At 49.0% G+C, this 70596-nt stretch overlaps 2 protein-coding genes and 1 long non-coding RNA gene across 3 annotated transcripts; all 3 read right to left on the bottom strand.

The window, feature by feature from the left end:
* Positions 1 to 20349: 20349 nt before the first annotated feature.
* LOC148220909 (uncharacterized) lies at positions 20350 to 22190 on the bottom strand. Its single transcript, XR_015808822.1, has 3 exons — positions 21463 to 22190; positions 21182 to 21263; positions 20350 to 20557 (listed from the first exon to the last, which is right to left on the bottom strand). It is a non-coding gene; the product is annotated as an uncharacterized LOC148220909 (long non-coding RNA).
* A 1089-nt stretch (positions 22191 to 23279) lies between these two features.
* LOC148220910 (uncharacterized) lies at positions 23280 to 28549 on the bottom strand. Its single transcript, XM_088180657.1, has 9 exons — positions 28475 to 28549; positions 26702 to 26746; positions 26481 to 26567; positions 26231 to 26267; positions 25803 to 25854; positions 25107 to 25221; positions 24078 to 24710; positions 23565 to 23774; positions 23280 to 23321 (listed from the first exon to the last, which is right to left on the bottom strand). The coding sequence occupies exons 1-9, from the start codon at positions 28547 to 28549 to the stop codon at positions 23280 to 23282; spliced, it is 1296 nt and encodes a 431-aa protein (XP_088036783.1).
* An 8905-nt stretch (positions 28550 to 37454) lies between these two features.
* Positions 37455 to 44649, bottom strand: LOC148220911 (olfactory receptor 14I1-like). Its single transcript, XM_088180658.1, has 2 exons — positions 44205 to 44649; positions 37455 to 37510 (listed from the first exon to the last, which is right to left on the bottom strand). The coding sequence occupies exons 1-2, from the start codon at positions 44647 to 44649 to the stop codon at positions 37455 to 37457; spliced, it is 501 nt and encodes a 166-aa protein (XP_088036784.1).
* Between the last annotated feature and the right edge of the window lie 25947 nt (positions 44650 to 70596).

The raw sequence follows: 70596 nt of genomic DNA on the forward strand, positions 1-70596 counted from the left end.
TGGAGCTGCTCTGAAACCTCTTCCCACACCTGGGACATTCGTAGGGCCTCTCCCCAGTGTGGATGCACTGGTGTTTTCTCAGGCTGGAGCTCCACCCAAAGCTCTTCCCACATCCCAAGCAGGTGTAGGGCCGTTCTCCTGTGTGGATCACCTGGTGCTGCAACAGATAAGATATTGTCCTAAAGCTCTTCTCACATTCCCCACACTCTTAGGGCCTCTCCCCAGTGTGCATTCTCTGGTGCCGGATCAGGCTGGAGCTGGAGCTGAAATCCTTCCCACATTCCAAGCACCTGTGGGGCTTCTCGCCTCCATGAGCCTTCTCCACCACCTCTGAGCTCTGACTGAATCTCCGGCCGCCTTCCCGGCACAGGGAGGGTCTTTGCTCCTAACAGCTCCCCAGGATGGGTTTGCAGCCCCTCCTCCTGAGGGAACTCTGGGGCTTTTCCTCCTCCTCCATCTGCCCACACCTTGGGAACAAAATATCCTGGTTTGGGAGAAAACAAGAGGAGAGGGCCTTGGGTTGGGGAGCTCTTCCTTGCTCAAGTGCAGCTCAGGAAGACATTGGGCATCTTGTGTCTGTCAGAACCACCAAAACACCAAGATTCAAAACAAAAACCCTCCAAACATCACGACACAGATCAAAATTACTCGAAATATCAAGATTCAGTCAAAACTCCCTCCAAAATATAAACATTCAGGCCCCCCAAAGTAACAGAAGCACCGACATTTAGCCCAATAAAGCTAAGAAACACCAAGATTCACCCCACTGAAAAGAGTGGATTTTTCTTCCCGGTCACCTGGTGCCTGTGGGGAGTGCAACGCTCTTGGGGCTGGGGGAGAGGCTGCAGATACAGAAAGGGGTGGAACCTTGAGCTGCTTCCTGTTCCGCCTCCTCCTCCTCCTGTGTCCCTACTCTTCCTCGCACTCCTCTTCGTCCTACTATTCTTCCTTCTCCTGCACAATCCCACCTTCTCCTCCCACGTGCATTCTTTTACCATTTTGTTCTCCAAGCCTGCTTCTCCTTCCCTTCTCCTGCTGCCCCCAGGCTCAGCACCCACTGCCGGCTCCCTCTTCCCCCCAAACCCACAGCATCCCAGCGCAGGGGCAGCGATGGAGCTGGGGCAGCTCGGGCTGGGGCAGCGCTGGGCTCTCGGCCGCTCCCGCCCGCACTCGCTCCCCACTGCAGCCGCTGCCGCCACCACAGCGCGGGGGGGCCCGGCCTTGGCGCTCCCCGCTCCCACCTCCCCAAATTCCCCTGGCGGGGGGCGCTGGGGCCGGGAGACAGACGAGTGACAGATCAGGGGGGCTGGGAAGAGTCGGCAGCCAGAGAGCACTGAAAATCTCAGCAGTGACTGCAGTGGGATCTTCGGGGACTAAACATGGCAGGGCACCCATGGAGGGTAGAAAGGGAGAGCTAGGAAGGGCTCCCGGCAAAAGGGATAATGATCCCAAAATATCTCTGAAGGGTCCCTTGGGAGCATGTTGAGGGAGTTTGCACATTGTCCCAGAGAGAATCAAGGACATGGACCCCCAGGGGGCAATAAGGGAAATCCAGAAGGGATTGAGACCACAGGAGATGGATGCTGTTGGTGTGCTGGGAAGGGATTGGGTGAAGGGCAGTGTGCAGGAATATGGCTCAGGCAAGACGCAGCAGGAGGAATCTATGTGGCAAGAAAAAGGATGATGTAAAAGACGAGGAAGAGAAAAATACTGAGGAGGGGCATTTTTTTCAGTAGGCTCTTATCCTCAGAAGTTGCCATCTGATGCAGATCGTTTGTATCCGCGGTTGCCAGGACAGGCACACAAGGAGGTGAGGATTGCAGGGGGTTTCTCTGTGCTGGCAGCGGCAGGAGCGGGCGCAGAGGGGCGGCACCGGGAGCACGGGCTGGGGGCCTGTGGGGAGCTGCGGGGCCGGGCCGGGGCTGTGGGGCAGCCGGGGCTCAGCGCCGGGCGCTGCCTGAGCCCAGCAGCCGCCGGCAATTGCAGGCCCGGCAGTGGCCCCCGGCCCCCAGGAGGCTGCGGGACGCCCCGGCCGCTGCCCGGCCCCGTGGAGCTGCCGGCCCTGCCCGCCGGGGGGGCCGCGTTTGGACACTGCGGCAGGACAGGCACCGGCTCTGGGATACGGGCTGGGCACGGCAGCGACAGCACAAGGAGCAGCAGGAAGGAACAGCTGGGAAATGGGCATTGGACGTGCAAGGATCGAGATTAGCTTTTAAGCATTTTCCTTGGGTCACTGCAGAAAGGAATGATTTTGCAGAAAGCTCAGCAGTGTGATAAATGTCATTCGTGCTAATTAAATTTTAACTGTATATTAACAAGATTGTATTTAGAAGACAATTGTTATAGAGCGAGGGGGGAGATGGGTGAGACAGGGCAAAGGACATCTTCCAGATGTTGGGAGTCGAAGAAGGAGGTTGGAAGAAAGTCAAACAAGAATAGTTGAAGTACGTAGGTCTGACAAGCAGCACCTAGAAATTGGAAGTTTCAACCTTGAAATGGGCCAAAATGGAATGATTCCAAGCATGAGACTCAATTAAATTCTTGTTATGGAAAACATCTGCTCAGTCACACAGGGCGCCTGTGCTACCTGCAGGTCACACCTCGGTCACTGAGGAAGACGATGAGCCTTCATCGGAAATAAGACCCTCAAAAGGATGAGAGACCCCCTAACCCATTAGTAGAGCATGCACCGTGCAGTATAGTTACGTAGTTTTTAGGAATAGAAACTAGGAGGAGCTTTCTAGAAACTTCTGTAGCCTACAGTCAATAAGTGGGATTGTTAGCCTGGATGCTTTGGTACGAGAGGAATGGGAGCCACTCCCCGTACCCCCGGTCGGAGGGGGCCCCTCCCCGGTCGGTTTTGCTTATGCTTTATATGAACCTCAATTATACTAAATTACTTACTGCCAAATTTTGTATATTCTTAAATATATGCACTTTGATTGTTTCATCTCCAATACTTTGTCATCTCCAATACTTTGTCATCTCCAATACTTTGATTATATTCATTTTGTTACTATTAAAAACTTACTATTAAATTTAATCTTGTTGCTTGATAAATTGGAAAAATAGAACATCATTCATAACAGAACCAAGGGCACAAGAGTGACACTGTGAGGCTCCAAGGGACCAAGGGGGCATTCTGACATTGCAGAACAAAGGGTCCACTGTGACACAGTAGGACCTCATGAAAGCATGGAGGCCATTTAAAAGTTTGAGGCCATGTGAAACCAAATATCCATTTTAGCATTTCAGGGCCTTGTGAAACCAAGGGGACCCTAGTGACACTGGGGCTCAGTGAGACCAAGGGGTCACTGTGACACTGTGGGGTCTCACAGAACAAATGGCCTATTGTGACATTGCAGAGCCCTATGGGAACTGTGACACAACAGATCTCATTGAACAAAGGGGCCATTGTGACACTTTGCAGCCCCACGGAACTAAGGAGTCCATTGTGACACTACAGGGCATTGTTGGGCCAAGGGGCAATTGTGGCACTGTGTGGCACCACTGAACCAAGGAGACCATTGTGACACTGCAAGGCCCCATGGAAGCAAGGGACAGTTGTTACACAGTGGGTCCCCATGGGAACAAGAGGCCAGTTTGACACTGCAGGGCCCAATGGATCCAAGGGAACAGGTAACAGGTCTGGTTGGCTTGGCCTGACTGGTCCAACTGCCCTCGGCATGTCGAGGGTCTCTTCTCATGTGCCCCTGAAACACTGGGGCTCTGGCCTTTCCTTCAAATGCAAAAGAGCTGTCCTTCTCATCCAGGTGCCCATGGCCAAAATGGGAATCCACCTCCAAAATTCCCTATACCCAGGAATTGCTCCTAGACAAAGATTGCAATTTCCAACAAGTCTGGCTGCCCTTGGCTTCCTGAGAGCCATCTCTATCCTGCCTTCACACACTGAGGCCTTGGGCTGTCCTTCCTATGGAAAAGAGCTGTCCTTCCTGCCCAGACATCTATGGCCAAAACTGGTACTTCTCCAAAATTTCCTATCTGCAAGGGTTTCTCCCAAATGGAAAAAACTGCCAGGACAGACAGGGCTGCCCTTGGCCTCTGGTGGTCAGCTCTAATTTGCCCTGAAATACTGGGAGGGGCTCTGTGCTTTCCTTCCTATGGAAAAGAACCATCCTTCTCTCAATGGTCCCATGGCCAATATTAGGATTCCACATTCCAAATTCCATACATTCAAGGACTGCTCCAGACAAGCCTGTCAGGTTAGACAGGTCAGGCTCCTCTTGGTGTCTGGTGGCTGTTGAGCATCAGCCCCTGAATCACAGAATCACAGAATCACAGCACCACAGAATCACAGAATCACACAATCACTAGGTTGGAGAAGACTTCCAAGATCATCAAGTCCAACAAATGCCCTAACACCTAAACAAAACCAAGGCACTGAGTGCCACATCCAGTCTTTTTATAACACATTCAGTGATGGTGTCTCCACCAACCCCTGGCAGATCATTCCAGTACTTTATCACCCTTTCTATAAAAAACTTTTTCCTAATAACCAACCTGTATTTCACCTGGCACAGCTTAAGACTGTGTCCTCTCGTTCTGTCAGTTGCTGCCCAGTGAAAGAGACCAACCCACACCTGACTACAATCACCTGCCAGGGAGCTGGAGAGAGTCATAAGGTCACCCCTGAGTCTACTTTTCAACAGGACAAACATCCCCAGCTCCCTCAGCCACTCCTCACAGGACTTGTGTTCCACACACCTCACCAGCCTTGTTGCCCTTCTCTGGACACACTCCAGCCCCTCCATGTCCTTCCTAAATTGGGGGCCCAGAACTGGACACAGCACTCGAGGTGCTGCCCAACCAGTGCTGAGCACAGGGGAAGAATCACTGCCCTGCTCCTGCTGGCCACACCATTCCTGATCCAGGCCAGGTGCCATTGGCCTTCTTGGCCACCTGGGCACACTGCTGGCTCATGTCCAGCCTGCTGTCCATCTGTGCCCCCAGGTCCCTTTCTGCCTGGCTGCTGTCCAGCCACTCTGTCCCCAGCCTGGAGCACTGCAGGGGTTGTTGTGGCCAAAGTGCAGGACCCGGCACTTGGTCTTGTTAAACCTCACCTCGTTGGATTTGGGCCCTGGATCCAGCCTGTCCAGGTCCCTCTGCAGAGCCCTCCTACCCTCCAGCACATCCACACTCACACCCAGCTTGGTGCCATCTGCACATTTGCTGATGCTGCACTCAATGCCCTCATCCAGATCATCAATGCAGATATTGAAATCCACGCTGGCTGCCTCTGATCCCTCAGCCATCCTGGAGGTGCCCTGTGATGGCACTCAAGGTGATCTGTTCCATCACCTCACCAGGCACCCAGGTCAGGCTGACAGGCCTGCAGTTCCCCACATCCTCCTTCCAGCCCTTCTTGGGCATGGGCTCACATTGGCACCTCCAGTCCTCTGGCACCTCCCTGCTGAGCCAGCACTGATGAGAAATGATGGAGAGCAGCTTGGGGAGCTCATCCAGCAGCTCCCTCATCCCCCTAGGATGGATGCCATCTGGTCCAGAGACACCTGTGAGCATCTGAGTGGCTCAGCAGGTCCCCAGCTGCTTCCTCCTGGATTACAGGGCTCTGTTCTGCTCCCTGTCCCCATCTACCAGCTCAGGAGAACACTTGTCCTGAGGACAACCTGTCTTATTGTTGAAAAGTGAGGTGATGAAGGGGTTGAATACTTCAGCCTTTTCCTCATCTTTGGTAACCATATCCCCCCCTAATAAGGAATGGAGATTTTCCTTGTCCCTCCTTTTGCCATTAATGCGTTTATAAAATCATTTTTGTTATCTTTCACAGAAGCAGCTGGGTTAACTCCTACTTTGAGCTTTCACCTCTGATTTTCTTTCTGCATGACCTAACAACTTCTTTAAACATTTCCTGAGTTGCCTGCCCCTCTGTCCAAAGGTAATGCACCTTATTTTCTCCCTGAGTTCCTGGTAAAAGCTCCCTGCCTAGCCAGGCCAGTTATTTTCCTCGCTAGCTCACTTCCTTCTGTGAGGAATGTGAGAGACAGGTTGCTTCTGCTCCTTCAAGATTCCTTTCTTGAACTGTCTCCATTCTTCCTGGAATCCTTTAAGAGCTGTTTCCCGTAAAAAAATCAGTTAAATTATCCCCAAATCTGCATTCTGAAGTCTGCTCTCTGTAGGCCCAGTGTAGAAGTTTTGTTGATGCCCCACCTGCTTTCACAGAATATTAAAAAACTGCATTATTTCATGGTCACTGTACCCCAAACAGCCTCTGAGCACCACATCTCCCACCAGCCCTTCTCTGTTTGTGAACAGCAGGAGACAGAGCTTTCCTTGGGAGTGAGACAAGAAGGAATCTTGGTTTTAATCAAGGGCATATTATTTTGATTTTTCAGTTCAGAGAAGGGCTGACTTAAACATTCCTTAAGTGATCTTGATGCTGAATGTCTCCTTAGGAGGTCTGGGCATGCAGAAAAATGAGCCCCTTGCAGGCCAACCCTGTTTGGACAACCTGCTCCTCACCCCCAGCCTCACCATGTCTGACATTGCCTATCTAGGACTGACATCCTAAAACATAAAAAACCCCTATAAATTTATTATTAATATTGTAATTTAATTAAATAATGAATTCATAATTATGCTTTTATTTTTATAATACTATTATTCTTTTTTATACCGAATTTTTATATTTATATGAAAAAATCTATACATTTTTAGCAATCACAAAAATTAATGGTCGTTAGTTCTAAGAAACACAATTCACTTCATTAATTAATTGACCACTACTGGCCATTAATTTTTCCCTCTTTATCATAATTAGCCCTATTTTAATCCCTTTCTCTTCTTTTTAATCATTTTCACAGACAGGATAAAACGGCGTCACTTTAGGGTCCATGAAGACATTTCTGGGGTACATTTCAGGAAGTTTTGGGTCTGGGGAGAGAATTTAGAGAGAACTTGAGAGTCTGGAGGACACTTCAGGGAGCCGGGTGGTCACTTAAGGATTAGGACAGAAACTTCAGGGTCCGGGTGAGCTCTTCGGGGTCCAGGGTGGGCACTTGGGGGTGAGGGAGGGGAATCTGGGGCCATTCGGGGTCCAAGCGGACACCTGGGGGGCTCTGACGGGGCTCTCCGGGGCGCGGGGAATGATGGGAGTTGTAGGCACAGGTATAATACGGTTCAATGGGGCCACGGAGCATCATGGGAGTTGTAGGAGCAGCTACAATGTCTCTCCCGTGGTGCATGACGGGAGATGAAGTCATGGCTTCAATAGCACTCTATGGGAACCACGGAGCATGATGGGAGCTGTAGTCCCGGAAGTGGCTCGGCCAGGGCGTTTGGGGGTCCGGGAAGGCACCTGGGGGACACTTTTGTGTCCGAGCCGAGACTTGAGGTGCTCAGGACGGAGCGTGAACGGTTCGGGAGCACTTGGGGGGAGCTTGGGGAGCTCTAACCGGGCTCTTTAGGGCTCAGGGCACGGCAGGAGTTTTAGGTACAGAACTGTGTTATGAGGGACTCTGAGGCTGTGGGGGATTACAGGAGATGAATTCCCAGAAGTGACTGTAACGGGAATCTGTGGGGTTGGGAGCATTCAGGGGATCTGGGGACACTTTTAGGGGGTCCCGAATGGGTGCTGAGGAGGCACTTCTGAATCCTGGAGGGTCTGGGGGACACTTAAGGGACATGTGGGGGACGGACACCGGGGTTCTGTGGGGCGCGGGGCATGAGAGGTGTTGTAGTCCCGGCTCCAGTCGGGCTCTGTCAATCCCAGGATGTCCCAGGATGTCCCTGTATTTTCAAGTGCAGCCCACAGTCCATCCCAGTCCACCCAGATTCCCCTCAGCACTTCCCATCTTCCCAGGTTGTCCCAGTGCTCCCCAGTGTTCCCAAGGAAACTTGAACTTCTCCCGGTTGCTGTGGCAGCCAAAGCCAGCAGTGGGGTCAGTGCAGTGTCCATGGCCACAGCCCCTGGCAGTGGCCCAGGGCAGGTTGGGATGATGATCCACCCTCACAGCTGGCCCAGGGCAGCTCTGCAGTGGTTTTGGTGGAACCTTGGGCTGGCACACACCTGAGGAGTGTGTCTGCTTGCAGTGGGGAACATTACGAGTTTTAGATTGCTTCAAAAATTAAAAAAAATTCGAAAGCCCCTCTTTGCCAGAGTTCCTGAGGAGAGACCCCGGATCAACATCAATGACAGAATGCTGCAATCACCTCTGCTCTAAAGAGAACAGTAATAAAATACACCCTTTAAAATAAGAATGGATATTTCTTAGAAGCTCTTTGAAATATTTCTCCATAACTCGAGTTGAAAACTTTCCTAATGAACTGCACCAGACCAGATGGAAATCAAGGCAGAGCCACGGTTTGTCAGGACTTGCTTGATCGTAATAAGCCCCTGTGTGCATTTGGTGCTGCCAAGGAGCTCCAAATAATATTTTGGAAATATTGGCTCTCTCTCTGCAGTGCTGCTTTTGCCAGCAGCCCGGCCCAGCTCAGCAGCACAGACACAGCACAAGGACTTTAATGACCCTCTCGGGGTTGGGGCTGAGTCCCTGAACATCAGTCCCTGAGAGGGAGCAGAAAAAACCTCTCAAGAATTCCAAGTCAGATTCAAACTGCAAAGTTTCTTTTACTTTTAGTGACTCCCACTGATAAATGTGAAGGTTTCCCATTGATTGAATTAGAGCAGGAAAAGAAAACTCTCAAGAATTGAAAGTCCAAAGTTTCCTGAAGTTCTAATGGGATCCACTGAGAGATATGACTGAGAAAGTGTTCCCTGGTGCAGGTTTGTTGATTTTACATTATATTTTCAAAATGTGTGTTTATTGTTTATATTATATATTTTTCAAGTGTGGCCTTATTGATTTTATGTTGTAATTTTTGGTGGGGACTTTTTGTTTTTCCAAATGAAGCAGAGAGACAGGACTTCTGAGTTCCTTTAGAAAGTGTGATTTATTTTGTTTAATTTTCTATCCAGGTAGAAAGGGTAAGTTTGTCTTAGAAGTGGTTGCAGCATGGCTTAGAAGTCACAAGACTTATGGTTACAAGGTCTTTTAAGGATTTATTAACCAATAAATCACTGTCAACGGAGATATTTCTGTATCTAATTTAATACTAAGATATTTTGTTTCACTGACTCATTCCACAGAGTGAACTTAGCCAATTATATCCTCACACACAAACTTACATTGCTGCACTCTACAACTTCTTGTTCCCTTTGTAAGTACATTAATTTCTTCTAGATCTTAAATTCTAAAGCTAAACCTATCTCTAGTTGTGTTTAGTTTTAAACTTTGGCTTACAGACATTGCATTTTGAATTCTAACACAGCAATGAATTGACTTTGCTCTGGGTGTTGCCTGCAGCTTCCATCAGCTCCAGCTGAGCTTTGCCTTTCCTAAACACATGAACACACGCTCAGGGCAGATTTCTGAATTCCTCCTCTGTATCTTCTCCTCACTTCCACCTCCTGGTCGTTGTGCTGTGGCTCATGCCTGTCATTTGTCCCTGAGGCAGCACAGCCCCCCTGGCCAGCACAGGCCCCACATCCCCTCATCAGACACGGCACAGCACAGGGAGTGTTTTGGGTGGGCAAATGTTCCCCACCAGAGTGTCCACTCCACACCTCAGTGTCCAGTCCCAGCACCCACATCCCGTGCCAGGGGTCACAGAGAGCCCTGCTCTGGGCTCTGCCAAGGGCTGGCTGAGGAGGGAGCCCGGGCAGGGCTGATGCTGCCCCTAGAGTAGTGCTGAAATGGGCAGGAGGAAGGAGATAAGCACAGAACAAATAGACCAAGACACTGGGGTGAGTGCCCAGGTCTGGAAGTGGCTGATGGAAGAGGCTGGAGGGATGCTCAAAGCCCTGGGGCACCTTCTCAGACTGGCCATGCCACCAAGGCCACAGACCAAGCTCCTCAGTGCTGCACCTGCCTGTGTGAGATCCCTGCCAGGGGACTGGCACAGCAGCACACACCTGCTGGAACGTGTCCTGGCCCTGCAGAGTCACACAGCTCACCTGACAAGAGTGGGCACTCGCCTTAATTCTTTGGGGCCTCAGATTGTCACAATGTTCTCCTTGTTTCTGCAGTGTCACAATGGCCACTTGCTGCCAAGGGGCCCTGCAGGGTCACAATGGCCCTTTGGTTCCCACAGTGTCACAATGGTCTCCATGATTCCGTGGGGCCTTGCAATGCCACAATGGTCTCCATGGATCCACGGTGCCCTGCAGGATCACAGCGGCCCTTGGGCTGCACCAGGCCCTGTAATGCAACAATGGCCTCTTGGTTCCACAAAGCCCTGCTGCTTCACACCGGCCCCTTGGCACCATGCAGCCCTGCAGTGCCACAGTGATGTCCTTGGTTCCATGAGATCCCACAATGTTAAAATGGTCCCTTGCTTCCATACAGCCCAGCAGTGCCACAACAATGTCCGTGGTTCCACAGGGTTGCCACAGTGTCACAATGGCTCTTTCATTTCAGAAGGCCCCAAAGTGTCACAATGGTCCCTTGGATCCATGGTGTCCCCACAGTGTCACAATGGTCTCCATGGTTCCATGGGCCCCCACAGTTTCACCATGGTCTCCACAGGAAGGAATCCATGAATCCCCCGTGTTTCATGGCCTCATGAACTGCAGGCACCAGAGGCCGAGGCCAGCCAGACCTGTCTGTCCTGGCAGCTTTTGTCTGGCAGAAACCCTTGTGGATAGGAATTCTGGAAGAAAAGCACCAATTTTTGCCATGGGTGCCTGTGCAGGAGGGATGGTTTTTTTCCATCGGAAGGAGAGCATGGAGCCCCAATGTTTGAAGACAGGGGAGACCCAGCCCTAAGGAAGCCAAGGGCAGCCAGAATATTGAAAATGGCAGCTTTTGTTTGGGAGCAATCACGGATATTGATAATTTTGTAGAGGGAAATCTCATTTTGGCAATGGGTTCCTGGATGAGAAGGACAGTTCTTTTCCATTTGAACGAAAAGCCCAGGGTTTCAGGGGCACATTAGAAGAGACCCTCAACATGCCAAGGGCAGTTGGATCAGTCAGGCCAAGCCAATCAGACTTGGTCCTTGTTCCCTTGTTTCCATGAGCCCTTGCAGTGTCACAGGGGTCTCCTTGGTGCCACAGTATCCCAATGGACCCTTGGTTCCATGGGGACTCACAATGGCAGAAGGGTCTCCTTGGTTCCATGAGGCCCTGCAGAGCCCCTTGATTCAACGAGGCCTCAAAGTGTCATCATGGCCTCCAGGATTCCATAAAGTCCCACAATGTCACAATGGACCTTTGTTTCCATGGGGTCCTGCACTGTTCCGTGAATCCTTAGTTCCATGGGACCCTGTAGTGTCACAATGGACTCCTTGGTTCAATGGTGCCACACAGTGACACAATCACCCCTAGGCCCCACAAGACCCCATAGTGTCACAATGGTTCCTTGCTTCCATGAGGCCTTGTAGTGTCACAATGGACTCCTTGGTTCAACGGAGCTGCAAAGTGTCACAGTGGCCCCTTGGTTCAGTGAGTCCTGTGCTGCCTTAAGATTTTACCCTTAATATTTTTCAAATTCAGTACTGCATTAGTGCATAACTCTAAACTTCATACAAAATGTTAGTTAACTGTATTCACATTTTGGTCAAACAAAACAATTCATCTAGGCCTGAAACTCAAGGACACCCTACAGCCTCAGGCTCTGAAAAGTATAAACAAAAGTGAATTCAAGGGTGAGAAAACTGAGGTAATGTGGCTTCATTACTTGAAGTTGTTATTGGAGGATTAACCTCTGATATGCAAACAGACCAAAATTAAATCTTTCTGAAAAACTCATTATCACAGTCCATCTTGAGTGTAGCCCCTGGGAGGCTTTTGACTGCCCAAGGTGACTCTATTGAAGGCCTTTAATAAATACCCACTTTATTCTCTTTACCTTGTCTAGTCTCTGTTCTAGGTAGCCGCTCCAAGGCATCATCTGTAGTGTCACAATAATCTCCATGATTCCATAAGGCCCTGCAGTGTCAAAACAGACCATTGATTCCATGAGATCCCACAGTGTCACAACGGACCATTGGTTTTACTGAGCCCCACAGTGTCACTATGGTCCCCTTGGCTCCACAAGGCTCTGAAGTGCCACAATGGCCCTTTGGTTTCACAAGGCCTCAAAGTGTCAAAATGGACTCCATGGTTTCATGAGGCCGTGCTGACAATGGACCTTTGTTTCCATGGTGCCCCATAGTGTCACAATGGTCTCCTTGGTTCTACAGTGTCAGAATGGTCCCTTCATCCCATGCAGACCCACAGTGTTCACTGTAGTGCCCTTGATTCCATGAGGCCCTGCCATGCTGTACTGGCCCCTTGGTTCCAGTGGGTCCCAAAGTGTCAGAATAGTCTCCATTGTTCCATGAGGCCCTGCAATGTCACTGTGGTCCCCTTGCTTCCACAGGGCCCCACAGTGTAACAATGGACTCGTGGTTCCATGAGGTTCCTCAGTCACAATGGTCTCCTTGTATCCACAGTGTCACAATGGCGCCTTGGCTCCATGTGGCCATGCTGTGTCACAATGGCTCATGGCTCCATGATGCCACACAGTTTAATGACAGTCCCTTGGTTCCACAAGGCCTTGGAGTGTCACAATGAACCCACGGTTCCATGAGCTTCCATAGTCTCACCACGGTCTCCTGGGATCCAAATTGTCACAATGGACAACTGGTTCCATGGGACCCTGCTGTGTCACAGTAAACCTTTAGTGCCATGGGGTTCTGGAGTGTCACAATGGTTTCCCTTGTTCAACAAGGCCCTGGAGTGTCACAATGGCTGCTTGGTTCCATGAGCTTCCAAGGTGTCACCATGGTCTCCTTGTTTGTGCAGTGTCATAGTGGACCCTTGGCTCCATAAGGCTCTTAAATATCACAGGTCTCCTTGGTTCCATGTGGCTCTGCTGTGTCACCACAGCCCCTTGGTTCCAGGAGTTTCTGGGCTGTCAACAGTGGTTCCTTTGTTCCAATCAGGCACCGCTGTGTCACACTGCACCCTGGCTTCCATGAAGTTCTTCAGTGTCACAGTGGCCCCTTGGATCCATGCGGTCCCATAGTGTCACCATGGTCTCCTTGGACCTGCATTGTCATCAGGGACCATTGGTTCCATGTGGCCTGGCTGTGTCACAGTGATGTGGATTCCGTAATTGCCTTCAGTGTCACAATGGAGCCTTGTTTCTGTGAGGCTCTGAACTGTCACAATTGTCTCCTTGGTTCCATCAGCCCCTGCTGTGTCACAAGGGTCCCCTTGGTTCCATGAGCACACCAAAGCTTTGCATAAACATTGAGCAGCACCTGCTTAACACACCTGGGAACATCTGTCTGCATTCAAAAGACAGGTCACAGCTGAGAAAGGCACCAGCAGCTTCCATCTGCAACAGAGATGCAGGGAAAGGACAAGGACAGAGAATTCAGCTGGAAGACTCCGAGAATTCTGCTTACAAAGATCATTGTTGCTCACACTGGCCCTTGTAGAAATGTGACATCATTCCAGGTAGCCTGGACTGAGCATGTGGTTCCTGAGTGCGGTTTGTTGTTCAGGAAACCTGCTCAGGTTTTCCATTCTGTCCTTACAAACAGGAAAACTTCTCCTGGGCCTGTGTGCAGGCAGAGCCCTGAGGAGAGCAGGTGGGACATGGTGCAATGGGCTGGGACACCCATCTGCAGAGCTCAGGGGACAAGGTTCTGCTGCAGGGCACAGGGATGTCAGTCCCAGGTGGGCGATGTCAGACATGGTGAGGCTGGGGGTGAGGAGCAGGTTGTCCAAACAGGGTCAGCCTGCAAGGGGTTCATTCTTCTGCCTGCCCACACCTCCTAAGGAGACATTCAGCATCAAGATCATTTGGGGAATGCTTCTATCAGCTCTTCACTGAACTCAAATATAGAAATATGCTTGATTAAAACATAAAAGAAAAAGTCATGAGGTGCACTTTGAAATCTTCTTCCTTAAAAGAACTCCAATATTTTTTCCAATGAGCTGCACAAGGCCTGGAGACTTGAAGACAATTAGAAGAAGACTAAGAGCCATTGAGGGCTTTCTGTATTTTAATGAACCCTGTGGTGAATTGGGGCTGAGTCCAGGATGCTCAGGCACTGAGAGAAGGTTGAAGAAGCTGCTCAAGGAGTCAGAAGCAAAACTCCAAGTCCCTTGGAGCATCAGTGGCCCCACTGAGGGCAGGGAGTGCCAGAGGCTCCCCAGGGAGTGGTGAGAGCAGATCCTTGAGGGCAGGATTGCAGGAGCCCGAGGCTGTGAGCAGGGAACTGCAATGCTGAGCAAGGCCTGGGCTGGTTGGAGGAAGCAGAAAGGCCAAGGCCTGAGCCCAGGCCTGGGCCAGCAGGGCCTGTCCCTCACAGGTGGCTCGGGGCTGTTCCTGGGGCACTGGGATGGCAGGGGCAGCAAGGACAAATGTCATCAAGCTGTGTGACACTCCAGATGCTCATGGAACCAAGGGCCAGTGTGACACAGCAGGGCCTGATGGAAACAAGAAGCCATGGTGAGCCTGCAGGGCTGTAACAACCCAGAACACTGAAATGCTGGGGGTGACCAAATGTTCCTTTACTCAAGTATGTTGCACAGGAGAATCCCAGCCAGATATTTTCTAGAGGTCAAAATGACATAAAATTTTACTGGCAAAGTATAGAAAATCAAGGAACTTTGGAAAAGAATTTAATAAAACATCCTAGTCAACATAAAACACTTATCATAGCAGGAACTTCATTAACTTTGCCCATTTAATCTATAAACCTCTAAACACTTAGATTGTTGAGGTGCCCAAAACTGTTCTGTATAAAGAGCATTAGAAGGAGAGGAAAGAGACACAGAAAAACAGAAGCTCTAGACAGACACACACATGGCTCCCAGCTCCTAGGGTTCCAGTGTGGGTGAGACACAGACCCCAGGAGAAGGCAGGATATGGACCATGGGCTGAGCACCTGCTCTGTGTTTTAAGCCCCTGGGCCTTCGTGGGCCTCCCCCAGGTGGGACTTGTGATTGCTGGGGCAATCAGAGCCTGGGTCAGCACCACCCCACTGTGTGACTGATTGACAGCTCATCCCCAGGTGTCTGGGACATTGATCTCATCCAGCCTCTGACAGTGACCATGGTGACACTGCAGAACCTCATGGAACCAAGGGTCAGTGTCACGATCCGCTGTTAATACAGGTGAGATTCGTGAGAGTTTGTTTTTGATCTCAAAAGTGCAAAAGACAACGTCAGGGGACAAGTCAGTTTGCTCAAAGCAGAAATGCACTTTTATTGAGTGCCAACAACTCTGTTTTGCGATCCCAGGAGAGTTAAAGGAAACAAAGTAAAGAGAGAGAGAGAAAGAGGGGGATAGGGAATAGCTACTGAGAGATGAGATGGATGTCCTCGTGGTCTGGCCCAAGAGACTCCGGTGTCCTCGTGGTCCCAGCCAATAGACACGTCTTCTGTGGGGAGATCTCAAAGGCTTCTCCAGAGGGTCGCTTTCTTATAGTCCTTTTCCAAAGTGAGTAGAGTCTGGCCAAGAGGTGGGAGATTTATGGGCCATTGTGAGGTGCTCGAGACAGAACATGCAGTGGTGCTCCGAGAAGCAGCTGTAGGTGCAGTACCTGTTCAAAGGCTCTGTACCGTGGACAGCACAGCAAGCACAGAGCACCAGCAAACAGTCCCTTGGCCAGCATCCACCTCGGCCAGGCCAGAACTCCTGTCCAGAAGCGGGTGGGGGTCCTTGGGACAGCCTCTATCCTCGCGATGGTCATGAGGCAAATGAGGGAAACTCCAGACTGACTCTTACAAGAGCCTTTGCTCCACATTTTTCTATTCTGTCACAATGGTCTCCAGCGCTCTATGAGGCCGCAACATGAAACATGAAACAGTGGACATTTGCTTCCATGCAATTCCACGGTGTCACAATGGCCTCCTGGCTTCCATGAGTCCCCACTGTGTTTACAATTGACACTTAATTCCCCAAGATTCCATGGCATCACTGTGCTCTCCTGTGATTCACAAGGCTGTGCTGTGTCACAATGGACACTTGCTTCCTCCAAGGCTGGAGATGTCCCAGTGGCACTGGGTTTCCATCAGGCCACTCTTTGTAACAATGGGGTCTTGGTTCCATGAGAATCCATTGTGCCAGAATGGTCTCCAGGGTGCCATGAGGATGTTCTTTGTCACAGTGGAGCCTTGCTTGCACGAGCCTTGGCAATGTCCCAGTGGCACATAGGTGCCATCAGGCCCTGCCATGTCACAATGGACACCTGCTTCCATGAGATTCCATTGTTTCACAGTGCTCTCCTAGATCCCATGAATCCTTGTTCTTCCACCATAGGGTCTTTTTTCTCCTAGGCCTGGCAATATTTCCATGGCCCTTGTGTTCCATGTGGCCCCTCTCTGTCACAATTGACCCTTGGTTCCATTACATCACAACGCGCCCTATGTTTCCATGACCTGCCCTGTGTCCCAATGGACACTGGATTCCACAAGAGCTGGCAGTGTCCCCGTGGCACCTGTCTCCTATTCAGTCCCACTTTGTCAAAATAAAGCCTTGGTTCCATGAGATTCCACTATGTTACACTGTTCTCCTTATTTTCCTGAGCATCTGTTGTGTTCACAACTGACCCTTGGTTCCTTGAGATTCTACTGCCTCCTTGGTTTCATAAAGCCCACATTTGTCACATCAGTTCCAGAATATTCAATTGCATCACAATGGTCTCCACCACTCTATAAGGCTGCACTGTGAAACAGTGGACACTTGGTTCCATGAGATTCCATTGGGTAACAATGTTCTCCTGTGTTCCACAAGAGCTGACAGTGTCCCAGTGGCAGCTGTTTTCCATGAAGCCCCACTATGTTTGCAGCTGACACTTGGTTTCCCCAGGCTGCCTTGTGTCACAGTGCTCTCCTGGGTGCCCTGAGGCCCTGCTGTGTCACAATGGACACTTGCTTCCATGAGATCCCATTGTGTCACAGTGCTCTCCTGGGTGCCCTGAGGCCCTGCTATGTCTCAATGGACACTTGCTTCCATGAGATCCCATTGTGTCACAGTGCTCTCCTGGGTGCCCTGAGGCCCTGCTGTGCAATAATGGAGCCTTGTTTCCCCTAGGCCTGGCAATGTCCCAGTGGCACCTGTGTGCCATGAGACCCCACTTGGTCAAAGTAGAGCCTTGGGTTGATGTGGGTGAGGGTCTGTAGTGATGCAGAGTCCCCAGGTGCAAAGGAGAGACACTTTATTGCAAAAAACAGGCCTTTTTAAACAGCCCATTTCCAGTTACATCATTTTAAAACATAACAAACATAATTCAACCAACCACCACACACCATGGTGTAAACACACGATGGTTATGTAACATGTATTTCTACCCCTAATTCAGCTGAGTCTCTTTCCCACAGCCCTTTTCTACTTAGCTGAAATAACAGGCCTGAGCCATGATTTTACCAGGCCTTCTTTTTGTAAAGATTTATGTATAGCTAATATTTCTCCCTTCTTTGTTTATTTGTTGCACAGCTACAACTGTTTGTGCCCATAAAGCCATTATCTTATTAAGGCTACTATTGATCATTTGTGCCACACAAGATAAAATACATGGGATACATATCACAATCATTAAGAAAACACCAAGGATAACTATGCCACACATTAATAAATGTTTAAGTAATGTCCTGAAGCCAAGGTTTTCGAGCCATGAAGACAGCCCCCACCAATCATCCTCCTCATGTTTCCGTAGCTGTTTAGTGAGCTGCTCAGGATTACCAATACTCTTGTGAATGGACTCTGAATGATCCCTTCAGTTCATGCAGCACATCCATCAAAATCTTCGCACCCATGGCCTCGAGCCAACAGCAAGAAGTCAACGGCTGCCCTGTTTGGCAGTGTTTCATGTCACACCAATTTAACATCAATTAGCATTGCTGAAAGAGCAGCACTAGTGGCATTAGCTTCCTTTGCAAGCCAGCAGCCAAGCTTGTTTAAAGAAGCCAAAGCCTGAGCAGTACCAATTGCTGGTATTAAGCACACAAAGTCCCTGGCGTATCTAGTTCCTGTGGCTGGGAGGGCAAAGCTGCAAAGTCGTGCATCCTTCTCAGATCCTTGTGCCATGTCTCATCCCATCCTGTGGTCTTTTGCCAGGTGTCCTGGCTCCACCACCTGGGCTGCAATATACCTGGGGCTGTGCAGTTTTGCTGCACGCTCTCATGATACAGCTTACCAAAACGCTTCTGGCCAATGGACATCCCCACCAAGCACGTGTGGCAGGGATCACCAGGGCTTGTCACAGAGATGCACACAGTATCGGTGTGAGCAGCATTTGCAGGGGTCATCCCTATGTTTGTGCCATCCAGTGTAGGGGGTCAGACACTCACAGTGCTTTTGCCAATCACGATGATGCAACAAATGGTCACACACACCACAAAGGAACCCATTTCATGTGGTGACCTGTGGAGACACAAGCATAACTGATTCCCCACATTAACAACTCTACAGGTCCTGCCCACTGCCCTATTACTGGGTCCTTTACTGTCACTGGAGGCCAGGGATGAGCCTTTGTATCAAAAGAATATTGCCTTTTGGGTGCTGTTTGGCCAACTTCATCTCAATTCAGAAAGCTGAGAACGTACAGGGCTTTTGCTAACCTGTCATGTGGGCACTCCAACTCCCCCTTCTTTTGTTTCTCAAGAATAGGTTTTAATGTTCAGTTGAAGCAAAAATCAAAGGATTAAGAGCTTAGCTGAGGGATAGAAGCTATACATATAATGATTAGAGTAGAAAACATTGCAGAAAGCAGCTGAGCCAGTAGAGCCAAAACAATAAATCACTTGCTTGGCTTTGTTGTGTTAAGATTGGCAGTCGGGATATTGTTAATGTGAAGGAATCGTAACTGCACCTGCTCCCCAAAACCAACCAGAACCAGGCTGGGAGCTTGAACAATGGCCAAGGGGCCCGAGAACCTAGCAACTAGACAAAGGAGAAAAGTTAAAGGTGAGGAAGACTCCCTGACTTCATCATTAGGAGACCACTGACCCATTTCAAACACCCACTGACCCATTTGAAGGAAGGAACCGTGCAAGTGTAAAAGGACTTTGAGATCATTTTAATACAAAGCAGGGGTATGCAGGGTTAGGTAATGCATGTATAGGCTTACTAGATAATTATATGAATATGTGAAATTTTGAGGATAAAAGAAGGCAAGAGCCCTGTGCACTTCGCACATCCCAGTGGGAGATTTCTCCCGGGTGTGCCCAGGGTTGTAATAACCATATCACTCTTTATCTTTAACTGGTTAGAGAGTTTTTGTTCCTGCATCATTTTGGTGACCGTGGCAGGACTCCTCTGTTTGTGGGTGAGAACAGCCCGGGCTGGGGACATCTCTGGCGCTGCCGGGACCTTCCTGGAGGGATCTCTGCTCCCCCGCTGCTCATCACAGGGACAGACAAGACCTGTTACTGCACTGCAGACAAAACAGTGTGTTTAAAATTATGTGGGGTAGCCTGTAAGGCGTACACATAGCTAAAAGGCAGCTGATAAGTCACAGAAGACGTTCTGTGCTCAGCTCAAGCTGTGCAGTTTTGCTTGCAAGCATCAGGAGGGTGCAGTGGCCGGAGAAAGGATTTGTTGTGTCAGGGGACCGCCAGCAGTTCTGGGGGTGAACTGGACAAACCCTTGTTCATTGCTGCTATTTTAGTTGTTGCTATTTTAATCGTTATTATTTTGACTGTGTCCTGACTGTGTGGTGAGGCGTGCTTAGTACAAGGCAAGTGGGAGCTCGGATCCGCGTTTTCATTTTCAGGAGACCAAAATGGCTGGAGAAGGGAGAAGCGATTGGGGTGAACATTTAAAATTGCTGCATGCTGTGTCTTGTGTTGAAAAGAGGTGAATACTTTGTTCCATGATAAAGAAATACCCTTCCCCGCAGTGATTTTGACTTTGGGATTCGGGTTGTGTGTGCAGTTTCCCAGCCTCACCAACCCAAATGCCAAAAAGCAGCCCAAGTATGAATCTTCCGTGTGAGTCCCATCCCTTCAGCACAGGAGACAGGCAGAGCTGTTTCCAACTACACCTTGGGTGTCATTCTGCCACCCAAACTTGGGTCTGACAAGGCTGAAACTGAGCAAGACCCTCAGGAACAATCTGAGTGCAGATTTCCTGTCAGCAATGGGTGGGAATATTGTCCTGTTAGTTATTCATAACAGACAGGTTTATAGACCACCAGCACATGGGCCCATCCCGAAAATTCCTTGCACTTGGTTATTTTAAAGGCAGGTACCACCCTCCATCTCTTCTTTTGCAAGGCAGAAAAGCATTACCCTCAAAAAACACAAAGCTTTCCTGAGGTAGCCAAAAGAACTTCAAACTGTATTTAAAACAAACAAAAAATATGCAGGTGCTTTGCATTGAACAGTAAGAAAATGAACAAAACAAAACTGTTTCTGAGGCTCCAAAAGAACAGAGAACATGGAACTATTTACATCCTGGAGACCCAGTTAAGGCACTTGGGCTCCAGTCTCAGTCACTGTAAATTCTGTCTCGTTCAGTGGATGAGCTCAGGCTGGCTCCTGGTCACGTCTCTTGGCTTTGTTCAGCAGAAATCTCTGGAACAAAAGGAGGGATAGAGAAAACATTTGGTTAGATTCATCCAACAGGCACGTCTGGCAGAAGACACTCAATGACTGGAGTGACTTGACTCGAAGAGAACCTGCAGAGCTCTTTGACTTTCAGCAGCTGCCTCTTTATGGAGAGGATTTTTACAGCCTCCCAGCCCTTCTGCCAGGCACATCCCGATTTTTTCCTTTGGCAAGTTTGCCAGCAGATCATGGCAATGCATCCCTTTGCCCAAAGGGGCCCACAAAACTTTGTGTTTTATGGAAAATGACACTGCAAAGGCCCCGTGGGATGGCAGGTTACAGCTTCTGACTCTTCCCCACTGCTTGCACCACAGGACAACACGACATTTGTAATGACTAAACTGGACAAAAACGTAGCAGCAGCTCTAGGAATTCCTTTTGGCAAATGTTGGTCACAAGCCCAGCAAGGAGTCAAAAGTCCAAGTGCTGCCCAGCTGCAGCTAAGCTACTCAGCAGGTGCTCTCCCCCATCCCTCCCTCTCTCTTTGCTCCCAAAATGAGGAATGAGGAAGCAGCAACTGGGGTGGCTGCAGGGCCAGCCCTGTTTGGTGTCTTCAGAAACTGCAGGCAGGGCTGTGAAACAAACACTTACTGTTCCAACTTCAGTCTCCTTGTCTTGTCTTCATTTGGCAGAGAAGTCGCTGGGAAAGGATTCTTCTCATCCCTGCAGATCCCTGAAAAACAACAGAGAGAAAGCTGGTCAGAGAGGGATGCCTAAAGCAATTCCAAAGGCCGGCTATCCTGAATTTCCAGAGAAAATGTTCCTTTGTCCCAGGCATAGTCTGTGCTCCAGGATCTCCCCCTCTCGCCTCCTTCCCCAGCAATCCCTCCAATAATGGAAATGGAACCTTGGCTTCTCACTTGGCAACTCACAGTGCTTTGGAATCATTAAACTTCTCCCAGGCATGGAGAAATTCAGCAGCAGGTTTCCTTCTCAGTGGCTGAGAGAGCAGTGAGGGCTGGAAGGAGGAAAATTATCAGGAAAAAATGAGCTATTAGAAGGCAGCAAATACAGGGTGCACAGCCTGGCTTAACTCACAGCCCCACCCTCCCCCAAACATCCTAAATCCCACACCCCAAGCCAACAGTAAACAGCCAAATTTTAACAAGCAGCCAGTAAAATCCAATTTTATAACCCAGAAATGCAAAGCTGCAAGGGCTATGAAGTATTTTGTAAACAAGCTGTAAAACTTCAGGCCCAGGTTGCAGCCACACCCACAGGTTTGTTGCTCCTTATTTTTAAACAAGATTTAAAAGATTTCTGTTTAGAAACACACTCCTTTTTACACCAGTCTTGCATTTGCAGTTGGCTGCAATCAGAAAGAGTTACTTATCTGAGAGGATGTTTCTGAAGAGAATCACACAGCACGTGTGGGTTGCAGGAATCCTCCTGTCAGCTCTCCTGGATATCCATGGTGATGCCCTGGGGTTGTTCCCTAGGATCTTCCTCCACTTTCCTGTGCTTGGCTCCTGGTTCCTGGCAGGGTTATCCGTGGCAGGCAGGTCCAGGTTGTCAGTCTCGGTTCTGAGTCTCTTTTGGCTTGAGTTTGGTGCACGTTGTGCAGCATTCACGGCCAGCAGTGGTGGCAGCACCACATTCTTCCTCTCAGCTTGGAATGAAGCTTCTGATGCTCTGCACAAGAGAAGGAAATTCATTAATGTGATGCACATACAATGTTCTTAAAAACTTGGCTACATCCTGTACCAGTTCTCACCAGTGTCTCAACTGGACAACGCTTCCAAAGCTGAGAGGCTTCATGTGACAGGGACTTTTAATTGGCAGGGATTTTAACATTCAATAACACAATAGCCTAGCAGATTTCTGATCATCTGAAATCAGGATGACCAGGGAACTCTGGCAGCAAGAAGCAGCACCGAATAGCTCTCAGCCTTGGTTCACTACTGCTCATTTCCACCATTTTTAGTCAGCTCCTCAAAGTTTCTGAGAACACAGCAAGCAGTGAATCCCAGCTCATGGACTGGAGCATCAGAAGAAGAGGAAATGAAGTTAAACGCAGTGGGAAGGCTCAGATGTGGGGCTGCACTTCTTGCCTGACCCTGCTGTGCATGGGACAGTCCTCTCCCCTCTTTCAGCACCCACCTTTGCCATGCTTTGGTCCCTACACATTGCACACGTGCTCTCCAGCTGCTCTGCCTTGGCACAGCTGATGCTGCACATCACATTGGACACAGAGCACAGCACCATCCCCAACCTGATCCAGAGCCCTCTCTGCCCAGAAACACCTCCTGCCCCTCCCACTCCAAAAGCCAGCACATGACTAAGACAGCTGCTCATTTTCCCTAAGGAAAAGGGAGCAAAGAACTCCACAATTAAAGCTTTGCCATTCCTACTGCAATTGGAACATCCCTTCCCCCAGCCAAATACCAAGCCCAACACCTCTGAGCTTCCAGAAGATGTCAGGAGGGAAAGGTTCCCTACCCTCACCCACCTCCACCTGCAGAGCTGCTTTCTGCACTGGTTGCTTCCAGCATGGAAAGGCCAATCTGCAGCAGGTCAAGTTGCAGAAGGCACACAAAATTAAAAGCAAACTCCCAAGGGCCTGGACAGAAGATACAGTTCTTTTTCTCAGCCTTCTGACTTAGATTTACACATTCCACCACTGCATACTCACTTCAGTTTACTGCAGTCTTTGTTTGCTGAAGGCTGAAATTTTTGGGGGGATTTTTTCTCATTCCTTTTTCTTCCTGGGAGTATCCCTCTTGTCTTCCCTCTAACAGGAAGAAAGAAAAAAGGGAAAAAAATTCAGTCAGGTCTTGAAAGTTCACATAAAGTACAGACCAGTGCAGCTCTGTTTGACAGATTCTGGTTGAAAACAGAAAAAATAACACATGGAGCTGTCTTTAGAGGAGAAAGATCATGGCTCTAATGCCAACCTATGAAGGGAATCTTCACATGGGGTTTTCAAACACCACCTTGGTCATTGTCCAAACCCACCTCCCCTTGCCCCTCTCACCTTCTTCTTTCTAGGGGACTCCTCAGGATTCCTCATTTCTTTTCTCTTCAAGTCTGGCTTCCTCGCAGGCAAGAACAACTTCTTCTCCCCAGGAGGTGAGGGCACTTTCTCCTTGTGCAAATCCCCAGTCCTGTGGCCACTGGGGATGAGGGCATCACCTTCCTGAGCATCTCCCAGGAGCTCAGGCTCCAAAAACCCTTTGGTGTTGGCCTGGGGGCAGCCCTTGTGCTCTCTCTCCTCAGAGGGCTTGTGAAGTGCCAGCTTTGGGTCTTCACTGTCGGTTTTTGGCTTCTCTTTGACTTCCAGCTGATCCTTGCAGGGCTGGTCTGTGACCTCCCCAGGACCAGGCTCACTCTCCTCCTTCCTCACCCTTTTGGGTTTGTTGTGTTCCAGGGGCTCTCCAGGCCTTTTGGTACCCACAGACTCCTTGGGCAAAGGCTCCTTGGTGAGCCCAGGAGGATGCAGGCAGCTCTGCTTAGTCTGAAGATGAGCTCGCTGAGGAGCCTGATCCACCTGGCCACTGCTCTTCTGGGAATCCTTTCCCAGGGAGCCAGAGCTCTTGGGACCATCCTTGGCCACTTGTCCAGAGCTCTTCTGAAGGTCCTTGGCCACTGGGCCACAGCTTTTGTGAGAAGTCTCGTGCTCTTGGCCAAAGCTCTTCTCTGAAGCCTTGGCACCTTGGACAGAGCAGGTGTGAAATTCCTTGGCCACTTTACCAGAGCTCTTGGGAAAATGCTTGGCCACTTGGCTCCAGCTCTTCTGAGAATCATTCACTGCTTGGCCAGAGCTCTTGTGGAAATCCTTTTCCCTTTGGCCAGAGCTCTTGTGGAAATCCTTGGCCCTTTGGCCAGAGATTTTTTGAGATGTCTTGGCTGGCATGCCAGAGCTGTCCTGAGAGCCCTTGGCCACTTGCTGACAGGTTTGCTGGGATTTCTTGGCCACTTGGCCACAGCTCTCGTGAGGAGACTCCCTTGCCTTGGAGTGCTGCTGGCAGGAGCGGCTGCTGATGCCCTGCTCCTGCTTCTCACCCTCCTCACGTCCATTCCCACGGGCAATTTCCCTGGGACCCTGTCCTGGTGCTGCTCCTCGCTTTGCCTGGGTCATCAGGTTTCCAAGCCACCACTTTTTATCAGCTGGTGGCTCAGGCTGCCAACAAAAAGAGAAACGAAGGATTCAAGACTGATGCCTTTATGGGCTCTTTCTGTCCTAGCACAGCTCACCAGAGCCCAGGGACTCTTGCCCAGAGGTTGTAAGGTCTGGGCTTTGGTCTGTGAAGAATTACTCTAAACTAACAGGCCATGTGCCCTAACTTGCTCCTTGAGCACCATGGATGGATATTTGCTCAATAAAAAACCCATATTTGCCTGTGGGCAAATAGCTAAGCCTTCACTGGAGTGAGAGGGGTCTAACAAAGCAGTATTTGCAGGACACACCAGGCAGCATTTGGAACCAGAGGAGAAGTACAACATCTGCTTCCTTCCTAGGACACCCCCCTGCAGTGGGCAGGGGCTGTGGGAGCCTCTCCATGGTCTCTGCACTCACCTCAGGTGCTGGCAGGTCCAGCACCTTTGCAAGGTCCTCCTCACTGTCACTGGAGCTGACCTCTGGGTCACGGCCTGGGGAGCTGTGGCAGTCCCTGGAGCTCCCTGACTCGGAGCTGCTCAATTTTTCAATAAGAAAAAAAATCATCGCAAAACTTCTTAGAAGTGTTTTCCTTGGGCACAGGAGATTACTTTCAAATTTCACAGCTACATTTCTATAGCTTTTGTAGCTGTAGCTTTACTAGTCCTGCCAGGCTTCAAAACCATATCCAGGAATGATCAGATTCAGCTGGTATCCCTTAGCATTTATTGCTGTCAACGGCATTATTAGCAGGTTGACAAGCACAAAGTGTGATGTTAAGCACCACAGATTAAAAGAAGACTTTTTCAGTCTGGTACATGAAGACCTGGGGGCTTTTTCTTCACTTTCACTTTATTTTGGTTTTAAACACAGTCACTGTCATCATGACATGGTTTAGTGCACTTGGTGTTGTTGGATTAACTATAGGACTTGATCTTCAAGATCTTTTCCAACCTAAACCATTTCATGAGTCCATCAAGAAATAATAATTTTTCTGTTGGTGAAAATTCCCTGCATTGAAGTTTTCTGAGAAAAATCTGACTTAAGAGAACCCAAATTTTTGTTCATTCCAGGTTCTTTTCCCAGCAGAGATTGGAACAGAGTCTGGTTACTTACGATGTTCTTGGCTCAGAACTCAGCCACGTTTCTGAAGCTGCACCAGCCTGCTCTGGAAATCAAGAATGAAAAGCTTGTGTTTATTTACCTGACCTGTAGCAGATTTTACCCTCTGGTCTCTGAGCACCAGATCAGGCAGGTGCTTTCTTCCAGGAGGGGCTTGTCCGTCAAAGATCAAGATTGTTCATCACTCCAGATGGCAGTGATGAACAAAATACTGCTTGTCCTCTGCTGAACTGCTATCTGGAGTTCCAGGTAATGATTGTTTACAGTTTCTTAAGCCATTCCTAAATTCACCCCTGCTCAGCAAAGCAGAGGAAATCATGCTGCTTCATCAGTGTGAACGCTTGATGGTCTCTGCTCCATATAACACACAAAATTACCTGTCAGCACACAAAGAACTGGGTTTTCTTTGCATTTCTACTTACCCTGCTTCTGTGCTGCACATCCATCAGGTTGGGACTCCTAGAATGAAAGGACAAAGTAATTTAGCATGCAGCTTAACAACACATCTACTGACTCCAAGACTGTGTTAATGGCACATTAGGGGTATGTGCATTTTGGAAGAAATCTTTTGAAAACATTCTACGAGCTGCCAAACAGCTGAGCTGGACTTCTGCTCAGCAGAAAGATCTTTTGTAATTTATCAGAAGCCCTGGGAAAATTGGGCTGGCTTACCTTTGATGCCACTGGAAGTCTGGAAATCTCTGCTTTAGTTGGTGTCTGAAGAGGTGACAGGAGAGGTGACAGGAGGCTGCTCATGTCCTGCAAAGAGAGGGAGAGAAGCAGCTCTCAGGAGTTTTGCTGATGGACACAGAGGGAGTTTCAGCCTTCCAGAGCCAGAGGGTTCCACCTCCTCATGGATTTGTACAGGAGATCTGGTATTGAAGAGCACCCACCTTCAAGATTCCTTCAATGGACTGCACATAAACGTGCAGGATGCGCTGAAACAAGAAAGAGGGAGCAGTGAGAGTTTGTTTGGATATTTTACTCATTGGTAGCAAACAAGCAAGCACTCAGCAAACATTTGCTGACCAGCAGGTCTGGAAATGCCATGCAAGTCCATTCATAAAGAAATGCTAGTAAGGATTAAGAGCTGAAGCCACCACCGTCACCTCCTGTGAGATCAATGTCTGGCTTCCCTGGCAGTCAGGAAAGAGTCTCCATTGCTGACTTTTTATTCCTGTTCTCAAGACAGTCTGTTCCTGCAGTCTGCTCCCTTGATTGAATATCACTCTCCTTTAGTTGCTATTGAAGCAGCTAAGCTTTGCCTGCAAGGGCACAGGCTGCCTCTGCATGTGAAAGAGTTGAGCAAAAAGTTTCATGAGTTAAGAAAAAAACAGTTTAGAAATAACGGTTCCTAATTCTAGAGAAATTCTCAGTTCAGTTCTAGAGAAGGAGGAATATTTGCCATTGATTCAAATAAAATCAGACTCATCTTTCTGAAATAAAAAGAAAATAAAAATGACTAAAATGCAACCCTTGTAAGGTGTAGTTGGTGCTTGGCTTCCAGTTGAGAGCACTGCTCCTGCTCAGGTAACTCAGGCTGGCTCCAGCCTTCAGCACTGCAGGACTGTGTTATCAAAGACAGGGTCATCTTTGAGACCAAGCAGAACTAAGAAAATATTACATCCACAGGACTGAAAGAAGCAGAAAATGAAAGGAGGAATTTTTCACGTCTAGAGCCATTGTCCAAAACAGCCATGACCAGAAATCAGTCAGTCAGGGGCCACAGCCCAGAGATCCCTACTGCAGAGGATCCAGCACATGCACTCCAGGTTTCATCTCTCAGCTTCAAAATGGACTAATCCTGGGGTGAAAACTCCAGAAGGACCAGACAATGATGCCAAAGGACAAGGGGGAACACTGCCAGGTTAGGCTCCAGAAGTCCAAGAAGGGCTGTTTATTGACAAATTCCAAAAGGGAAGCAGAGGGCAAGAAATGTCTTCTGCTGCTGCAGAGGTCTCAAGGGGACACCTAAGAGGGACAGGATTTCAGGTCTGCTGTCCTGGCTGCCCTCAGACTGCAGAGAGGGAGGCAAGGGGCTGCTGTGGAGCAGCCTCTGCACTGGATTTGCATTCCCCTTGGGTGCTGGTGCTCCTGGAAGTGCAGAGGCTGGCGAGCTGTGGCAGTCCCTGGAGCTCCCTGACTCCCAGCTGCTGGGCTGTGCTGGTGCCACCCTCTTCTGCTGGGGCTGGAGAGCTCTGCAAGGCCCCCAGGAGACAAAATTAAACAGCAGCAGGGGAAAGGTTACTTCCTTATCCCACTGACATGGCAGCATTCCAATCGAAACCCAAACCCTGTGTCTGGCCACTGAGAGCAGAGGGGAGAGGGCCAGGGGAACACATTGCCATGCTCCAAAAATAAAGAACCAGCATCAAAACCCCTCTGGGGGAATAATCAAACCTTCAACATCACACCCAGCCAGACAAAAATGTAAACAGGATCTGACTGCTGTATTGTGAACCTGTCTTTTGCCAACTAAAGCTAAATTAAACACCAAAACTTGCCAGTGCCTTTCTGAAAGCAACAACCCTCAAAGGAAAATTTCCAATACAGCCCAACAAATTTCAGGTTGGATTTTGGAGGGTTTTTTTATTCTTCCCCTTATGTTTTCACTTCTCCATCTGTGTTCCTTGGTTAAGACAAAAACATAGGATCTACAGACACACTGGAGGAGGGGAGGAGGAGAAAAGAAGGGAACACCTGAGGAAATCCAAGTCTGGTTCATAGGCAAACTCCAGCATGCCCGGGTTATTCCTTTCTAATTGGAGCTTTCCTGAAAACCCCATAAAACTGAAACCAATTTTCAACAGCAGCTCCAGGCAGCCACAAAGCAAAGCCTGTAGCTACAAGAGGAACCAGGAACCCCTTGCCATCTCCCCCTCATGTGAAAAGGTTTGTTTTTCTAGTTTGGTCTAGAGGGTTGTTTGCCAACACAACTGTACCTTGGAGGAGCAAGTGAAGGAGGTGGCTTTTCCACAACCTGTTTTGTTCAAAAAAACTAAGAGGAGAGGGGGAGGCAAGGTTAGCTCAGGGAATTCAGCAGAGTGCAGCAAGTGGGGAGGATTTCAAGATGTGTGTGCCTGGTGTAGGCACCATTTAAAGCTGACTTGGTGGGCAGCACTCTGCACTCCCACCTCTGCCTAACACACTCAGATCATTATTGTCAGCTTTTGCTGACAATCAAGGTAAAATGGGGTTTGTGCTTCCACACATGACATGCTTCAAATGTCCATGAAAAAACATCAGATTTGGAGACGACAGCTGGAACAAAAGTGGGAGTCCTTGAAGCATTTTCCATTCATCCTCTGGCTCAAACATGTTACAGCTCTACAAATGCAGAGCCTACTGAAAACGATGGGAGAGAGGAAAGAGAAGTTTGCTGCCACATTGGCCCTCTCAGAAACACTCAGAAGCTCAAGGGCATCTGGGTCTCTGTAACACCCTGTGCTGCAAGCATGGGGCTGGTTTCCCTTTGTTGGCAATGGGAATTGGGAAGCCCAGACACAAGGCAGCAGGCCCAGAGCCTTTGGGCAAGGGGAGCTCGGGAATGGAAACCTCCAGCTTGAGGAAGGAGCAGCTCTGGCTGCTTAGGATGAGCTGTCATGGGATGGCTCTTGAACTGCTCTAGAGAGTGTTACAGACTGAGAGGAAGGCTGAACTTACAACATCTTACAGCTCCAGCTTTTATCTCGACTTCTCCTCACCCACCCCAAAACACACTTTCAGGGAGGGAAACATCTGCTGAGTGAACAGGAGCTGAGCAATGCATTTCTTCCCCACCCATTTCCTTCATGTATGCAAAACAAGAAATACAGAGATCTATTCTTGAAGAGCACCAACCTTCCAAGTTTTTTCAGTGCATGGCACACCAATGGGCTTCTTTTCCTGAAACAAGAACAAGGGAGGCAGGAGTTGATTTGGGTTTTTTACTAACTGACATGCACTCAGCCAGCATGTGCTTACCAACAGCTCCAAAAATGTCATGCGAGTCCATTAATAATAAAATGCCAGTAAGGATGAAAAGGCCCATCTGAAGGGGAGTGAATAATGGAGACCAGGTGGAAAACCAGCTGAAATCCCCACAGTCACCTTCTCCTCCTCTGAGGAAAATGCCTGTGTTACCTTGGTGTCCTAGGGTGATGTTATGGTGTTTGTATCTCCAATCGTGTGTCCTGATTATGTTTGGTATTATGTCCTGTGCTTCCAGGACTGACTCTGAGAGTGAAGCTTTGTTTTGTCTTGTTATCAGCCAGCTCACCTCCCCCATGGTCTATGTTTAGGAGAGGTTTTAGCTCGGCTTGCTTGCCTGCTTGTTTGCCTGCTTGCTTGCCTGCTTGCTCGCTTCTGCCTCTTTTTCTTTCCTTCGCTTTGCCCTTGCTTTTTTCTTATTAGTTAGTTCAGCTAGGCAGTCCAACCTTTTCCCTGGACTGTTTTCTCTTCCACCCCGTCCCCTCCCTCTCCTGGATACCATCTGAACCTGTTCCGGACGGGGACCTGGGAAACCCCAAGAAACACCGGGAGTCTACACTCTGTCACCTGCAGCAGCCATTCCCCAGCGCCAGAGACTGATAACTGAGCGACCACTCGCCAGAGAGACTGAGTTTGTCATCCCTTCAGAACGGTGAAAGAGTTTTTTTGTCAGCTGGTGTTGTCTTTTTTCCCTGTGCTGGGGAGTGTCTTGCTTGTTAAATAAACAGGTTTTTTCTCCCACTCTTCTCCGAGGAAATTCTTCCCGAACCCGGTGGGGTGGGGGGGAGGAGTCGTGGGGTTTGCTGTCTGGGGGCTCCTTCTGGAGGTTTTCCCCCAAATTTGCCCAAAACCAGGACACTTGGGAACCTGGCAGTCAGGAAATATTGTTTCCATTCTTAATCTACTACTACTATTACTATTACTACTATTTATTACTATTACTACTATTATTATTATTGTTGTTGTTATTATTACTGTTGTTGTTATGTAAGTATGTTTGTGCAGTCTTCTCCCTTTTTTTAAGCAGCTAAGCTTTGCCTTCAGAGGCACAGGCTCCCTCTGCATTTAAAAGAGTTGAGCAAAAAGCTTCCTTGGTTAAAATAAACCACTCGGAAGTAATGGTTGTCAATTTTTCTAAGCCAGTTCTAGAGAAAGAGGAATATTTCTCATTCACCCAAATAAAATGAGACTCCTTCTTGTTCTAAAGGCCACAGCAGTCTGGATAAGACACGGAGTTCTGACACATCTGCAAAGATGCAACACAGTTTATGCAAGTTCTGGCTGACTTTAGCCATCCTCTTCTTGCCCCTGCAGCATTTGCAAATGCCCAGCTACCGTTTCTCACTCTCCCATGCTTGGCCAAGTGATGGATTCAGCAGCCAGATTTGGAGCTGGGCATGTTCTGCAGAGCTGAGCCCACCCCCAGCTGATGGCAGAAGCTGCCAGGGATTCCAAGCCTCTCTCAGCTGTTTCTGGGCACCCCCTCCTTCCCCTCCCTCACCACCCTCTCCAAGGAAGATGCAGCATCCCTGCTCCTTTCTTCACACTGATACTCCCTGACATTTGTCATTCACTCCAATAAAACCAGACTCATCCAAGCAGCAAGGACAAACACTGCCCATTGCTGCTGGCCTGAGGGCTGATTGCAGCACTCTGCATTTCCAAGACTTTGAGACCAGGAATGGTGCTTTATTTTTTTTGGCACAGAAGAATGGCTCCTGCTCTGCTTTATTCTCTCAGCTTCCTCTCATTTTCCACAAGGTATTGCCTACAGTCCTTTGCAGTTGATCACCACCCTTTTCCAGGAAAAGCTGACTGCAGCCTCCAGCTCTTCCTTCTCCTCCCAAAGGCCAAACACAGTTTGAAAACCATCTCCCTGGCTCTCCTGGCCCAGCTGCCATGGCTCAGCACTGTGAACTTCGACCTCCCATAGGGCACAGCAACATCCCAGTGCTGAAGGATGAGCCTGGCAAAACCCCAAAACACATCTGGAACCAAGTGCCAAGGCTCAGCCACCAGCCAGGAGTGTGATGATCCCCTGACCTTGAGGGACTGCCAACAACAGAGGGCCCCAACAATTGCACTCACCTGGACAGGCTCAGGAAGGATTTTGGATGGTGGAGCTTTGGCTTCTGGCCTCTGTTTGGAGACAACTTCATTGCAGTCCTTAGAGTTCTGCTTAGTGTTAGGCCTGAGGCCTAGTGATTGCAGTGAGAATTCCTTCCCCATGTCCTCATATGGGTTTGTCTTCCTGGAGGCCAGACCACTCCTGCAGGTCTGTGACATGGATTTGGACATTTCTGGAAACCACAGAGGACTTGGAGGGGACTCCTGCCAGGGGATCAGGTTGAGGTCCCACTCACCCAGCATGTGCTTGATGTGCCATGACAGCTCATCCTCTTTATTGGTCTGCAGCACAGGAACAGAGAGGGGAATGTCAGAAACAGCCCAGGCAGGAGAGCCAGCTCTGCAAGAGACATTGCTCAGCATCTGCATGGAATCACCATGCATCCCCACTAGGGAAGTTAGGCAAGCTCAGTGGAGCAGATGGGAAGATGCTGTGTTTGCAGGGATTGGGCCAAAGTCTGCTACAGCCCATGCAGAAGACACAGCTCTCCCCTCGGCCCCCAAGCCTCCTTCCTCCTCTCCTTCCAGCCTGCACCCCACTCCCATTACCTTGTAGGGATTGGCAAAGACAGGAGTCTTCTCCCGGGATATGTATTTCTCCTCCACCTCCCTCCTCCGCCTCTCTTGCTCCAGACGGCCGAGCAGGTTTCTGTTGTTGTTCCGGCTTTCAGAAGGAGACACAGAAAGGAGAGTTAACACTTGAACCCCTGTTTTTATACTCTGTGCACAAACTTTCCCACAAGGGCACATGTCCAGCAGCAAAGCAATGTTGAAATCCTCAGGATGCTGACAGTGGACAGATCAGTTCTGTCCCCTGTGGGTCTCATTGCTCTGGGGCACAGCACACATCCTTCTCAGGGATTGCTGCTCCTCATCCCAGACATCGACAAGGATGACAAGGGAAAGACTCTCCCCCCATTTCATTGTGAAACAAATGGAGAAGCAGTCGCTGAGTCACTGAGGGGGATCAGCACATGAGCTGGCAAATCCACTTGCAATCATCAATGGAGAAACTGCCATGCTTGTTCTTCACACCTCTCACCTCACTCTCCCCCTGAGAGTCAAAGAGAATCCTCTCTTTTGAAGGTGTTGCCACTTTCAAGGATTGAATTTTGTCCACTTTACAAACAGCCTTGGAAATTCACTCTCTACTGTAAATGGATATTTAGAAAGCTGCTTCCACAGAAAATCATGTAGCTATATTTCAAGCAATCCCATCAATGTCATTAGAATGGAAATCTCAGACATTCAGAAAACACCATGTCAAATGCCCCTGTTCCTCCTCAGCCACATCTGCATGTACTCAATCCCACCAGCCCCATAGCAAAACACCAATAAAGCTGTGTCCCATCATGGCAAAACAGATCCTTTAAACTGTCCCTGCTCTGTGAAAGACTACTGCAAAATGAGGGAAACTCTGCCTCTGCTATTTGTAGACATGGGGGAAGGAAAATCATGTAGGCAGAGTGGATGCAGGTATCTATTTCTACTCTACTGCACAGTCTGCTTTATACATACAATTCCTAGATTCTTCTTGGCCCATGCAACTTCCAGCAGTGGCACTTTCTCCAATACCACACCAGTAATCAGCTCCTGAAAGTTTCATCATCCCTAGAACCAAGGCACAGCTGCCTCATCTCATTCTGAGTGCCATTATTTACAATAAACCTGGTTTTTGCACTAGGTGACATTCCAAACTCAGAGCAAAGTGTCTGCTGAAATGCCCAATCCTTGAAGATCAGCCTGTAGCTCTCCCAGTCTCCAGAGCCCTGCAGACACCATTGCTGCCCATCTCTGACCTGGCCATTCAAGGTGCTTGTCAAGATGCTCTTCAAAGCCTTTGCACACCTGAGCTCTGCTGCCACTCAGAACCCTGCACAGTTTCCCTCAGGTCAGGGAAAGTTGGAAGCTTTGGGAACTCCAGGCACCTGGCAGCCTTGGAGCAGGGGGACTCCACAGTCCCAGCCTCTCCATCTCCAGGGGCAAAACAGCTGCAGTTAAAAACACTGCTGTACTTGCTGCAGGTGGTCAACACTTGCTGTGTCACCAGGAAAACCCCATCACCCTGACTGCTCAGAGAGGCAGAGGGAGCCAAATGTCTGCCCTGAAACATCAGCTCAGTTCTCATCCTCTCCAAACATATTCCACAAGAAATAAGAACTTGCACCCACCCCGAAAAGAAACAACTCTTGTGCTTTGCTACAGACTGAAACAGGAAAATACTCCAGGGCCCAAAGCCTCCCAAAGTGCAGAAGGGAGTGCCCTGGCCCCAGGTATGAGAAATTGGCTTCAGAAAGTTCAGCAGACAACCTGCCCTGGCCCACAACATCATCCAGGTCTGGGTCTGTAACAGGAGCTCTGAAAATCCCACTGGCAGGACAACCTTTATTTCTCCCACTCAGGGATTCTGATTCTTGCATTGGAGGGAGGATTCTTTTCATAAACCCTCTCAACATTCATCACAGCACCTGGGAAGCCAAGATTGCATCAAATCAATTCCTACCTGATGTTGCTGTTCTGGTTGCCTCTTGGCTGCATTTTAGAGCCTCAGTTTGAGTCAGCTTCTCTGGAAGAGAACAAACAGATATTCAGCATCTGCAGGAGTTCATGATTAAAGCAGAGGCCACGATCTGCAGGGACTTGCTACCCTCAGAGCCTGGAATACCCTTCTGGCAGTGCTCCTAACATCAATGATCCAAATGTGGGGATTACACATAGCTGAGAATGGGGGGAACCGAGAGATCCATGTTCCCCTTCCCCCAGTGGTGATGCTGCATTTCAGGTCAGCTCTTAACTCCAGATTTGGCCAAGAGCATGACAAACCAGGCCATTGCTGCAGGCTCCAGGATATCTGGTTCAATTTTCAGAATAAATGTGCCCTAAGCACTCTGCTTTTAGATGACCAAATGTGACAATGGTTATCTTTTTTCTTCTGTCTTCACTTAGAGTCAGAATTGAATGTTCAAAAGACAAATTTCTTGTTCAGACTTAGTTGTTTATTAAATCTTATCTAAAGTACGGAGAGTTCTTCCACACTTCGAGCTATTAGGCCAAAAGTAGGAAAACTGAGGTGAATTTAGCTAGTAACAAAGTCTTTTAAAAGCTAACTATCCAATTAAGAACAAGCATCTATATTATTTATACTTTTGACTCAATAACTAAACACTTGTGACCCACAGTGCAGCACTAACTATCCAACCAAAAACCACTACCTGAAATCATGAAGAAGAAGGAACAAGAAGGAAAAAAACCCCAAACAATGCCCAGGAACCTCCATCTTGTTCCATACCCATTACTATATTCTGAAACCCCAAATTCCAAACCCTTCACCATGTGAAATTACATACTTCTATTCTAACTACACACCAGTGATTCTAACTTTATCACTCTAATTTGGAAGCCTTCTCCAAGACCTCAAGTCAAAGGCAGTGCTCTTTTGAGAGTCAGTGTCAGAAAGCACAGAAAGTTCAAAATTCCCAGGCTTCAAAGTTCCAACACAAATGGGCCTCACATAAATGGCAGCAATTTTGGAAAGGGGAATGAAAGAAAAGGAGGGAAATAAAGTCCTGAAAACACAGCTCTAGATAAAAAGATAACGAGATCCTCTCAGCAGAAGTAAAAAAATTCAAACTGGCTGAAATAGGACTGAGAGCATTTCCATTTCAATTTGTGACATTCATTTACAGCATCTCACACTCCAGAGAGAGCAGAATGATTTCCTGCTGGGGAGGAGGCTACAGGAGTTTTCTGTGAAGTCTTGTGAGCCACCCCACTTAGAGCAAGTGGTGTGGAACAGGAGCACAGACACTTGGGGAAGAGCTGGAGCAGCTGAGCTCCAAGCCATGGCTGTAACACCAGGGAAGGGACCAGCAGGGAACCATTCTGCAAGCCACAGAATGGGAATCCTGTGGATGGGGATCCTGCCAGAGCCCCACCTCCCCCTGCAGCTGGGAAGCCTCACAAGAGACACTGACACCAAGCTAAGAGGACACACCTGGAAGCAAACAAACACTGCATCTTTGTTCCTCCCTCACGAGCATGAAAACCATCCTGCTGGCTGGGAAATAAAGTGCCTTCAAAGAACATGGTGCCCACTTGAATTTCAAGAGAAACAAAAGTGGGAGAAGTAGGAAGTGCATGCAGGGAGAAGTAATTCCAACTTTCTTCCCATATCTGCTGAATGGACCTGGCATTGGCAGAACTTGGGCAGAGAGAGATGCATGCCCACATGTGAATAAACAGCATGACAGGGAAGCCTGCCCTGTCACCAGCTTATCCTTGACATGGCCACAAAGCACACAAGTGGCCAGCAGGAAAATCGAGATTTCACTAAACAGTCCAAAAGTTTTGCAAATGCCCTTGACAGGGCCGGGTTTTTGACCACACTATTCCCACAAGGCACAACTGCTCCTGCAACCAGGCTGTGCTTCTGAACACAAGCTTGCCTCACTCTGGAGAGGAAAGCAGGTACCCAAGTACCCTGGTGGCAATTCCTACAAGCTTTGGACAGGGCTGATTTTGGCCAGGCTCATTTCTGCATCCCTTAGCAGGACATATTTGATTGCTCTTCTTTCTGCCTTGTCCATCCAGCTCCAGGCAAAGAGCTGCTCTAGTGGAACAAGGAAGCTTGGAAACTGCTTGAAAACTGCTTAGAAACTTGATGTACCCATCTCAAGAGCTTTTCTTTCAAATGTTGCTATCACTAACCTTCCCATGATATTTTTATGGGCAAAGCTTGGTGTTTTATATATATATTTGAAGCAACAATTTGACATCCAGTCAGGGAACATACTGGACTCATAGAACCAGAGAACCATAAATCTATAGAACCACAGAATGCTTTACATTGGAAGAGGCCTTAAATGTCACCAGATTCTGCCCCTCTGCCATGGGCAGGGACACTTTTCACTAGACCAGGTTTCTCAAAGGTCTGTCAGACCTGGCCTTGAATGATTCAAACATTCTGGTGGCTCTTGTACTTAGATAAATATAACATATGAATATACATACAAGGCTATTATAATGATAACAGCCATGAGCCTTGAAACTGGAAAAATAACAAATCAATAACTTTGGCTTCACTTTGGGTGTGGGTGTTTCCACAAGGGCTCTGCCACCTCCCTCTGGAGTACCTGGCTGCCACAGTTCAACTGCCAGAACAGCCCCTGGCAGCTGCTCCCATTCCCAATGGGGCAATCCCAGGCCACATCTGGAGCAGTTGCTGCAAGCACTGCCCAGGAAAAGCAAAAAATAAAGTTCCCCCTGACACACATCTGCTGGCTCTGCCCTCAGCCCTCTCCTTCTCAGTGCTGGCACCTTTTGGCAGCACACGGGGCAGAACCAAGGGCCCTCTGTGCTCCCCATGTCACCCTCCTTTCCCAGGGATTGGCTTGGAGACATTTGGGATTAAAGCAGCAGCAGCACGGCCTGCTGCAACCTTGTAATTTGTCCTGATCTAAGCTGGGGAATAATAATCCTAAATATTTGCTATATAAAGAATGCCTTAAAGGTAATTTCCCTGGTTAGTGGCTCTTTCTCAGCACACTGCTGCTAGCTTGCAGGAGCAGGAGCATTGGCTTTGAAGATGCTCCTGTTGATGCCCAGCGCTGGTGGCCAGCAGGGACATCCGTGCCCAGCCAGTTTGCCCCTTGGTAGCCAAGTGCAGAATTACCTGGCACAAGCCGGCCGTGTGGGCGAGGAATTCCTCCCCTGTGGCAATGAATGCTCTGCCAAACAGGCTTTGGGGGCAGAGCAGAGCTCCGGGATGGAGCGGGCAATGCAGAGCTCCGGGATGGAGTGGGCAGAGCAGAACTCCGGGATGGAGCGGGCAGAGCAGAGCTCCGGGATGGAGCGGGCAGGGCAGAGCTCCGGGATGGAGCGGGCAGAGCAGAGCTCCGGGATGGAGCGGGCAGAGCAGAGCTCCGGGATGGAGCGGGCAATGCAGAGCTCCGGGATGGAGCGGGCAGAGCAGAGCTCCGGGATGGAGCGGGCAGAGCAGAGCTCCGGGATGGAGCGGGCAATGCAGAGCTCCGGGATGGAGCGGGAAATGCAGAGCTCCGGGATGGAGCGGGCAATGCAGAGCTCCGGGATGGAGCGGGAAATGCAGAGCTCCGGGATGGAGCGGGCAGAGCAGAACTCCGGGATGGAGCGGGCAGAGCAGAGCTCCGGGATGGAGAGGGCAATGCAGAGCTCCGGGATGGAGCGGGCAATGCAGAGTTCCGGGATGGAGCGGGCAATGCAGAGCTCCGGGATGGAGCGGGCAGAGCAGAGCTCCGGGATGGAGCGGGCAATGCAGAGTTCCGGGATGGAGCGAGCAGAGCAGAGCTCCGGGATGGAGCGGGCAGAGCAGAGCTCCGGGATGGAGCGGGCAGGGCAGAGCTCCGGGATGGAGCGGGCAATGCAGAGCTCCGGGATGGAGCGAGCAGAGCAGAGCTCCGGGATGGAGCGGGCAGGGCAGAGCTCCGGGATGGAGCGGGCAATGCAGAGCTCCGGGATGGAGCGGGCAGAGCAGAGCTCCGGGATGGAGCGGGCAATGCAGAGCTCCGGGATGGAGCGGGCAATGCAGAACTCCGGGATGGAGCGGGCAATGCAGAGCTCCGGGATGGAGCGCTCAGCGCTGCCGCAGCCCAAGTGCGGCTCTGCCGTTGGCACCGCCCGGCTGGCAACGGAGCGTCCCGGGCACGGAACGGGCAAACGGGCACGGGCGGGCACGGAACGCTCGCCCGCAGCCCCGGCCCCGCCCGGCAGCAGCGCACGGGTTGTCCCCAAGTGCCACCAAGCCCTGCCCGGCTGTCCCCGAGTGATGAATCCCACAAACCTGGTTTGCGGGGTTTTTTGTTTTTTTTGGTTTTTTTTTTTTTTTTGTTTGTTTGTTTTTTGTTTGTTTTTTTTTGTTTTGTTTTTTTTTTGTTTTTTTTTTTGTTGTTGTTGTTTTTTTTGTTTTTTTTCTTTTTTTTTTTTTTTTTTTTTTTTGAGCTTACTGTGCTGTCAGGCACTGACTCCCTGGAAAACCCTGCTTTTGATCTGAGGCCTTGAAAACGGCTTCTAAATATGAGTGGTGAAATAAAAATCACGAGTGTGTAGTGAAATAGAAGTGTGTGCTTTCACAGGGTAACAGGTTTTAAATTGGAGGTTTTTATAGTATAGTAATAAGTATGGGACAATATGAAAGATTTTGAGAGTTGTCTCTTTCGGTGTTCATCTTCCTTCTTCATCATGAGTTTCAGGTAATAGTTTCTAGTTAATCAGCATCACTGTAAAAATCATAAAAATCTAATTATTGGGTTAAAAGGATAAATATGTGTTAATTCTCTATAGAACTGTTTAGCTTTAAAAATCCTTGTAACAGCTGCATCTTTCGTCATTTTTTCCAAGCTAGAAACGCTGTTTAACGCTCTGTACTTTCTGATAAAATTTAATAAACAACCAAGTCCAAACACGAGAAAAAAACGTTTCCATTGTGTTTCTGTTAATCCTAACTCTAAGAAAAAGGAAAAAAAAAACATAACAAAACAAAACAATCAAAACCAAGCCACTAATTAAGTGGTGCCAAAGTCCCACCATTGCTACACCCGAGTGCCACCGAGCCCCCGAGCCCTGCCCGGCAGCCGGGAAGGAGCCGCTGAGGAGCCCCCAGGGAGCAGGGCCAGAGCTGCGGCTGCTTTGTCCAAAAGCTTGGGGACATTCCGTGAAAAAAAGCTGAGAAATTCAATTCTGTGACCTGCACGCCTTGTGACCCTTGAGTACTGATGGAAAATTAGGAAGGCTCCATCCCAGTGCAGACAGGAGCACCCCTGGACTGGGGACTCTTCAACAAGAATTTCATGTGTAAATTATTTGTCACTGGGATAAAAAAAAACAGAACTCCACAGCAGCCCAACTAATCTATATCATTCACAAATTCTGTATGTTTCTATCAAGTACAGAGAATTCTTGAAATACCTAATATGAGAGTGGCTTTTTCCACAAGAGTAACTCCATCAGTCGGGGAATGAAGTATTAAATCATCTCAGCCAAACAGAAACAATTAATCCAAAATAGTCAGAATCAACATGTCACTGATAAGGCACAACTGATGTCCAAGAATTCCTAATTTGCTAAACAAATCAAGGAGATCTACGCTGAAAAATAATTCCCAGATGATTTTTTCATAGATCAGATTCCTGTAGTTCAGCTGCTCCACCTGCCTTCCAGCTCTCCAATCCTCTTTTGCATTTTATTGTCATACTGCAAATCTACAAAAAAAACTTTTCTGAGAAAAGAGGGAATTTCCTATTAAATTTCTCTTGAAGAGAGCTTCCAGCCACAGCAGTAAGAGCAGTGTTTGCTGCCTGCCCTGAGCAGAGACACAATACCTATTGCCCAGCCTCTTTCCCACCTAACCTACTTTCCTAGTCTGAACTTTGTAGCCACAGTCACTGGAAATAAAATCAGAGCTTTAACGGTACTTTGCATATTTTCAGTATTATTCTAAAATTTTCTACTTCATCCTCTTTAAATGTACAGTTTTCTTTTAAAGCGCATACTTTTTTTTTCCTTCTTGAGTATTTTATCCCAGAGGCATTACTGCCATCATTGATGGGCTTGGTCACTGCCAAGGGTGGGTACATCTTGGTTTTATTTTAAATGCACCTTTTCATTTCTACTCAAGAAAAGTGAAAAATGGTAAAAATCAATCCCATAAAGCCAAGTTTTGTGATTATGGAAAGCAGTATGGAACTGAATGAGGTTTATTCCATCCTAACCAGTTTATTTATTTAATCTTATTAATTCAGATTGTTTGATGCTGTGATATAAAAAATGTCTTGTTTTCTTCTGCTGCTCCCAGCATTTGAACATCACTGTGAGAACTGCTGGGCAGCCTCTGCCAGCTCCTGCCCAGCCCGTGGCACCTGTGGGCCTGCACTGACAGCCCTGCCCCGGGCTCTGCCGGGCTCTGGGCCAGCACAGAGGCCGGGCAGGGCTGGCCATGGCCGGGAACAGGCCCTGAGCCCCGCAGGAGGATGGAGCTGGGCCACAGCCAAACTCAGCCCAGGCCAAAGCTGGGCTCAGCAGCCAGGGCTGGCAAGGGCTGGGGACAGAGGCTGGCGCTGACAAATGTCCTGGGCCCCCTCCCTGCTCTGTGCATGCCACCAAGGGCACAGAGCAGCCTCCTCTCTGGGCCACTTGCCTGTTTGCAATGCCTTCCCCAGGCGCTGGCCCTGCCCCACAAGGCCTGGGCTGAGTCGTGCCCCTGCCCGCTCAGCCAGGCTGACATGGACACTGCTGCTTTCTCTGGCAGGCTCTCTCAGGCCAGCCCAGCTCCCTGCAAGCTGTGCCAGCTGCCCTGAGCTCTGTGCAGCACCAAGGGCCTCTCCCCAGCACAGCCCAGCCGGCTCTGGCCCCACAGCTCTGCTCAGGCCAGGGGGCTCTGGGCAGTGGCCCCACGGCCTCAGCCCCTGCCAAGGGCACAGCAGCAGCTGCAGCTCTGAGAGGACTCAGCCCCAGCCATGGGGAAGGTGCTTGGCCAAGACAAAAGGAGGCTCCCTGGGTGCCCTGCTCCCCTCTCCCTGAGCTCCTGAGAGCTCTGCAGCCCCTCCTGCCATCCCATCTGCCCAGGCCAGCACAACAGCCCTGGCCTTGGGGCCCTCCAGAGCTGCTCCTGCTCCAGGCCCAGGGCCCATCCCAGAGCTGGGGCAGCCACAAAGCTGTGCCCATTTCTGTTCATTCCGGCTCTGATGAGGATGAATCCTCAGCCACTTGGAGGATGCTGATGAATTTTACTACTCCAGAGGTCTCTTCTTTCTTGAACTTTTTGGTTCACAAATTCAGTGACAAAGACTCACAAACTTTTGTTCAAAACATGAGCCAGCAGTGTGCCCAGTTGGCCAAGAAGGCCAATGGCACCTGGCCTGGATCAGGAATGGTGTGGCCAGCAGGAGAAAGGCAGCGATTCTTCCCCTGTGCTCAGCACTGGTTGGGCAGCACCTTGAGTGCTGTGTCCACTTCTGGGCCCAAAATTTAGGAAGGACATGGAGGGGCTGGAGTGTGTCCAGAGAAGGGCAAAAAGGCTGGTGAGGGGTCTGGAACACAAGTCCTGTGAGGAGTGGCTGGGGGAGCAGAGGATGTTTATCCTGGAGAAGAGGAGGCTCAGGGAGACAAGGTGGTGTCAGGGCACAGGTTGGACTTGATGATCTGCAAGGTCTTTTCCAGCCTGGCTGATTCTGTGATTCTCTGAAACCACCCCTGGAGCATTTGCAGGATGAGCCCTGGGCCTCCTCTTCACAAGGTCCAGCAGCCCAGGTCCCTCAGCTTCTCCACACAGCCCCAAAGCCCATCCTGTCAGTCCTGCAGAGCCTCTCCAGCCCCTCCTCATTGCCCACAACAGGGAGCCCCACACCCAGACACAGCAGCCCAGATGTGCCCCCCTGGCCTGTGGTGCCTCTGGCAAGGGAACAGCACGAGGAACTGCAGGACCCTGCAGACAATTCCTGAAGCACTTGGAAAATGATCCTGCTCTCCAAGGGACGTTCCCATGGTGCCAACTGAGGAACTGAAATGGGGAGTGAGGCCAGAGGGGAAAGGGCAAACAGGGATGGGCTGTTTGTAGGGGAGGGGACATGTATGGGCAAGAGGAAAATATCTGGATCAAGAAAGAGGAAAGAAAGCAAAGCTGAAGCCAAGGAAATGCTCAGAGCAGTTTGGGGGTGGTTGACAGGCAGCCCTGGCTCTGAGCAACAACATCTGCAGTGGGACAGGAAACTCACAGCTCATGGGAACAAACTTTCTGGCTGACTTCAGAGGCCACGACAAAGCCGAGTGGTTTCCCTGCTGTCCCCCAGCCATTGCTGGCCCCAGGGGCTGATGGCATTTGTGCTCACTCAGCTCCATGTCCCCACAGCAGCCCCATGGGGGTGCTGAGCCTGCTGTGTGCAATGCAAACAGGGGCTCCTGAGCCAGTGCTGCCGTGTGTGTGCCTGCAAGGATGCGGCTCCTGTGTGAGCTGGGGGAGAGGCCAGGGCTGCAGAGGGGGGATGTTGTTGGCAGGTGCATGAGGACGCTCTGGGACGCTGCCCTGGGGTGTCCAGCACACTGGGGATGGATCAGCCCCTGCTCTGCTGCTCCTTGCCAGGGTGTCCCCCTTGCAGGGAGCTTGCAGAGCACCAGCCATGCTGTTTGCCCCCAGCCTGCCCACGGCCAGCCTGGGGCTGCTCCCGGGGCTTTTCTGTGCTCAGCATTGGGCTGGCCAAGTATTGTGGACAGAGCCTGGCCAAGGAGCCTGGAGCCCCCAGGCTCTGGCCTGAGGCGTCAGCGCTGCCCCAGCAGTGCCCATGGCCTGTCCCTGCTGCAGCCCCGGCACTGCCACCCCCAGGGCTGTGCCCGGCCCCGAGAGCACTCAGGCCCTGCAGCAACACGAGGGCCAGGAGGGCAGCGGGGCAGTGGCACGGGAGCAGCACTGGCAACACCAAAAGCTGCTGCTGCTGGGCACAGCTGCTGTGCCAGCACTGATCTGCCCCAGCTCTGCACACAGACATTGCTGCTGCAGCTCTAGAGAAGGGAACAGAAGGGGCATGTCTGGAGAAAACTTTGCAGACAGAGAGATTCTTTCGTTTCTTTTGAGTTACCAGGAGCACAGCCCCTCATTTACACAGTCTACGGGTCACAGAAGGGATGGAGAAAAGCAAATTGAAATTTCGGCACAAGCAATGACATTTCTTTGTAGACTTTATTGAAATGCTAAAACAAAGGAAAGAAAAGAACAAACCAACAAGTAAACCAACAAGAAGCAGAGGCAACGTTTATTACAAGCGATATGCAGAAATTGGAAAGCAGTTTAATTTTCCTGAAAACATCCAGTTATCATTCTCCACATTGCAGCCTTGAGCTCCTGGTTTCTCAGGCTGTAGATGAGGGGGTTAAGGGTTGGAGGCACCACTGAGTACAGAACTGACACTGCCAGATCCAGAGATGGGGAGGAGATGGAGGGGGGCTTCACGTAGGCAAACACTGCAGTGCTTACAAACAGGGAGACCACAGCCAGGTGAGGGAGGCAGGTGGAAAAGGCTTTGTGCCTTCCCTGCTCAGAGGGGATCCTCAGCACAGCCCTGAAGATCTGCACATAGGAGAAAACAATGAACACAAAACAACCAAATACCAAACAGACACTAACAGCAATGATCCGCAGTTCCCTGAGATAGGATTTGGAGCAGGAGAGCTTGAGGATGGGTGGGATTTCACAGAAGAATCCCCCCAGGACATTGCCCTGGCACAGGGGCAGAGAAAATGTATTGGCCGTGTGCAGCAGTGAATAGAGAAAGGCACTGGCCCAGGCAGCTGCTGCCATGTGGGCACAAGCTCTGCTGCCCAGGAGGGTCCCGTAGTGCAGGGGTTTGCAGATGGACACGTAGCGGTCGTAGCACATGATGGTCAGGAGATAATACTCTGCTGAGATGAAGAACTTAAAGAAAAACACTTGTGCAGCACATCCTTCATAGGAGATGTGTCTGGTGTCCCAGAGGGAATTGTGCATGGCTTTGGGGACAGTGGTGCAGATGGAGCCCAGGTCGCTGAGGGCCAGGTTGAGCAGGAAGAAGAACATGGGGGTGTGCAGGTGGTGGCCGCAGGCTACGGCGCTGATGATGAGGCCGTTGGCCAGGAGGGCAGCCAGGGAGATGGCCAGGAAGAGGCAGAAGTGCAGGAGCTGCAGCTGCCGCGTGTCTGCCAATGGCAGCAGGAGGAAGTGGCTGATGGAGCTGCTGTTGGACATTTGTTGTGTCTTGCCATGGCGATCTGTAAGAAAAGTAATAATGGAATAGTTCAGTTTGGAGAGGACTTGAAATATCCCAGCTCAGCTTGGTGGCACTTTCCCCCCACTACCTGCCCAGGGCTCTGCTGCCTGGAGCTGTCCCTGCCAGCAGCTGTTTCCCTGTGCCCAGGGCTGGGCCCTGCCAGTGCTGCCAGAGCCCAGCCCAGCCCTGGGGGCTCAGCTCTGCCCTGCAGACCCTTCCCAGCACAGGGCACTGCCCACGGTCGGCTCTGCCTCTGCAGGCTCTGATGGTAAGATCATAGTAACCCTGAGGAGGCTGGAAAAGTGACACTGATGCTGCCTTTGAGGGACCCTGTGCTGATTTCTGTCAATGCCTGTTTATTAATATTCCAGAAAAAGATTTTCTATTTTTCCCACCCTGAAGAGATTAATATCTATATGCAATTTCCATTCTAGGCAACCCAGAGCAGTAAATTACAAAATCTGGATTTTCCCTTATGCAGCCCCTGCCTCACTGTGCTCCCTGTGTAATCTACCTAGAAATATTCTGGAGTTAAATGTTATGCTGGGAGCAGTCCTGAACAATGCAGCATCCTCACCCCACAAGCAGAACACTTTTTTTCCCAAGCCTTACCAGCTGTCTCCTTCCACCCTGACCTTGTCCCCCAGTGTTGGGAGCAGCTCCCAGGGCTGGCTGAGAGCTGTCCCTGGCAAGCAGCAGAGTCCCTGCCCCAGCACAGTGCCCTGGGTTGCAGGACCCTGCTCTGCACGACAGCCCTGGGCACCCCTGGCTGCTCTACACAAGAGATCATCAGAGAATGTACTCACACAGTCTGCAGGCATTGGGATGTTCCAGCTTTAGGAGATGACTGCAGGAGCTGCAGCTGCATTGTCCTGCAGCCAGAGGCTTCCTGTGTCAAGGGCTGGGAGTGATTCTACCCCAGTCACTTGTGAGCATCTTCCCAGCCCTGACTGATTGAAGCTCTCTGTGCCTCTGTGCTGTGCCTGGGGTGGTGGCAGGCAGTGCCCCAGCCCTGTTAGGCTGGGAGAAGAGCTGCTCATCAAGAGAAATGTGTTTTTGAAGCTCTTCTTGTTTGCCAGGATCGTCTTCTGTGCTAGGAGCCCAGCCCAGCTCATCAGCACAGACACAGCACAAGGATTTTAATGACCCTCTTGGGGTTTGTGCTGAGGCCCTGAACATCAATCCCTGAGAGAGAGCTGAAGAAACTTCTCAAGAAATTATAGTCAGAACCAAACTCCAAAGTTTCTTGAAGATTTAATGAGTCCCACTGAGGGACACAACTGAGAAAGTGTCCCCAGGTTCCAGTCAGAGCAGGAAATTGGAGGCAGAGATGACAGGTGGGGACAAAGAGAAGCCAAGTCTTGGTGCCCTGGGGCACAGCAGGGTCTGTGCCACCAAGGGCTGGGAGGAGACACCTTGTCCTGAGCCACTGGGGCCTCCTGGCACAGCCCCAGCAAGGCTGGCCACTGGCACCCCTTGTGCTGCCCTCAGCATCCCCCCACATCCCAGTGGCCTCAGGGATCTGCTGGGATGAGTCCCTGGGGAGCCTTGGTCAGGAATGGCTCTGGGGGCTCCTTCATGCTCCCAGGGACTGCAGGTTTTTCAGAGGACTTTGGGTTTTGCTTTTGCCTTGGAGTCTCTGAGTGCTTTGTGCAATCCTGGCCTCCAATTATCTGCTTTAATTAGTCTCTTGAGAGCCTTTCTCAGTAACAACACTCAATGGGGTTCATTAATCTTTCAAGATACTCAGGGTTAATTTTTTAAGGTACTTGGTGTTTCCCTTTTTACACCAATTATTTTAGTAGTTTATGCAGTGATGCCCCCAATTATCTACTTTAATTAGTCCCGTGAGAGCTTTGTTTTGACATTCAGTGAGACTCACTAATACTTTGAGATACTCAAGGTTTTAAATGTATTTTGGATTTTCCTTTCCTCTCTGAGTCTCTGAGAGGTTTTTGGGCAATCCTGGCCTCCAGTTCTCTCCTCCAAGGAGTCCATGAGGAGACTGTGTTGGGGATGGACCTCAGTGAGACCCATTAATGCTTTGAGACACTTTGGATTTTTCTTCTGACTTGGACTCCTGGAAAGGTTTGTGCAATCTCCTCTCAGGCCCTGAGGTTCAAGGCCTCAGCACCAAATGCATCATGGTGCTGATTGGGATCAAGCAATTCCTGACAAACCATGGCTCTGCCTTGATTTCCCTCTGGTCTGGTGCCATTCATTAGGAAGATTTTCAAATCCAGTTATGGAGAAATATTTCCAAGAGATTCTAAGAAATACACATTCCTATTCTGAAGGGTGTATTTCATTGCTTTTCTCTGTAGAGCAGAGGTGATTGCAGCATTCTGTGATTGATATTGATGCAGGGTCTCTCCTCAGGAGGTCTGGCCTGCTCACAGAAGCTGTGCCTTGAGGTCTGAGCCAGTGTGGACAACCTTGCTCCACATTCCCCAACCCCATCCTGTCTGTCTTCACTCACCTAGGACCTGCTTTGCTTGGAGAACTGCCTGCACTCTGGAAAAAAGGGGTTTTCCTGTTTTTTTTAGCAGCAATCTAAAAGTCCTAAGTTTCCCCACTGCAAAAAGACACACTCCTCAGGTGTGTACCCTGCCCAAGGTGCCACCAAGGAGGTTCCCCTTTCCCAAGGTAGAACCCTGCAAAGATTATTTCAGACCTTTGGACTCCCTGGTTTCCTGAGGCCTTGCAGTGTCACAAAGGCTCCTTGCTTCCCTGACACAATGGAGACTTGGGTCCATTGGGTCCCACGGAGTCACAGTGTTCTTCATGAGTTTATGAGGCCTTGATCTGTCGCAATGGACTTTTGGTTCCATGAAGTGCTGTACTCAACAATGAGCTCCTTAGTTCCAAAGTGTCACAACTGACCCTTGGTTCCATGTGGCCCCACAGTGTCACCGTGGACTCCTTGGTTCCACAAGGCCATGCAGTGTCACAATGGCTCACAGGTTCCATGAGGCCCCACAGTGTCACAGAGGCCCCTTGGTGCCATGAGTTTCCCCAGTGTCACAATGGTTCCTTGGCTCCACGTGGCCCAGGTGTCTCACAATGGACTCTTGGTTCCGTGGGGCCCCGCAGTGTCACAGGGGTTTCCTTGGTTCTGGAGTGTCACAATGGATATTTGGTTCCATGTGCCCCACAGTGTCATAGGGGTCTCCTTCTCCCTGTGGCACCCAGCACCAAACACCACTGGCAGGCCCAAATGCCTGGGAAGAAGGAGAAGGGGACATTTGGAGTGATGGTTTTTGTTATCCCAGGGCACAGTGACGTGGGCTGGGGCCCTGCTGTCCTGGAGATGGCTGAACACCGGCCTGCCCATGGAAGGGCTGAGAGACAACAACCTCTGTGCATGGAACTGCAACAGCAGAGAGCTCAGGCTGAAGGCTGGGTTTAAAAGACTGTCAGCAGCACAGGAACCATCAATATGAGAGGAAAGATGTGTGCTCATGTCTTTCCAAATCATTTGGTGGGTGCAGGGATGGGTGTTAATGTCTTTGCAATGGGTCGTAACATTTCTACTGACTTTGGGCAGCAGGTTTGTTACCGGGCCCAGCCAGCTTGGCTCCTGACACAGACAAGGGTGTTCACTGGTTTGTACTGGTTTTTACCTATTTTCCTGGTTTATCGTGGTCCATACTGTTTTTTTCTTGTACATACTGGTTTGTACTGGTTACTACTGGTTTGCATTACACTGTTGTTTACTGTTTTTTACTGTTTTTTACCACTTCTACTGGCCCATACTGGTCCAGACTGGTTTATACAGGTTTCAGGGTGCTGTTGGAGCTGTCATTCATTGGGCAGTGCCTGGGGGTGAGCCCCAAATCCTACGGGGTGTGGCACCACCAGGGCTGGGTGCTCGGCCATGCTGCAGCGCCCCCTGCTGGCCGGGAGGACCTGGCACTGTGCGAGCACCTTTTGGTGGCCGACCCCTGCAACTGTGAGTGGGTTGTACTGGTTTGTACTGGTTTGTGTTGGGATGTGGTCCAAGGGGTACTGGGATGGGTCTGGGGTCACTGGGTTATACTGGGAGAGAATGTGTGAGTGTCCGGGAAGACCTAGCGCTGTGTGTACTGGTTGTACTGGGTTATACTGGTTTGTACTGGGATGAGGTTCTGGGGGGTTACTGGTCTGTACTGGGTTATACTGGGATGTCGTACTGGGAGTGACTGGGTTACACTGGGTTATACTCAGATGAGGTGCTGGGGGTGTTACTGATTTGTACTGGGTTCTACTGGGAAAGGGAACCGGGGTGTGTGAGTGCCCCCTGCTGGCTTGGAGGACCCGCTGGCCAACTGTGAGTTATACTGGTTTATATCTGGATGGGGTGCTGGGGGTGACTGGGTTATACTGGGTTGTACTGGGATGTGCTTCTGCGGGTGACTGGGTTGTAGTGGTTTATACAGGGTTATACTGGGATATTCTGGATTTTACTGAATTAAACTGAGGTGTACTACCTCATACTGGAAGGGGGCTTGGGATGCTTGGCACTCCACTGGGAGCAACTTCTGGGGATGCTGGCCTTACTGATTTATACTGGGATGAGGCTTGGGACCTACTGGGAGTGACTTCAGGTTGTGCTGGCCTTACTGGTTTATACTGGGAGCTGCTGCTATGGGCTCAGGGGCTCAGGGGTGGCTCGTAGTATTTACTGGTTTATACTGGTGCCCTCCCAGTATAAACCTGGGAGCCCCAGGACCACACTAGGAGCCCCTAGACTACACTGGGAATGGGTTTGGGTGCATGAGACCTTACTGGTTTATACTGGGAGCTGCTGCCACAGGCCTCAGGAGCTCGGGAGTGGCTCCACATGCTTACTGGTTTATACTGGTGCCTTCCCAGTCCACACCTGGGAACACTGGTAGGCACTTGCAGCCAGGCAGGACCTCAGGGCCGAGCTGGCCTTCACCAGGGCCTTGCTGAGCCGCAGCTTCTCCAACTTCTCGGCCTGGCAACACTGCCTGGGGCTGCTGATGCCCACCAGGAACTACAGCAAGGACATCGTCCCCTGAAAGGCTGAAGGAAGGTGAGGGATTCCCCAAAAAATCTCCAACAATTTTGTGGGATCCCCGAAATTTCCCAGCCCCTCCCTCGTCTAAAGTGGGAGCTGGTGGGTTCTGTTGGGTTGAATGGGTAGACCCGGTGTTCCTAAATCCCCATTGACTTTAATGGGTAGATCTAAACCCCTGTATACCTGGCTGTGCCCACTGAGATATTGGGGTTTCCCCTGGTGTCCCCCTGAGATTTTGGGGTGCCCCCTTTGCCCACCCCAGAGCTGGAGCTGCTGCAGAATACCATCTTCACCATCCCCATGCACCAAAGCACCTGGCTGTACCTGCACTGCATCCTCTCCTGAGGTAACTCAGGGCTCCCTCCCACCCCTGATGTCCTCACCTGGAGTTTTGGGGTACCCCTGAATGCTGGGGTGCCCCTGATAGCTCCACAACTGCCAAGAGTCATCTGTGTCCATGTCGACTGGGAGGACGGTGGCCATGATCTTCTCCTGGCCTGTCAGTGTGAGTCAGGGCACTTGGGTGCCCCAAAAATAACCTGGATATCCCCAAAAATTAGCTGGATACACATGGATACTGCCCAAAATCACCTGGATCCCACTCAAAAATCACCTGGGTACACCTGGTTATCCCCAAAAATCACCTCGGTATCCCCAGAAATCACCTGGATATACCTGGGTACCCCTTGGACACCTGGATCACCAAAAACCCCTGGGACCCTCAAAACAAGTGTCTCAAACATCCTCATTGCTTTGACTTGGTAGACCTTGTGCCCCTAAACTCCATTGCCTTTAAAGGATAAATCTGCTGTCCCCAAATTTCTATTGATTTCAATGGTTAGACCTGGAGTCCTGTTTATCTCCATTTATCTCTACAAATCCCTCCCAGTGGTCCCACTTTTGCTTCAGTGCTCCCAGTCACCCCAGTGTCCTCCCTTAGCCCTTCCCAGTGCACCCAGTTTAAACAGTAACTCTTCCCAATCAAGCCCTATCAATGGGTAGACCTGGTGTCCTTCAATCCCCTTTGACTTCAGTGGGCAGAGCTGATGTCCAACATTTTTGGTGCTAAAAATCACAATTTTGAGTTCAAAATTCCCAGATTTCAGGCTGAAAATGGACATTTTTGGGCTTACCTGGAGGCACAGCTCCAACATGGACAGCAGGTGAGGGATCAGGGATTTGGGACAGGCCTCCAGGAATTCATCCAGGGCTACCACAGCATCAGCACTGCAATCCTGGAGCAGAAATTCCCAGAATTCAGCCCAAGATTTTCCCCAAGTTGACCCAAATTTTCCCATTTTAGGACCAAATTTCAGAAAAATCCCCACTGACATTAATGGATAAACCAGCTGTTCCTAAATCCCTATTGACTTTTAATGGGATAGACCTGGTGTCCATAAGTCCCTATTGATTTCATTAGTCATGTCTGATGTCAAGAAAATGTGCATTGGGAGATTGATATTACAAGAGATGGGGCAACTGAGAGACGTTGTCAAAGATGGTTTATGGCCTCATGGTGTCAGTCTCATAGAAGGGTGAGACATTAAAGGTGTTACATCCAACACCAAACTATCAGAAGCCTCCTCATTCTTAGTTACAATGCCTTATGTTCGTTTTTTAGCCAATCAAATACTTCTGTGAAGTTTGGCAGCATCCTTTTACACCAATCATTAATTGCTTTCCTTCTCATGGCTTTGCAGTAATGTGTCATTTTTCAACCAATCCTATAACACTTCACAAACCTACATTGATCTATCTTAAACTTCTAAATAACTTTATTGCAGGTTCTATTGCTAAGCTTTACAATCTTTTACTATCTTACTTAACATACTGCTATGCTTACATAATGCATATTTCTGTTTGCTGAAAACATATTTCTACTTAAACTAAAATCTTATATTCTTGTTTTATATCTATTTTACTTTTAATGCTCAGATTGACCAAGATTTCTCCAAGGTCTTAGGTCAAACCTTGGATCCACCTCAATCTCTGAGCCTGTATGCACAAGGCCCTGAGAGCTCTCTGTGCCTGCATTTCCCACACCACCTGTCATCTCTGCCTCCAATTTCCTGCTCTCACTGGAACCTGGGGACACTTGCTCAGTTGTGTCCCTCAGTGGGACACATGAACAGAATCAGAAAATTTAGAGTTTGATTCTGACTGAATTCTTGAAATTCAAACCAGGGTTCTGCCTTGATTTCCGTCTGGTCCAGTTCATTCAGAAGTTTTTAAACTCAAGTTATGGCAGAAATAAGAAAAGGACCGTCTTAGATATTTCTATTCCTATTTTCAAGGGTGTATTTTATTACTGTTGTCTTTAGAGCGGAGGTGATTGCAGCATTCTGTGATTGATATTTGTGAGAATTGGATTTGTAAAGGATTCTCAAAGTCAGACTGAAAGCTCACACAGTCTTGTACATCTGGATGCAAACTCTGAGATAAGGTGTGCTGATTCAGAATGGCCCTGGAATAGAGAAGACATCACTGAGAGAGAGATTGAACTAGAAACAAGTTTCAAACAATGGCCTTGCAAAAAGATCAGATATTTTTGAGAATTAGAACATGAAAGATGCATTGTGACAAGAGCACATGGGGTAGAATACTAGGTGCTTGATATTAGAATTATTTCCACCATTGCGTGGCAAAAGCTAATAGGCTGAAAAGCATTTCTAAGGTGTTGTAACCAAGAAAACACTTGGGTTTTGATGGCATAGCATGGAGTTTTATTCTCTTATGTTTCACCCTTCAAGGAGACTGATAATGGAAAAAAATCTTTTTTAAAAAGTGCCTCTCAGTTTCCCCATCTCTGTAGAGCTGGGATTTTTCAACAGTCCTGAGTCCCTGGACATCAGTCCCTGAGAGGGAGCTGAAGGAAAACTTCTCAAGAATTCAGTCATATTCAAACTCCAAAGTTCCTTGAAGTTTTAATGGATTCCACTGAGGGATATGACTGAGAAAATGTCCCCAGGTTCCAGTTAGAGCAGAACACTGGAGGCGCTGATGACAGGTGGGGACAAACAAGGGAAAAGTGTCTCTGATGCTGAGCAAACCTGGATGTGTTTCAGGAATGCAAAGGGCCAAGGGCTGAGCCCCAGCCCCTGGCAAGGCAGATCCTGTCCCTCCCTCATTGCTCAGGGCTCTTCCCGGCCCACTGGGCTCTGGCCATGTGCAATGCCAAGGGCAGCACCATGGGGCGGCCCCTGCCAGGCTGCTGAGCAGGGACAAGGAGGCAATGAGGCCCCAGCACAGCAAGGCTCACTTGTCCCCTGCTGGCCTCAGGCCCAGGGCCAGCCTGCATGGCCCAAGTGCTGCAGGAGTTGGCTGTGTCAGGGCCTTTCAGCTGCTGCCCATCCCTGTGGCCTCTGCAGCCCAGGCTGTCCTACGGTGTCCATGCCCTGCGCCTCTGTCCCTGCAGGCTGTCATCATCCCCCGGCTGCCCCACCTCGCTGGCCCCTTCCTTTGCTGACAGCTCTGCCTCCTGCCTGCCTCTGCCTGCACACACAGAGCCTTGGGCTGCTCCAGACTCCTTCTGGGGATGTGTTGCACCACAGGCCTGCCCTGGGAGAGAAATTCCTTTATCCTTTTGTCAACTCTGGATCACCCTAGCTGCACTTGGCATTAATTCTTTGTTTCTGTGGCTCTTTTCCTCTATGTCAAAGGTATCCACCATCTCTGAAACTGATCTTCAATCCCTCCCAGGGCTCTCCTCTGCTGTCCCCAGTCTCCACTCCACTGAGCACAGAGCTCCTTTGTCCCTATACAGTGGTCAAGTGCTTGAGTCCATGGGCACCTGGACAAGAGGTACGGTTCTTTACTGTGGGAAGGAAACCACAGAACCCCAGAAGTGAAAGATGAAAGGCGTTCACCAGATGCCAAGGTCAGCCAGACCTGTTTGTCTTGGCTGTGTTTTTCTGGGAGCAATTCTTTGATAGATGGAATTTTTGAGGCCAAATTCTAATTTTTGCCATGGACACCTGGAAGAGAAGGATAGTTCTTTTCCATAGGAAGGAAAGCACAGCGCCTGTGTTTCAATGCAGCTGAGAGTGGCCCTCAGGAAGCCAAGGGAAGTTAAACTTGTCAGTCCAGGCAGATTTTGTCAGAGCTATGCTTAGATAGAATTTTGGAGATGAATTCCCAATTTTGGCCTTGGATACCTGGACTTGAAAGATTTTTTTCCATGGGAAGAAAAGCACAGCCCCAAAGTGTTTCAAAGGCAGATGAGAGGTGGCCCCCAAGAGGCCAAGTCCAGCCAAAGCTGTCTGTCCTGGCAAGTTTCATATGGGAACAATCCTTGGATATACAGAATGTTGGAGGAGGGAGTTTTGGCCATTTGTGCCTGGAAGTGAAGGACAGTTTTGTTCCATGGGAAGGAAAGCACAGAGCCCCATTGCTCCAGGTCCATTGGAGAAGAAGCTCTCACCATGCCCAGGTCATCTGAACCTCTCAGGCAGCCCCCAGGAGCCCATGCCAGCCAGAGCTGTTCCATGTTCCCTTGGTACCATGGGGTCCTGCTGTGTCACAAAGGCCTCACAGTTCTTTGGGGCTCAACAGTGCCACAGTGTCCCCTTGGTTCCATGGATCACCACAGCATCCCTGTGGTCCCCGTGGTTCCACAAGCCCTGCAGTGTCACAATGGCCCCTGGCTTCCATGAGCCCACGCAGAGTCACAATGGTCTCCATGGGAAGGGAAGCACCGAGTCCCAGTGGTTCAGAGGCAGATGAGACACAAGCATCAGAGACCAAGGCCAGCCACATCTGTCTGTCCTGGCAGGTTTGTCTGGGAGTAACACTTGGATATAGAGAATTTTGAATGTGGAATGCCAGTTTTGGCCATTTGTGTCTGGACAAGCAGGACGAGTCTTTTCCATAAAAAGGAAAGCATGGAGCCCCAGTGTTTGGAAGGCAGGTGAGAGCTGGCCCTCAGGAGGTAGAGCCAGCCAGTCTTGACAGGAATGGCAGCTTTTGTCTGGGAGCAATCCTTGGATATATGGAATTTGGAAGGTGGAATTCAAATTTTGGTCATGGACATCATGTCAAGATAGATGGGCTTTTCCATATGAAAGAAAAGCAGAAAGTCCAAGTGTTTTGGAAGAAGATGAGAGGCAGCCACTGTAAGCGAGGGCAGCCAGACGTCTTTCATGGCAGCTTGGGTATTTTATATCAGAACACTTTCCCATGGATCCAGTGTACTGAATGAAAGCTTGGGACCAAGGCCATTCAGCATTATTCTGGCTAGAGGTGCTTTCCAATTCTTGGATTACACTTATGACTACAAGCAAAACAAACAAAACTCTTCTATTGACTAGATTTCTGCGAGCTAAATTACTGAATATTCCCAACCACAATGTACTCATTTTGCTCAAGTAAGTTTTAATTTCATTTTCATTTCATTGTTACCCAGTGTTACTTTCCAAGGGGCTTCTGGAGCCTTTTTCACTCAAGAATGGTGAATCCAGGCACTCTGTTCCTTGATCATAACTTCAGTGAAGGTGGTGAGAAGCACCTGAATGGTCCTTCCCATAGTGGCTACAAAGTTTTTTGTGTAAGAGACTTAACATATACATAATCTCCAGGCTGTATGTCATGCACTGGTCCATCCAGCCCTCTGCCCCAAGTTCCAGCCACCTGTTTCTCAATTTCTCTGAGTTGCTTACTTAAGGCTATTGTATAGGCAGGCAGCCTCTCTTCCCCACTTGGGTAGACAATCCCTTTTGCACTCCTATGGTCTCCCATAAAACATTTCAAAGGAACTTAGATTTTCTTTGGCTCTAGTCTTGGTTTGGATCCGCAGCAATGCCAGTGGGAGAGACTGAGGCCAGGGTAAATTAGCTTCTTGTCCTAGCCTCACAATTTGCTGCTTAATTAAATTATTCATTTTTTCAACTTGGCCACTTGACTGGGGATGATATGGAGTATGAAGCTCCCAGTCTATGCCCAAGTGATGACTGATTTGTTCTATTATTTTTGAAATAAAATGTGGGCCTCCATCTGAAGATATTGTGGCTGGAACTCTGAAGCGTGGGATTATCTCTTGTAACAATACCCTGCTTACCTCTCAGGCTTTGGCAGTTCTGGTGGGAAAAGCCTCTGGCCAACCTGAAAAGGTGTCTGTTAACACCAGCAAATATCAATACCCCCCTTTTCTTGGGAGTTCTGAAAAGTCAATTTGCCACTGTTGCCCAAGACCATGGCCTTTTCCAATTTGACCAAGCTTTGGTTTGGGGATATCCTTGGGTTTGGTCTGGAGCCAAATGTCAGACTGCTGAGTTACCTGAACGATAATAGAGTATAAATTTCTGGCAGTAATCTTTTCAATTAGATAGCTATACAGGACATCTGTTCCCTGGTGTGTTTTCTGGTGCTCTTCCCTTACTAATGACCATAACAGGTGGGAAGGGATGACCATTGTCCCTTCTGCAGTAACAGCCCATCCCTCTTGGTTATACGTTCCTCCTTGATCCTTAATTAGTTTTCTATCCCTTCTGGTATATACTGGCTTACCTTCAAGGGAGAACAGTCCATCTGGAATTAAAGCTCCCTCAATCGTCATTTCATCTCTTGCTGCTTCTCTTGCCTCTCTGTCTGCCAGCTCATTTCCTTCCTCCAGTTCTGAGCTCACATTCTGCTGTGCCTTAATGTCCATAATTGCTACCTGCTCAGCTTGCTGAACTGCTTTCAGTAGCTGCAATATTTCCTGTGCATGTTTGATGTTTTTCCCTTGTGACTTCAACAGTCCCCTTTCTTTCCAGATGGCTCCATGTGTGTGTGTACAACCCCAAATGCATATCTTGAGTCTCTATAAATATTTATTTTCTTTCCTTTCATGATCTCTAAGGTGTGGGTAAGAGCAATTATCTCAGCTTTTTGTGCAGAGGTATCTATTGGCAAGGGTCCAGATTCTGTTCCCTCTTTGCAGGTGGTAACTGCATACCCAGCACATCGCTTTCCACTGACAACGTAGCTGCTTCCATCAGTGGAACAGGTTTCTGTGTCATCCAAAGGGGTGTCCTTCAGATATGGGCAGCTGGAGTAGGAGGCTTTGATAGTCTCCAGGCAGTCATGGTGTAAAAAAATCACTTTTCTTGATTTCCACTAAGAAAAGAAGCTGGGTTGATAATGTTAGTCACAATTATCTCTACATTGTCTTGTTCTACCATGATGGCTTGGTATTTCAGGAACCTTTGTGAGGAGAGCCAGTGCCTGCCTTTTACTTCCAGGACTGCAGACACTGTGTGAGACACCAATACAGTCATTTTCTGGCCCAGGGTGAATTTGTGTGCCTTTTGAATATTCAGCAGCACTGCTGCAAGGGCTCTGAGGCATCCCGGCCATCCCTTGGCTGTTGTGTCCGGTTGTTTGGAGAAGCAAGCAACTGCTCTCTGGTATGGACCCAGGTCCTGGGCCAGTATCCCCAGGGCAATTCCCTGCTTCTCATGGGAAAACAGAAAGAATGGTTTACTCACATCTGGGAGTCTGAGAGCCAGAGCTGACATTCGAGCATTCTTCAGCTGGTGAAAGGCCCGAGTGGCCTCTTTTGTCCCCTGGAGTTCTCTGTTCCCATTTGCAATGAGTGAATACAGAGGTTTTACAAGCAGCCCATAGCTGTGTATCCACAGCCTACACCACCCTGTCATTCCTAATAATGTTTGCAGTTCCTTCACTGTTTGAGGCTTTGGGGTTTTGCAGATCTCTTCCTTGCAATCTTGCCCTACAATCCGTTGTCCCACACTAATTTCATAACCCAGATAAATTACCTTTTGCTTCATTACCTGGGCCTTTTTCTTTGACACCCTGTATCCCTCAAGTCCTAGGAAGTTTAGGAGGCTTACTGTCCAGGCTGCACATGCCTCATTCATCCGGGTGGCTATGAGGAGATCATTCCATGTACTGCAGTAGCTTTCCTTCTGGGGGAGCCTCCCAGAATTCCAGATCTTTGCATGTTGTTCTCCAAACAGAGTAGGAGAGTTTTTAAACACCATCCATGTGAGCTGGGATCTGAGTCCTCTTTTAGGGTTTTCCCATTCAAATGCAAAAATTTTCTGGCTACCTTCATGGAGAGGGAAGCAAAAGAAGGCATCTTTCAAGTCTAAAATGGTAAACCAAGTTAGCTCTGGTGTTAGGCACGTTAGCAAAGTGTATGGATTTGCTACCATGGGATACAGATCTTCAGTTATTTTGTTAACAGCTCCTAGACCCTGTACTATCTGATATGACCCATCAGGTGTTCAGACCAGTAAGATGGGACTATTGAACTCAGATTGACATTCTTTTAAGAACCCTAATTGCAAAAAGTTTTCAACTATTGGGCTAATTCCTTCCCTGTTCTCTCTTTTCAAGGGGTAGTGTTTAATTCTAACTGGTTTCTTTCCTTCCTTCAGTTTAATTACTATAGGAGATGCATTTTTCGCCCTCCCTGCTACATTAGAAGCCCACACTCCAAGAAATACTTGATTTATTATTTCTTCGCTAACTTCTCCCTCAATTTGAACTGATGTTAACATTAAACTTAATGCCTCTATGTAATGTTCATCATTTACCTCCAGAATAACTTCCCCAATTTTAAATTCAATGGTTATTTGTAATTGTTCTAACAAGTTTCTCCCCAAAAGGTGCCTTGGGGATCTGGGCAGATATAGAAATTTATGAACACCCCATTATTTTCTAAGCCTATACTTCAATGGTTTGTAAAAATTTGCTTTTCCAGGTTGGCCAGATGCTCCTATTAATGTAACATAATCCTTCCCCACAGGTGCCAAAGTTTTATTCAGAGCTGAATATGTTGCTCCCGTGTCCACTAGAAATTCCACTTTTTCCCCCCTTTTCCCCATAGCTTTAATTTTATAACCAGTGATTTTCCTGGGGTAAGATTTACTGGTCCTCCTTAGTGTTTTTTTCACATGTGCAATCACATTTCCTTTTTCTTGTTCTCCCTTTTTATGATGGTTCCTTTGTTGTTTTTTTGGACATTGATTTTTCCAGTGACCGTATTTCTTACAGATTGCACACTGGTCTCTGCCCAGCCGGGATGGGCCTTGTCTGGGTGGTCTTTGTTCGCTTCTTCCTCTCTCCCTCTCACTTCGGACAGCCACAAACTTCCTCATTCCTTGTTTATATCCTTCTTCCCTATTCCTGAAGACTCTCCACACCTCGTCCAACAGAGTCTCTAAGTCCCTCCCATCCAGCTCCCAAAGCTTTTGAAGTTTTTGTGTTATGCCATCCATAGACTGCCCCAGGAATAAACTGACTGGCTGCTGTGTCCCCATGTCAGACCCAGGCTCCAGTGGTGTGTGGCAGTGCATTGCATCCCTTCATTGATCAAGGAATTCGGATGGTGGCTCAGAGGGCCCCTGCTTAATTTCATACAATGCTGACCATTTTGTAGTTCTGGGAATGGCTTTTTCCATTCCCTTTTTGATCCACTCCCAATAGCTTTCTCAATTCTGCTCATCTGTTTGGGTCCCACTGTGGATTTTGGAGTGGGAAATAATCTTTCACATCCAATTGTTGGATTTCATAATAATCTTCTGCCAAATCCCCTGCCATTTCTAGAATTAATTGTTTCTCTGTCTCAGTCAGTGCATCCAATAATAATTGCATATCGTTCTAATCTGGATTATGCTATTTTATTATAAATTGCAGACATTTAGCTGTGTTAACTGGATCACTGTGGTAATTTTTAGCAACCTTTTCCCATGCCTCCAAGTCGGTTCTGGAGAAGGGAACTTTAACCAATACCATTCCTCCCTCTGGTCCCCCTGCCTCTCGCAGAGATGCCTGGAATATGTGTGTCTGTTAGTTGAGTTGTGATTGTTTTCTTAATAGAGCTGAGCAGCTAATAGTTGCTATAAAGTTGTTTATTGCAAAGGCACATCAGTCGCAAAAGGCAAAGAGTCACAAGCATTCAAGTCCATGCTAAAGTTTTGGTATAGAGTCCTAAATAGGTAAAGTCCCAATCAGAAGCAGAAGCTGCTCCCAAAGGTCCTGAAGGGCTGATGTTGCTGGGGCAGCTCCTGTCTTCTTTGGGTGGTGATAGTGGTGGTGAGAAGTGAGAGAGCAGGAACAAAATCAAAAGTCAAGAAGCAAAATGTGAGTCTCTCCCCAGCGCATAGATTCTTATATACAAACTTCCCAGCAAGCTAAAGACAGGAACTCGAACCTAGTTCTAGTTTCTTAGCACACCAGCTATGTATAAACTACATATATGTTCTATCTTGTTCTAGCTAAAAAATGTAAACAATATTCTTAGTATAGTTTTATTATGTCTAAAACTATGTTCCTGGAGCCTCCACAGAAACACTAGTATCTAAGGCTATATTTTTCAACCCTCACTAGAACTCATGCTTCTACACTGGTCTCTGAGATCTTTACTACCTAAAAGCACTTAAAACTTATTCTTACTTACTTCCTTATTCTAAAACTTAAACTTACACCTCTACTTTATGTGAGTGGCTTAATATACTTGAATCCATCCAAAGGTTTTAATTCAATCCCTGCACTCTGATTTCTCTCTGAAGAATTCAGAGAGACTCTTGACTTACAGACTCCAACATCTGTTGTCTAGTCTGGTGTGTGATCAGAGGGGGGTCAGCATCCTCTGAGTCTGCATCCTCATCCCTTTCCTGCTTTACATGGGGAGACCTGAGCAAATCGTCTGCCAGATCTTGTTCCTGGGCCACAGGCTGGTAAACCTTATCAGATTTTGTGCATCTTTGCCCTATGCTACACACTGAACAACACTGCTTGAGCTTTCCTCTCCTAGTGTTATTCTCCTTCTCTAAAGCCAATACCAGAGGGTCAGATGGAGCCCTGAGCCCACAGTCCCTCTGCCATCTGGGGTGATTTTGAAGGGAGAAAAACATATCCACATATGATACCTCTGTCCACTTCCCTTCCCTCCCAGAAATAGCATGAGCTGTAATAGATGTTATAATCCAAAGTTCCACTGGGTGGCCACTTCGCTCCATTGTCCAATTTATATAAAGGCCACCAGTTCTTGCAAAATCTAACAAGATCTCTCTTGGTTTCCATGCCCCCATGTCCAGCAGCATCTTTCAATGTGCAATAACACAGCCTAGTGGCCTGGCCTTAGGGATCTCTTTACTTTGTCCAGTTCCCATTATCTTCTCCTTCTTGTCCTGTGCTGTTTCCATCCAAACTTTTCCTCGCACAATTTCACTGTTCTTTCTCAGTTTTCTTCCCACACACAATCCCAATTTGCAGGTATCAAATGTGACTTTCCACGCACTAATTTCAGAATTTTAGGTTCAACATCGATTTGATTAGGAAAATTTTTCAATTCACATTTGGGGCATATGCCCTGCTGGTTATTAGAGCAACAATACCAACGTCTTTCACAATCTCTACACTGTAATAAACTCCATGCCAGATGCCTTGATCCTCTGACAGCTCTAAATCTCCCACAAAGACAAATTATCCTGTTCACTCCCTCTGGAATACTCAGAGTCCTTACTGCAGGTTGTTCCCAGTCCAAGGTTACCAATCACCCTCCAGAGGTTTCCTATATCCCTCCTGTTCATTCCCTCTTTCTATCCAATGACTTATTGGATCAATAAATTCCCAGGGATCAAGTCCAAACCACTGCTGAGGAGAAACTCCTTCAATTTGTCTATCCATGATTAAAACAAACATTAACCACTCTATGTTCAGCACAACACTCCTCCCTTCTCACTTGCACTTGCCCCACACTGACCCTGCTCCTTTGCTTTTCTCCAGCCGCCTCAGTCGCCCAGGCTGGAAATGCAGATAGAGCTCCACACTCGCTCATTCACTCACTGACACACTCAACTACTCAACGTGTCCAGACCTGGCAGTCACACAAAACAGCAGCGAAAACAAGGGTTCACTCGACCCACCCCAGAGTCACTAGCAGGCTGCTCTATCAGCTCAGTGAGACCCCTCTGTCAGAGGCGTTATCAGCTGGGGATCGACCCCTCTCCCTCTGTCTCTGGGCCCCTTGGCCAGCAGCTTGCAAGCCCCCAGGGACTGTGCTGAGTGTCAGACGTCTCTGTATGACTCACCAGCAGTCCTGTTATAGATATTTATTACAGACCGTTTTATCCACACTGCCAGCAGGTCGTTGTCTGTCCCCGTGTTGAGTGAGCCGAGGTTGGGGATCCCTCCAGGAAAATATCCCGGGGCGCCCCTCAGGGTGTCTGCCCTGGTGGTGCTCCCTCAGCCACACAGATCTCCTGGCTGGCTCACCAATTATGAAGCACAGAACAACTCCACAACCCGTAAAAGTTGCAAAGTAGGTATGAATAATTTATTCAGGGCTGAGGTGCATGGGGGATAGCTCCTCCAAAAACATGCACACCTTTGGTGACCTGTGCCTCTCTTTTTATTCTCTACAAGTTAGAATTGTACAATGCACCTAATACATATTCATTTCCTAACTCTACCTGTTCTCACTTGGTATTAAAATTAACTCCATGCCTCTTTGTGACTGTGCACTGCTCCTTGTTGATCGCTCTGGTGGTCGTCTGGGGGTCCTTGGGATGAAGTGAACAGTCTTCTTCTCAGTTGAAGTTTTCACCTCGCCTTCTTTGCACATGTGTATTAGATTTTGCTCTCCTTCCAGACCTTGATACCAGTTTTCACTTGCTCAGGGGTCTGCAGAAACCCCCTTATATGGAAGAGGCCTCGTTCTTCCACCCTGTTTATGCATTCTTGTTCCATCTTATCTTGTAGCCTTGCTCTGTTCTCCTGTTCTTGCAAAGACAACGAACATTAAGCATTCATAGAATCATGTCACCTCCCTTCTACTTAAATCATCCTCCTGTATTTTTACTCTTAACACTTTAATTTTAATTTTAATTTCCCTCTGTTTCATCATGAGGTCCCCACAGTGTTCCAGTGACCTCCATTGAAGGAAAGAACCAAGCCCCAGTGGTGCAGGGGCAGTCACCAGAGCACAAGGCCAGCCAGACTTGACAGTACTGGCAGATTTTGCCTGGGAGCAACCCTTGGATCTACAGTATTTTAGAGCTGGAATCCCAATTTCAAACATGGACACATGGAGGAGATGGATGGTTCTTTTCAATAGGAAGGAAAGCAGGAAACACCAGTGTTTCAGGGGCAGAAGAAAGGCAGACATCAGAGGCCAAGGCCAGCCAGACCTCTCTGTCCTGGCAGATTTTGTCTGAAAGCAACTCTTGGATATAGGGAATTTCAGAGGTGGAATCCCAATTTTGGCCATTTCTGTATAGATTAGAAGGATGGTTCTTTTCCATTGGAAGGAAAACACAGAGCCCCAGTGTTTCAAAGGCAGATGAGAGGTGGCTCCTGGGAGACAAAGCCAGCCAGACCTGTTTGTCCTGGCAGGTTTGTCACGGATTAATCCTTGGATATATGGAATTTGGGAGGAGGAATCTCAATTTTGACCACAGACACCTTAAGAAGGACAGTTCTTTTCCCCTGGAAGGAAAGCCTGGAGCCCCAGTGTTTGCAAAGCAGGGGAGAGGCAGCCCCCAAGAGGCCAAGGCCAGCCTGACCTGCCTGTGCTGGCACCTTCCAGTTAACATGCCTTGGTTCCATGAGGCCCTGCAGGGTCACAATGTTCCCCTTGCTTCTGTAGTGGCACAATGGCCCAATGACACCATGAGGTCCTGCAATGTCACAATGGCTTCATGCTTCCACAATGCCCTGATGTGTCACAATGGCCCCTCGGCTCCACATGCTCTCACTGTGTCACAATGGCTCCTCCATGACACTTTGAGCTTCACAAGGTCACCATGAACCCTTGGTCCTTGGGGCCCTTGAGTTTCATAAAGCTCTTCTTGACTCTATGAGACACAAAAGTGTCAGAATGAATGCATGAGGTTCCAAAGTGTCTCCATGGTGTCCTTGGATCTGCATTGTCACAACTGACCCATGGTTCCATGAGGTTCTGCAGTGTCACCATGGTCGCTGTCAGAGGCTGGATGAGATCAATGTCCCAGACACCTGGGGATGAGCTGTCAATCAGTCACACAGTGGGGTGGTGCTGACCCAGGCTCTGATTGCCCCAGCAATCACAAGCCCCACCTGGGGGAGGCCCACGAAGGCCAGGGGCTTAAAACACAGAGCAGGTGCTCAGCCCATGGTCCATACCCTGCCTTCTCCTGGGGTCTGTGTCTCACCCACACTGGAACCCTAGGAGCTGGGAGCCATGTGTGTGTCTTTCTAGAGCTTCTGTTTTTCTGTGTCTCTTTCCTTCTAATGCTCTTTATACAGAACAGTTTTGGGCACCTCAACAATCTAAGTGTTTAGAGGTTTATAGATTAAATGGGCAAAGTTAATGACATTCCTGCTATGATAAGTGTTTTATGTTGACTAGGATGTTTTATTAAATTCTTTTCCAAAGTTCCTTGGTTTTCTATACTTTGCCAGTAAAATTTTATGTCATTTTGACCTCTAGAAAATATCTGGCTGGGGTTTCTCCTGTGCAACGTACTTGAGTAAAGGAACATTTGGTCACCCCCAGCATTTCAGTGTTCTGGGGTGTTACAGCCCTGCAGGCTCACCATGGCCTCTTGTTTCCATCAGGCCCTGCTGTGTCACACTGGCCCTTGGTTCCATGAGCATCTGGAGTGTCACACAGCTTGATGACATTTGTCCTTGCTGCCCCTGCCATCCCACTGCCCCAGCAACAGCCCCAAGCCCCCCGTGAGGGACAGGCCCTGCTGGCCCAGGCCTGGGCTCAGGCCTTGGCCTTTCTGCTTCCTCCAACCAGCCCAGGCCTTGCTCAGCATTGCAGTTCCCTGCTCACAGCCTCGGGCTCCTGCAATCCTGGCCTCAAGGATCTGCTCTCACCACTCCCTGGGGAGCCTTTGGCAGTCCCTGCCCTCAGTGGGGCCACTGATGCTCCAAGGGACTTGGAGTTTTGCTTCTGACTCCTGGAGCAGCTTCTTCAACCTTCTCTCAGTGCCTGAGCATCCTGGACTCAGCCCCAATTCACCACAGGGTTCATTAAAATACAGAAAGCCCTCAATGGCTCTTAGTCTTCTTCTAATTGTCTTCAAGTCTCCAGGCCTTGTGCAGCTCATTGGAAAAAATATTGGAGTTCTGTTAAGGAAGAAAATTTCAAAGTGCACCTCATGACTTTTTCTTTTATGTTTTAATCAAGCATATTTCTATATTGGAGTTCAGTGAAGAGCTGATAGAAGCATTCCCCAAATGATCTTGATGCTGAATGTCTCCTTAGGAGGTGTGGGCATGCAGAAGAATGAGTCCCTTGCAGGCTGACCCTGTTTGGACAACCTGCTCCTCACCCCCAGCCTCACCATGTCTGACATCGCCCACCTGGGACTGACATCCCTGTGCCCTGCACCAGAACCTTGTCCCCTGAGCTCTGCAGCTGGGTGTCCCAGCCCATTGCACCATGTCCCACCTGCTCTCCTCAGGGTTCTGCCTGCACACAGGCCCAGGAGAAGTTTTCCTGTTTGTGAGGACAGAATGGAAAAGCCTGAGCAGGTTTCCTGAACAACAAACCCCACTGAGGAACCACATGCTCAGTCCAGGCTGCCTGGAATGATGTCACATTTCCACAAGGGCCAGTGTGAGCAACAATGATCTTTGTAAGCAGAATTCTCGGAGTCTTCCAGCTGAATTCTCTGTCCTTGTCCTTTCCCTGCATCTGTGTTGCAGATGGAAGCTGCTGGTGCCTTTCTCAGCTGTGACCTGTCTTTTGAATGCAGACAGATGTTCCCAGGTGTGTTAAGCAGGTGCTGCTCAATGTTTATGCAAAGCTTTGGTGTGCTCATGGAACCAAGGGGACCCTTGTGACACAGCGGGGGCTGATGGAACCAAGGAGACAATTGTGACAGTTGAGAGCCTCACAGAAACAAGGCTCCATTGTGACACTGAAGGCAATTACGGAATCCACATCACTGTGACACAGCCAGGCCACATGGAACCAATGGTCCCTTATGACAATGCAGATCCAAGGAGACCATGGTGACACTGTGGGACCGCATGGATCCAAGGGGCCACTGTGACACTGAAGAACTTCATGGAAGCCAGGGTGCAGTGTGACACAGCGGTGCCTGATTGGAAGAAAAGGAACCACTGCTGACAGCCCAGAAACTCCTGGAACCAAGGGGCTGTGGTGACACAGCAGGGCCACATGGAACCAAGGAGACCTGTGACATTTAGGAACCTAATGGAACCAAGGGTCCACTATGACACTGCACAAACAAGGAGACCATGGTGACACCTTGGAAGCTCATGGAACCAAGCAGCCATTGTGACACTCCAGGGCCTTGTTGAACAAGGGAAACCATTGTGACACTCCAGAACCCCATGGCACTAAAGGTTTACTGTGACACAGCAGGGTCCCATGGAACCAGTTGTCCATTTTGGATGGACAATTTGGATCCCAGGAGACCGTGGTGAGACTATGGAAGCTCATGGAACCGTGGGTTCATTGTGACACTCCAAGGCCTTGTGGAACCACGGGTCTGTCATTAAACTGTGTGGCATCATGGAGCCATGAGCCATTGTGACACAGCATGGCCACATGGAGCCAAGGGGCCATTGTGACACTGTGGATCCAAGGAGACCATTGTGACTGAGGAACCTCATGGAACCACGAGTCCATTGTTACACTGTGGGGCCCTGTGGAAGCAAGGGGACCACAGTGACATTGCAGGGCTTCATGGAACAATGGAGACTATTCTGACACTTTGGGACCCACTGGAACCAAGGGGCCATTACAGCATGGCAGGGCCTCATGGAATCAAGGGCACTACAGTGAACACTGTGGGTCTGCATGGGATGAAGGGTCCATTCTGACACCATGGAACCAAGGAGACCATTGTGACACTATGGGGCACCATGGAAACAAAGGTCCATTGTCAGCACGGCCTCATGAAACCATGGAGTCCATTTTGACACTTTGAGGCCTTGTGAAACCAAAGGGCCATTGTGGCACTTCAGAGCCTTGTGGAGCCAAGGGGACCATAGTGACACTGTGGGGCTCAGTAAAACCAATGGTCTGTTGTGACACTGTGGGGTCTCATGGAATCAATGGTCTGTTTTGACACTGCAGGGCCTTATGGAATCATGGAGATTATTGTGACACTACAGGTGATGCCTTGGAGTGGCTACCTAGAACAGAGACTAGACAAGGTAAAGAAAAAAAAGTGGGTATTTATTAAAGGCCTTCAATAGAGTCACCTTGGGCAGTCAAAAGCCTCCCAGGGGCTACACTCAAGATGGACTGTGATAATGAGTTTTTCAGAAAGATTTAATTTTGGTCTGTTTGCATATCAGAGGTTAATCCTCCAATAACAACTTCAAGTAATGAAGCCACATTACCTCAGTTTTCTCACCCTTGAATTCACTTTTGTTTATACTTTTCAGAGCCTGAGGCTGTAGGGTGTCCTTGAGTTTCAGGCCTAGATGAATTGTTTTGTTTGACCAAAATGTGAATACAGTTAACTAACATTTTGTATGAAGTTTAGAGTTATGCACTAATGCAGTACTGAATTTGAAAAATATTAAGGGTAAAATCTTAAGGCAGCACAGGACTCACTGAACCAAGGGGCCACTGTGACACTTTGCAGCCCCGTTGAACCAAGGAGTCCATTGTGACACTACAAGGCCTCATGGAAGCAAGGAACCATTGTGACACTATGGGGTCTTGTGGGGCCTAGGGGTGATTGTGTCACTGTGGGGCACCATTGAACCAAGCAGTGCATTGTGACACTACAGGGCCCCATGGAACTAAGGATTCACGGAACAGTGCAGGACCCCATGGAAACAAAGGTCCATTGTGACACTGTGGGGCCACATGGAATCCTGGAGGCCATGATGACACTTTGAGGCCTCATTGAATCAAGGGGCTCTGCAGGGACTCATGGAACCAAGGAGACCCTTCTGCCATTGTGAGTCCCCATGGAACCAAGGGTCCATTGGGATACTGTGACACCAAGGAGACCCCTGTGACACTGCAAGGCCTCATGGAAACAAGGGAACAAGGAACAAGTCTGATTGGCTTGGCCTGACTGATCCAACTGCCCTTGGCATGTTGAGGGTCTCTTCTAATGTGCCCCTGAAACCCTGGGCTTTTCGTTCAAATGGAAAAGAACTGTCCTTCTCATCCAGGAACCCATTGCCAAAATGAGATTTCCCTCTACAAAATTATCAATATCCGTGATTGCTCCCAAACAAAAGCTGCCATTTTCAATATTCTGGCTGCCCTTGGCTTCCTTAGGGCTGGGTCTCCCCTGTCTTCAAACATTGGGGCTCCATGCTCTCCTTCCGATGGAAAAAAACCATCCCTCCTGCACAGGCACCCATGGCAAAAATTGGTGCTTTTCTTCCAGAATTCCTATCCACAAGGGTTTCTCCCAGACAAAAGCTACCAGGACAGACAGGTCTGGCTGGCCTCGGCCTCAAGTGCCTGCAGTTCATGAGGCCATGAAACACGGGGGATTCATGGATTCCTTCCTGTGGAGACCATGCTGAAACTGTGGGGGCCCATGGAACCATGGAGACCATTGTGACACTGTGGGGACACCATGGATCCAAGGGACCATTGTGACACTTTGGGGCCTTCTGAAATGAAAGAGCCATTGTGACACTGTGGCAACCCTGTGGAACCACGGACATTGTTGTGGCACTGCTGGGCTGTATGGAAGCAAGGGACCATTTTAACATTGTGGGATCTCATGGAACCAACGACATCAGTGTGGCACTGCAGGGCTGCATGGTGCCAAGGGGCCGCTGTGAAGCAGCAGGGCTATGTGGAACCAAGAGCCCATTGTTGCATTACAGGGCCTGGTGCAGCCCAAGGGCCGCTGTGATCCTGCAGGGCACCGTGGATCCATGGAGACCATTGTGGCATTGCAAGGCCCCATGGAATCATGGAGACCACTGTGACACTGTGGGGAACCAAAGGGCCATTGTGACCCTGCAGGGCCCCTTGGCAGCAAGTGGCCATTGTGACACTGCAGAAACAAGGAGAACATTGTGACAATCTGAGGCCCCAAAGAATTAAGGCGAGTGCCCACTCTTGTCAGGTGAGCTGTGTGACTCTGCAGGGCCAGGACATGTTCCAGCAGGTGTGTGCTGCTGTGCCAGTCCCCTGGCAGGGACCTCACACAGGCAGGTGCAGCACTGAGGAGCTTGGTCTGTGGCCTTGGTGGCATGGCCAGTCTGAGAAGGTGCCCCAGGGTTTTGAGCATCCCTCCAGCCTCTTCCATCAGCCACTTCCAGACCTGGGCTCTCACCCCACTTTCTTGGTCTACTTGTTCTGTGCTTATCTCCTTCCTCCTGCCCATTTCAGCACTGCTCTAGGGGCAGCATCAGCCCTGCCCGGGCTCCCTCCTCACCCAGCCCTTGGCAGAGCCCAGAGCAGGGCTCTCTGTGACCCCTGGCACAGGATGTGGGTGCTGGGACTGGACACTGAGGTCTGGAGTGGACACTCTGGTGGGGAACATTTGCCCACCCAAAACACTCCCTGTGCTGTGCCGTGTCTGATGAGGGGATGTGGGGCCTGTGCTGGCCAGGGGGGCTGTGCTGCCTCAGGGACAAATGACAGGCATGAACCACAGCACAACGACCAGTAGGTGGAAGTGAGGAGAAGATACAGAGGAGGAATTCAGAAATCTGCCCTGAGCGTGTGTTCATGTGTTTAGGAAAGGCAAAGCTCAGCTGGAGCTGATGGAAGCTGCAGGCAACACCCAGAGTAAAGTCAATTCATTGCTGTGTTAGAATTCAAAATGCAATGTCTGTTATCCAAAGTTTAAAACTAAACACAATTAGAGATAGGTTTAGCTTTTGAATTTAAGATCTAGAAGAAATTAATGTACTTACAAAGGGAACAAGAAGTTGTAGAGTGCAGCAATGTAAGTTTGTGTGTGAGGATATAATTGGCTAAGTTCACTCTGTGGTATGAGTCAGTGAAACAAAATATCTTAGTATTCAATTAGATACAGAAATATCTCCGTTGACAGTGATTTATTGGTTAATAAATCCTTAAAAGACCTTGTAACCATAAGTCTTGTGACTTCTAAGCCGAGCTGCAACCACTTCTAAGACAAAGTTGCCCTTTCTACCTGGATAGAAAATTAAACAAAATAAATCACACTTTCTAAAGGAACTCAGAAGTCCTGTCTCTCTGCTTCATTTGGAAAAACAAAAAGTCCCCACCAAAAATTACAACATAAAATCAATAAGGCCACACTTGAAAAATATATAATATAAACAATAAACACACATTTTGAAAATATAATGTAAAATCAACAAACCTGCACCAGGGAACACTTTCTCAGTCATGTCTCTCAGTGGATCCCATTAGAACTTCAGGAAACTTTGGACTTTCAATTCTTGAGAGTTTTCTTTTCCTGCTCTAATTCAATCAATGGGAAACCTCCTTCACATTTATCAGTGGGAGTCACTAAAAGTAAAAGAAACTTTGCAGTTTGAATCTGACTTGGAGTTCTTGAGAGGTTTTTTCTGCTCCCTCTCAGGGACTGATGTTCAGGGACTCAGCCCCAACCCCGAGAGGGTCATTAAAGTCCTTGTGCTGTGTCTGTGCTGCTGAGCTGGGCTGGGCTCCTGGCAAAGGCAGCACTGCAGAGAGAGAGCCAATATTTCCAAAATATTATTTGGAGCTCCTTGGCAGCACCAAATGCACCATGGGGCTCATTGGGATCAAGCAAGTCCTGACAAACCGTGGCTCTGCCTTGATTTCCCTCTGGTCTGGTGCAGTTCATTAGGAAGGTTTTCAACTCCAGATATGGAGAAATATTTCTAAGAGCTTCTAAGAAATATCCATTCCTATTTTCAAGGGTGTATTTTATTACTGTTCTCTTTAGAGCAGATGTGATTGCAGCATTCTGTGATTGATGTTGATCCGGGGTCTCTCCTCAGGAACTCTGGCAAAGAGGGGCTTTCG

The sequence above is a fragment of the Sturnus vulgaris genome, chromosome 30, assembly GCF_052056855.1.
Source record: "Sturnus vulgaris isolate bStuVul1 chromosome 30, bStuVul1.hap1, whole genome shotgun sequence".
Lineage (NCBI taxonomy): Eukaryota > Metazoa > Chordata > Aves > Passeriformes > Sturnidae > Sturnus > Sturnus vulgaris.

Bases quoted from the DNA above. Each gene is read 5' to 3' on its own strand.
- LOC148220910 (XM_088180657.1), bottom strand. From the start codon at position 28,549: ATGCTGGAGTTTGCCTATGAACCAGACTTGGATTTCCTCAGGTGTTCC. The intron at 26,747-28,474 runs GTGTGTCTGTAG...TTCTTGTTTCAG, and splicing joins TCTCCTCCTCCCCTCCTCCA to CGCATCCTGCACGTTTATGT. The intron at 26,568-26,701 runs GTGGGTGCTCTT...CTCTCTTTGCAG, and splicing joins CCATTGAAGGAATCTTGAAG to GACATGAGCAGCCTCCTGTC.
- LOC148220911 (XM_088180658.1), bottom strand. From the start codon at position 44,649: ATGTCCAACAGCAGCTCCATCAGCCACTTCCTCCTGCTGCCATTGGCA. The intron at 37,511-44,204 runs GTGCCTTTCTCT...GCTGGCCACCAG, and splicing joins GGCAGCAGCTGCCTGGGCCA to CGCTGGGCATCAACAGGAGC.